Genomic DNA, 71796 nt, shown 5'->3' with positions numbered 1-71796 from the left:
AGAGTGCATTTCAGTGAGAGCAAAAGTCCTAGGCTCTAGTGTTACAGGCTTCTGGGTTCTATAATTCTGGGTTCAGGGTCTTTTTTTTTTTTTTGCGGTACGCGGGCCTCTCACTGTTGTGGCCTCTCCCGTTGCGGAGCACAGGCTCCAGACGCACAGGCTCAGCCGCCATGGCTCACGGGCCCAGCCACTCCGCAGCATGTGGGATCTTCCCAGACCGGGGCACGAACCCGTGTCCCCTGCATCGGCAGGTGGACTCTCAACCACTGCGCCACCAGGGAATCCCTGGGTTCAGGGTCTTTTATTCTCTGTTCTAGATTCCATGGGTCTGGATTCTGTGACTCTGGATTCTGAATTTCTGAGTTTAGAATTCTGTGATTCTGGGGTCTTTACTTCTAGGTTTGGTGGTTCAAAGTTTTATCATCTATAGCTCTGGGGTCTAGGATTCTACAGTCTTGATCCTCAGTTGTATAATTCTAAATTGTGGGTACTGGACTTTGTGGTTCTGAGTACTATGTCTAGTTTATTCCTCTTGAAACCCCAAAGCAAATGCTGGGGAAGAGAAGGAGATCCCGACACCCAACTGTTCTGAGGAATGTTGTCTCCTTCCCCCCACCAACAGGCAACCATTAAAGGGAAGCCCCTCCCTCCATCCCTTCCCACCTTCTTCTGTAGTCCTCCTTCTCCCAGTTCTTCTGCGTATAATGGGGTACCCCATGCAGACTGGGGGACAAGCTGAGAAAGGGTGTGGTTGGAAGGGCCAATCTACCGGACTCAGCAGGGCTGAAAATAGCAGTCTCCAGGCTCTGCCCATCCCTAAGTGACGGACGGCCTGCAGAGGGCACTGCTCTAAATAAACAGGTCCCATGTCCTGCAATAATGCAAGGACTTACTCTTTAGTGAAGGAGGAGAGGTAGGGAATGTGATATAAGGGACACTTATAGGCAATGCACACCATCAGGGCATTCATCCCTTTGGGTTAAGCATTGCCCTACCCTGGTGTCATCCCTCAGGCTGCTTTCCTAAGCTTCTCCTGATGAAGGCTACTGATAGATACACTTACCCACTCCATTCCACCTGAGCCAAACCCAACAGAGACAGGAAGCAGTGAAGTTAGTGCAACTCCTCCTCCAGGACACACACACACATACACACGTGACATAACCACCTCTGGCTCCCAAGAATTCTGGGTTCTCTTGAGGGAGGGTCTATTGGAATAAAATATAAGAACACTTTGACACTCAAAGACAGAAGTGCTATTTGTCTCAGGATACGGGTATGTATGGATGTGACTGGGTGTGTGAGAGAGTCCCACTGATGGTGGGACCGTCGGGTCCCCAAAGGAGCAGGTGGTGGTCTTGAGACAGCACAGATATTCCAGAGCTATGGGTGACCATCTCAGCAGGTCTGCTGTGCCCCCCTGCCCTTCTGGTTGTAGACTGACCCTCTCTCTGGGCTGGTGCCCACACTTAAGGGAATTCTTGGCCAGTGGGGGTGGGGACAGAGAGCCCACTCTTCTTTTTTTTAGTGTTCAGATTGTGGAGCCAAAAATGTTAAATCTAAACTCTTTGCGGGGGAGGTAATTTTTCCTAATCACTCACCCTGCTGCACAGATTCCACAACTTGATTACCATTAATTAGATTAATTAGATGGAGATAATGTCTTTTCTCTGGGAATATGAATGGTCTCTGATACAGCACCGATTTCGATTTCCCGGAGCTCAATGTGGGACCTTCCCAGATAAGACCTCCGTCCTCTGAATGGTGGAGGGACTTGCCCAAGGTCACACCATGAGCAAGTTGAACTCAGATCTGTCTGATTCCAAAACAAACCCTTAACCATCACACTATTGGTCTCACCTTAGCCACCTCTCCTCCCCTCCCAACCTGGTATGGGGTCAGTGGGCTGCACCCTCCCCAGGGCCACGGGACCCAGAGAGGCCTCAGAAGCTGGGGTTAGGATGTGGCTCCTCCCACTGGACAGTGAGCTGGCCTCCTGGACAAATCTCTTGTGTTCTTCTCTAACTGCAGAACCCATCTATGTTCTAAATCATGGAGTCCCTTTCACCATAAACAAGGATAGGGGAGTGACTCTAGGAAACCAGAGCTGGCAAAATGCCAGGACCTTTGGAGGGGTGTTGTGAGGTTGTCAGCGAAGGAGTTGATAGAGACCTTGGGAGGCACCTGGCCGCTCCCCCCTGACATCCCAGGCACCTGTGATCTACATCTAGGGACGTAGGTCACCATCCGAGCCATGCCAGCCACTGCCTGCAGAGCCTGGGCAGGCTGGCCTCCTCCTAGACCACGGATGAGGTCATCTGGCCCACTTGCAGGCTCAGTGCCCAAGTCCTGGATTGGCCTTGACCTGTAGCAGGAGAGGGTGGCATCAGTTTCCCCCCCTGGGGCTCAGCATCGAGTCCTGGCCTCTGAGCTTCATTTTCAATGCCTGGCACCTTGCACACACGGTCACTGATCCCCCCTGCATTCTGCAAATAGTCACTGAATCCTCACCCCGGGTGGCCCTGCTGAGACAGGCACCCACATGCTCTTCAAGAGCTGCACTATCTCGAGACCACCACCCTCACCCTCAGGGCACCTCGACACCCCTCTCACACTTTCAGTCATACACGCCCACACCCTGAGATTAATGCACGTGCCTGTCCTTGCGACCTTCACACGCATGCCCTGAGATAATCACACACACACATCCTAACAAAGCCTGTATACACACGCATAAGGCAGGCACGTGTGTGCACACCATGCACACACAGGCACGCATACACACACACACGTCATTTCATGCGGATGCACTGACACTCAGGAGTCCTGTGTGCCTGTCCCGGCACTGCCCAGATGTGTAAACTTCTGGTACCTTCTCAGACCCTCAGTTTGCCCATCTGTAACAAGAGTTAGATTGTTGGGGACCATTCTGACTGTAGCATCTCGGGATTCAATTTTCTCTTTCTTCTCTCTCTCAACTTGAAGTTGATCTGGGGGCAGCCCAAAGTGGGGTCACAAGCTGACATTCATTTTTAACCTCCATCAGCAGACTGGGAACTCACCCCAGCAGCCTCAGTTTGGAGCTAGAGATGGAGTCCAGGGCCCGGGGGAGCAGAGGGGATGTATAGCCCATCCCACTACACACACAGAGATGCACATTCACCCTGCTTTCATGCTGAGACACATCTGCAGGAAAAGTCATTACCAGCTCCAAGTGATGGGATTCGTCATCCAGCACCAGTCCCGGGGCCAGGCCTTTTCCTCCCACCACCTGGGATCAGTGACCACCATCTGTTCCTTTAATATTTCTCGGAGAATCTCACTGACAAGGGAGACCAGCTTGGGAAGGCGAGACAACAGAAGATCTGGAGCCAGAATCCTAAAGGCAGGTTCATCATGTGCTGTGGCTACAAACAGGCACTGGGGACAGTTTGGAGAAAGGGGATGGGCAAGTGTACAGCCAGGGGGCCAGGAGTCCCAGGTGGACCACAGACTGGGGAGCCACCAGAAGGGTGAGGGTGTCACTCACCTCACCTAGTCCTGACTAGGGTTTCTGCCTTGCTGCCCCCTGTCCCACCCCCTCTCTGCACAGCTGTGGCCACCTGAGCCCTGCTTGGGTGACCAGAAGGCTCCAGGCTCCAGGACCAATTCTGCCTCAGCTGAGGGGGTTTAAAGTGTTCCAGGGGCAGGTAATGCGGGTGGGGTGGATTTGGAATCTGGCCTGGTTTTGAATCCCAGCCCCTGACTCACCGCCAGACCTGAGCAGCTTCCCCCCTCTTCCGTCTCTGGGCCTCAGGTTCCTCATCTTCCAAGAGGGTGAGGGGCCTGCAGGGACCCCACTCGGGCTCCCACCAGCCACGAGGGTGGGGGGATCTGCAGGAGCTCAGTGGATGTTTGTTCCCGTCCCCTCTGTGACCCCGCAGTACCTGGCTCCAAGTCGGTGTCCAGTAAATATCAATTAACCTGATGAGATAATGAAATGAGCTAATGTCTGTGTCTGGGCCACATGCCTCATAGCACCAAAATCTAAACTTGTGTTGGGAAATTGAACAACCCAAGAGCCAGCTGAGTGGAACCATTGAGGGCTTGACAGTCATCAGGGAGGACTTCCTGGAAGAGGCCGACCTTGGGCTGGGTGGGACTTGCATAGAGGAGGGAAGGTGTGCTAGGAAGGGGGGACTGCACGTGCAAAAGCAGGGAGGTTGGAAGGGGAGAGGTCAAGGTGAGACCTCTCGTGTTTTGAGGCTCATATAGGGTATTGTGTGTGTGTGTGTGTGTGTGTGTGTGTGTGGATGGGGAATCCTGACACAGTGCTCCCCAGGGAGTCTCAGTAACACGGGCTCCCACCCCTGTCAGCTCATCCAGGTCACCTACTCCTCTCTGTCCCCAGAGGTGGCTCCCCACCTGGTCACATGTGACCTGTGGTCCCAGCAGGGAGCAGGGACCTGGGTGGGAGAGTAGACACGTAGAGCCTGGGGGAACCAGGCTCTACTTGCTGTGAAACACAGACCCTAGAACCTCGGAGCTTGGAGGCCCCTCCAGCCCCTCTGTCCTGTGGGAAGCCAACACAGAGAGGTTAAGGAAGTGACTCAAAGTCACCCAGCCCCCAAAGAAGGCCCTTCAGTGCTCTGCTCTCTAACCAGCCTGGGGGAGGGCCCTCTGTCTACAAATCCCTGAACTGAGTCACTCAGGGACCAAGGGTTCCTCTTCTTCCTTTGCCCTCCCTCTGCCCTCACACCCACTTGCTCACTGGGCTGAGAAGAGCTGGAGACGGGACCCAGGGACTCCCTGGGAGTCAAGGCCAGTGATCTGTAGACCCATCTGGCCAAGGACTGGGTCTGTGCTGGGAAGGGGAGGGTTAAGCCTTGAGCAGCCCTTCCTGGTTGGTGTTTAATTTGCACTTTCTAAAGGCCATCAGGAGCCTCAAGGAGCAAATGTTTTCTGAGTTAATGACACTGCAGCAAATTAAGGAGGAGCCCATCTCCCAGAGAGCATGAAAGAAAGGCCATCCATTACCCTGCACAGCCCAGGATGGCAGCTGGAATAACTTTCCCAGAGACCTGGGTGGAGAAGGGTTCTCTCTTCCCTGCCATCAGCAAATCCTGCCTGGTCCCTCTGACACTCACTCCAGGAGAGGACAGTCTGGAAAGACTTTGAGGCAAACTGGAGCTCTGCTCAGCACAAGAGACAGCTCCCGGTCGTAGTGGACTACAAGTTGACAGCCATCTGCCTCTGTGGCCAGTACTACCTTTTCCCTTTTTTTTTTTTTTGCCTCTTCTCTGCCTCCTGTTTTTCTAGGCAATCAGTGATCTGCTTTCTCTCACTATAGATTAGTTTACATTTTCTAGAATTATATCTAACTAGAATTATAGAACATGCACTTTTTGTCTGTTTTTTTCACTCAGAAACTATTTTTAGTTTTATCCATGTGGTGTGTATAAACAGTTTGTTCCTTTTTATTGCTGAGTAGTAACCCATTACCTGGATATACCACAATTTGTTAATCCATTCACCTGGTGATGGACATCTGGGTTGTTTCCAGGTTTTTGACATTACAAATAAAGCTGCCATAAACATTTGTGTATGAGTCTTTTTTTTTATGTTCTAATTGCTTTTTATTTTTTGAATTTTATTTAATTTATTTTTATACAGCAGGTTCTTATTAGTTATCCATTTTATACATATTAGCATATATATGTCAATCCCAATCTCCCTGCGTATGAGTCTTTGAGTGAACTTGTGTTTCCATTTCTCTTGGGTAAGTACCTAGCGGTAGAATGGCCGAGTCACATGGCAGGTTGCATGTTTAACTTTTTAAGAAACTGCCAGACTACTCTTCACAGCGTTTTCCCTGCTCAGTGTGTGGGATCCGTGCGGTTCCTCATCCGCTTCAACATTCGGCGTCATCAGGCTCTAAGTTTCACCATTCTGATAGGTTTGCAGTGGTATCTCACTGTGGTTTAATTTACATTTTCCTGGTAACTAAAGAAGTCGAGCATCTTGTCATGTACTTATTTGTCATCCATGTCTGTTCAAGTCTTTTGCCCATTTAAAAAATCGGGTTATTTTCGAACTTATTTACAAAACAGAAAGAGACTCACAGATGCAGAAAACGAACTTGTGGTTACCAAAGGGGAAGGGGAAGGGGAATAAATCGGGAGTTTGGTATTAACATTTACACACTGCTATATATAAAATATCAACAAGGACCTACTGTATAGCACAGGAAACTATACTCAATATCTTGTAATAACTTATAATGGAAAAGAATCTGAAAAAGAATCTATCATCTATCTATCATCTATCTATCTATCTACCTATCTACTTATCACTGAATCACTTTGCTGTATACCTGAAACTAACACAACTTTGTAAATCAACTATACTTCCATTAAAAAAAAATCTGGTTATTTTCTATTTATTGAGTTTTGAGAATTCCTTATATATTCTGGAAACAAGTCCTTTATCAGATATATGATATTCAGATCTTTTCTCTTAGCCTGTTGCTTGTCTTTCAATCTCTTTCAATCTTACCAGTGTCTTTTGAAGCTCAACGTGTTTTAGATTTAATGAGGCTGCCATTTCAAACTTACTGCTCATTACGATAATTATGCCATCTGCCACGGCGGGATCCTTTCATCCCCGTAGCTGCTTTGGAACAAGCCCTTCCCAGAGTGTCAAATCCCGTGTCACAAGACAGTCCCCTTATATCAACACGTGGCTTTATCCAGCTTTGTATCCTGCCCTCCTTGGTCCGGCACCTCTGGGATCCATCCCCAGCCCTGTTTTCCTGGGCCCGTGCAGCCAGGTCCTGCAGCTCCTTGAATGTATAATCAATCTCACTCCTCCCCTGGCTGACCCAGTGCTTTGGCAGTTGGTTTATGCTTAGATTTAAGCCTGGTTGTGGCTCTGGTGGCTAAAGTGGGATGTAGGGGCAGATCCTGAAGAGGGCAAGTGTTCTCGTGGAAGGACCTCCTCATTTGAGGTCCCTGTACCATCCTCTGGCAAGGGAGCTTTTCTGCTCCAGCAAGGGGAGTGGGTCACTTTGCAGGCCTGAAGTTTCTGAAGAATCTGGGTTCTCAAGTCCCAACCATCCAGATATCCTCACCCTGAGTCTCAGGCACTTGTTCCTGTCCCATTGGGGCCCTGACTTGGGCACAGAAAACTTTTCTAGACAGAGAGTTCATCCTTCTTTGAAGTGCTGCACTCTTACAGTGATGACTTGTGTCCGGTCTCTGTCTGCAAGAGATGGATGTCTCTCCGTGTGCTGCCAGGGAAGTTCTTGCATGAACATTTGCTTCGACTCGCTAGATTATTCATCTGAGTCTATAATTTTCAGTCTTCAGTGTATCAGAGCCATTTGACAAGAGCTCCCGATTCCAATTTCCTTAGAATTACTTTCCCTCCCATATTACTCAGGGCCTTGCACCAGCCAGTGCAGCCCCTCCACCTGGATCCCTTCCCTGTTCCCTGAGGGTGAATGCCTTAACCATGGCATTACCACCACATGTCAGGACTGTCTCCAGTTCTCTTACTACCAGTGATGGGGTCCTCACTGCCATCTCCACACATTCATCTCAGAACCTGCTTCCTAGGACCATCCCTACTACCAATTAGCCGAGGTTGGGTTCCCTAGCCGCAGAGCCTGAAATGAGGATTCTTGAGAAAGTGGTTCACAGGGAGAGGGGGTGAGCAGGCTAGGACAAGGTAAGGAGCTAAGCAAAGATGTGGTCCCCAGACCCAAGAAAGCTGGCTTTGGGAGGTTACCTGCTCAATATCGGAACAGCCCTGGGGACTGCGGGCTCTTGGTCTGGGCAAGTGTGCTGTCAGGCTTTTCCAGAGAAACAGAACTGGTAAGAGGTGTATCTGTATACAGAGAGTGATTTGTTACAAAGAATTGGCTCATGCAATTATAGGAGCAGGTGAGTCAAAACCCTGCAGTGCGGGCCGGCAGTCTGGAGAGACCGGCTGCTGGAGAATTCCCTCTTGCTTGGAGAATTTCCTTCCGCTGACTGTATGAGGCCCGCCACATTATGGAGGGCAGTTTGCTTACTCAAAATTCACTGATTTAAACACAAGTGTCACCCTAAAACATCCTTTAAGTTGACACATAAAATTAATCATTGCAGCAGGACGTGTGGGGCTGGGGTCTTAAAACCAGCAGAGGGGAAGCCCAGCCCAGCACAAGGGGTAGAAGCTTGCCCAGGAGGCCCTGGTGCCTGGCCATGGCAAGGGTGAGACAGGGGGCCACTGTCCAGGCCCAGCTACCGGGCTGGCAGGTGACAACAGGCAGACCTCCCAGCAGGCTTTGGACCCCAGATGGAGGTCTGGGAGTAGAGGAACTGTGAGCAGGGGGGACAATAAGGGCCCTCGGACACTAGTTAGGAGGGCTAATGTGCCCTTGGGAGAAGGCAGGTGTTGAGTGCCTGGCATGGGAGTCAGGTGAGGGGAGCACAGACCCAGAGCCACAGCTGTGAGATGATAAATGAGAACTGTTGTTTCTGTGGTTCAGGCATCTGGGCACAGGTCAGCTGCAGCCTCTGTTTAGGGTTTCAAAAGGCTGTGGTCTTATCAGAGGCTCAAAAGGGGAAATGTCTGCTTTTGCCATTTGCCATTCTGCCCATCACAGCTCTGCCCTCCCTGAGTATCTCTCAGATCCTCCATTCTATCCATCCCACTGCTGCTGTTCTCGAGGGATCAGTGCTGAGTTTGGGTTCCTCCAAAACAGCAGCTGGTTTATGTGGGAGGTGATCCCAGGAGGCACAGTGAGGAGGGGACAGGGGAGGGAGGGAGGAAAGCCCTAAAGGCTGAATCAGATGTGGGCTCAGCCCTGCTGGGGACCCTCTGAGGAAGTGCCTCAGGCTTGTCCCTCAGAGGGAAGCTGGGTACTTATCTATTTATCCACCCTGTCCCATCCCTCCCTGGGGTGTTAAATCCCTGGCACTTTGGGGCTGCCCTGTTCTTGGCCCAGGGCACTAGAGAACCCCCAGGTGGAGAAGCAGAGAAAAGCAGGGCCTGAGGAGGGAGTGGTCAGCTCACTGGAAACCGCCCACCACTATGTTCATCTGTTGCTGGGGAGAGCGGGGAGAGCGGAGCTGGCCCAGGGGACATGGGGTGGGATAGCCAGGGCATCGAGACTCCCACCCAGGAATAATACCTTCCTGAGAAAGGACCTGAAGCTGTTTACCCAGCTGAGCTCTTTTCATCACTGGCTCCTGTTATAAATAGTCAAACCCTATCTCCACTCCAACCAGCAAAGCAACCCCAGCTTCACGTTAAAGGCATAATTTGCTGCAAATTAAACTTAATGGGACTAGAGTAATTATGTTGACTTTAAAAACTACTTAGAGATAAATACATGATTAGATATTTCAGAAAATAAACTTTCCCATTGTGTTTCCTGAAAGAAACTGGAGGAGAGGAGGCTGAGGTGGGTGGCAGAGAGATGATGCTGAATGAGGGGGGAGGGAGGCCTCAGAAACCCATCTGAGGATGTTCTTAGACTCGCATGGGAAGTGGGTCCCAGGCCAGCCTCTGGGAGAGCAATTTGGCCAAACATATCCAAAGCCTTAAAAATATCTGTACTTATTGTTTTGATAAGTCCACAAATCAATCATAAGGAAATAATCAGATGGAGACAAAGATCTACGTGAAGAGTCAGTCATCTCAGCATCATCTAAAACAAACACATTTAGGTGGAACCATCTATATGCCTAACAATGGGGGATTAGCTATCTCAGGTATGGGACAAACACGTGAGGGAATGTAATGTAGCCTGTGAAAACCAGACAGTCAAAAAGTAATTCACTTGGGAAGATGCACATAAAATAGGAGTGAGAAGAAAAAAAAAGCAATATATAGATCTGGATATAAAGTATATTCTAAATATACCCAGAGAAAAAGAAATCCCAGGAGGAAGTGTGCACAAATACTAACAGTTTTTAATTAATTTTTAATGTAAAGGGAAAGCACAGTCCTGTGAGTTTCCTTTGTCTCAATACTCTGTTGCAACATTGCATCACTCCTGACACCCCATCGATGTGTGGGTTTTTCCCACATCAAGCAATTCTGCAACACCAGCTGGATCACCTACAATTTAACTCAATTCTGACACTCCCTACCTGGAGATATTGTCGGATCCTATAGGTTCAAGCCTCAGTCCCACAAAACTGCACCCCTCACCCACGCCAACCGCATGTTCAGGTTGTCACTTGTGCTCCTGACGACTGGCTATAAATTGGAGGTTGCAACGACCGCCTCCTGGGTTTGATTAATTTACCAGAGCAGCTCACAGAACTCAGGAAAACAACTGGTTTATTAGATCACTGGTGAATTGCAAAGGATATGAATTAAGCAGCCAGATGAAGAAGTACCTAGGGCGAGGTTTGAGGTTCCTTGGGGTCTCAAGCACAGAAATGTCTGTTCCTGTGGCGTTTAGGGCAGCCAGCCTCCCAGCACAGGGTTGAGTTCTTGTTCACCAGCCCAGAACCCTGTAGTTCAGGGATTTTTATGGAGGCTTCATTATGTAGAAATGATTAATTAAATTATTGGTCATTAGTGATCAAGTCAATCTCTAACCCTCTCCCCCCCCAGGAGGTTGGGGCTGGGGCTTAAAGTTCTAACTTTCTAATCACATGATTTGTTCCCCTGGCAACCAGCCCTCATCCTTAGGGGCTTTCCAAAAGTCACCTCATTAACATAAACTCAGGTGTGGTTGATAGGGGCTTGTTATGAATAACAAAAGACACTCATTTTACCTTTATATTCTGAAGCTATTTAAGGGACTAGGAGCAAAAGTAAATATTATAACAAAAGATTATGAAAAAATATGATAAAAAAGCCCCTATGGCATATATATGAAATTACAAGGGTTTTAGGAGCTCTGTGCCAGGAACAGTGGATGAAGACCAAATACATACATGTACATGTATATATAGATATACATGTATATGTATATATGTAAAATCAGAAAATCACACTGGATGATGAAATTAGGGGGGTTTTTGATTTTCTTTTCTATCTTTTGTTTAAAAATATTGTCTGCAATGAGAATTTACTGCTATGTTAGCGTGTTTAACTATTTTTACAGCAGATTTAAGTGAGAAGGGATTCTTTTCTCCTCCCCCTCAGGGGAATTCCTGGAGGAAATTCTGTTGTTGGAGCTCCAGTTTCAGGCTCTCTCTGTCTGTATTTAAATTTCCTGGTTGCTGGTTATGGGTGAGGTTGCTGGTCCTTGTCTGCTCACAATCCAGTCTCCCCTTCTCCTTTAGTAGCAAGAGGCCAGTACTGTTGTGGGTGGCTTTGTGCCCCAAATCTTCCTTGCAGGTAGGGGTGGCAATGAAATATGAGCGGAGGTGGTGGATGCAGTTTCCAGGAAAGTACTTCGATGCGAGTTTATTCAGGAGGAAGGAGCCTCTTTCTCCTTCTGTCCTTTTTTTTTTTTTTCTGCCTAGAATGCAGCTCTCATGGGCTGGAACTCCAGCAGTCATCATGTAACCATGAGGTAACCTTTAGGGTAAAGTTATCATTGTACTGAATTTGGGTTCTGCTAGCCTGATGCACAGCAAAGCCAATCAACTGACACTGAGTTGTGGTGAAGGAAAAGTATAGCATTTATTTGTAGGGTGCCAAGCAAGGAGAATAGGCAGCTCATGCTCAAAAGACCTGAACTCCCTGATGGCTTTCAGGCAAAGGTTTTTAAAGAGTATGAGGAAGAGGGTGTAGGATGCCTGATCGCTCGTGAACCTTCTTCTGATTGGTTGGGAATCTCAGTCATCAACCTTCTGGTTCCAACCAGTTTGGGGTCTACATGCTTGTGGTCAGCATGTAGTCACCATCCTCCACTGGGTGGGGGTCATAGTTTCTGTAGGACAACTCACAGAGATGCATCAGGTTGTTATGTATATCCCTTCAGGAGGAGCTAGGAGTCCAGTGACTCTATTATCCTCATCCTTAACTGCTTCAGTCTGTTCTTTGGAAGGTTTAGGAGACTAAAAACTTTTTCTACAAATACGAAATGGGGGACATGGAGGGACTTTTGTACCCAGAACATGGGCAGCACAGTGTCAAGCCCTAGATGGGTCAAAACTTCCCTGTTCAGAGGATGAGTCTGGTGGCACAGGCGTCTCCAACTCACTCTAGTACTCCCAGGGAGGGAGAGTCAGCAGAGGGAGTGATGACGTCCACAGAGGGAGTGAGCTGCCTTGCAGAGCATTTTCTCGTCAAATCTTACTATTTGAAGAGAACCTGAGTGGTCTTCTAGTTCTATCCCCTGCTTGGTGCTTGGATTCCTTCCACAAAAACCACTGCCAAACAAAATATAATTTTGCCGTCAGTAACATTCTCATCAACCTTTCGTCATCCTCATCATCATCTTCATCATCATCACCATCCTCCTCCTTCTCATCATGACCATTATCATCCTCATCACTACCATCATATTCATCACCAGCATCATCATCACCAGCACTCTTCTCCTTCTTCTCATCACCATCACCATTACCATCAGCACCACCACCATCAACACCATCACCATCATCATCATCATCATCACCAGCACAGTCACCCTCATAATCACTGCCACCTATTGAGCACTCTGTGTCAGGCACAGTGCTGGGTACTTTATATTCTCTATTGAACAATCCAATAAGATGGGTATTGGTTCTAATTTACAGATGAGGAAGCTGAAATTTGAAAAGGTAAAGTGGCCTAAGGCAGCACAGATAATAATCAGAAAAAGGAAAATGATCTGAATTCAGATTTTTATGGTTCCAAAAGCTGACCTCTGTCCACTCCACGCGGCAGCCCTGAGAGGTGACCTCTGCTGTGCTCCTCCAGCAGGGGGAGCATGACCTTGCCAGAAAGCTGCTTCATCTTTGACAGCACTGACAGCTTTCCCATGGCCTCACCCATAGGTCCTGGTTCTGACATTTGGGGACTGCAGAATGGGCTCAACTTCTGGTCCATGTGATGGCCTTTCTGAAGTTACAGGTCAGCTCTTGGGTCCATCTGAGCCTCTTCCTTTTGAGGATGAACATTCCATTCCTTCAATAATTCCTCTTGTGAATGACCACTTCTCATTGCCCCCTCCCACCCTGGTCCTTCTGGACTTTTGTGATCCCTGCTCCCTGGGCTTCCTGCTTCCATTCTCACCCCAGCAGAAATTTTTCTCCCCAGCAGCCATAGTGATCTTCCCAAAACAAATCAGATCACATCACTCTCCTGCTCAAAACTCTGCAGTGAATTCCTTCAACTCTAAAAGTAAAATCCAAACTCTGCCATGGCCTATCGACTCTAAATAATCTTCCTTCCGCTGACTCCTCACACCTTATCTCCTAGCCCTCTTTCCCCACTTGCTGTGCTCCAGCTACACTGGCTCTCTACTGTCCTTGAGCACATCATGTTCATTCCCGCCTCAGGGCCTTTGCATCTGCTCCTCCCTTGACAATTATCACAAAGCTCATTCCCTCACTTAATTCAGATCTCTGTTCATATATCACCTCCTCAGAGAGGCCTTCCTGACCAGCTTCTCTAATGCAGCTCCCTCGTCTCTGGTCTCTTTCCATTCACTTTTTTTCCTTCAATTCAGAACTTACCACTTCCTAATATCTATTTATTTGGTTTTTATCTGTTTCCCCTACTGGAAAGCAAGCTCCAGGAGAGCAGGAACTTTGTCCTTCTGCTTCACCTGTATATCTCCAGTGTTTAGAAGGGAGCTTAGTACTTAGTCAGATTCTAATAAATGCTTCTTAAATTAATTAATTAATCAATGTGACCTTGATCGCATGCCCTTCTAAGCCTGGAGGCCCTGCCTTTAGGCAAAGTTCAGCTTATTCATGAGTTGAACAGGATTCTCTCCTCCCTTTTTTTAGACTCCATATCTCTATTTACATGGCCTAAAGAGTGGCAGGATGTGCACAGAAGTATTTTGGCTTTGGAGTTAGTTAGAATAAGGCTCAAATCTCAGCTCTGCCACTTACTAGCTCTGTATTAATTAGCTTTTCTGAGCCTCAGTTTTCTCTTGTGTAAAATGTTATTAATACCAACCTTGTGAACTTGTGAGGAGAGAGAGAATGTGAGTACATAGTGTAGGGTAAGCATTTGAAAACTGGTAGCTATTACTGTTGTTATTATTTATTTTATTTTATTTTTTTTGCGATGCACGGGCCTCTCATCGTTGTGGCCTCTCCCGTTGCAGAGCACAGGCTCCGGATGGGCAGGCTCAGCAGCCATGGCTCACGGGCCCAGCCGCTCCGCGGCATGTGGGATCCTCCCGGACCGGGGCACGAACCCGTGTCCCCTGCATCGGCAGGCGGACTCTCAACCACTGCGCCACCAGGGAAGCCCCATGTTGTTATTATTAAACTAACCATCATCAAAAAATCTACAAACAATAAATGCTGGAGAGGGTGTGGAGAAAAGGGAACCCTCTTACACTGTTGGTGGGAATGTAAATTGATACAGCCACTGTGGAGAACAGTATGGAGGTTCCTTAAAAAGCTACAAATAGAACTACCATATGACCCAGCATTCCCACTACTGGGCATATACCCTGAGAAAACCATAATCCAAAAAGAGTCATGTACCAAAATGTTCATTGCAGCTCTATTTACAATAGCCCAGAGATGGAAACAACCTAAGTGTCCATCATCGGATGAATGGATAAAGAAGATGTGGCACATATATACAATGGAATATTACTCAGCCATAAAAAGAAACGAAATTGAGCTATTTGTAATGAGGTGGATAGACCTAGAGTCTGTCATACAGAGTGAAGTAAGTCAGAAAGAGAGAGACAAATACCGTATGCTAACACATATATATGGAATTTAAAAAAAAAAATGTCATGAAAAACCTAGGGGTGAAACAGGAATAAAGACACAGACCTACTAGAGAATGGACTTGAGGCTATGGTGAGGGGGAAGGGTAAACGGTGACAAAGCAATAAAGAGGCATGGACATGTATACACTACCAAACGTAAGGTAGATAGCTAGTGGGAAGCAGCCCCATAGCACAGGGAGATCAGCTCGGGGCTTTGTGACAGCCTGGAGGGGTGGGATAGGGAGGGTGGGAGGGAGGGAGACGCAATCGGGAAGAGATATGGGAATATATGTATATATATAACTGATTCATTTTGTTGTGAAGCTGAAACTAACATACCATTGTAAAGCAATTATACTCCAATAAAGATGTTAAAAAAAAAAAAAAAAAAAAAACTAACCAGGTTTGGGGCCTTCCATCTCATGGGAAAAGCCTTGGTTGGGACTGGGCTGGATGGGTGGGGTAGGGTGGATGGGGAGAGCAGATAAGGGACAGGTGACATGAGAGACATGTCACCTTGTGGATTCGCACTGAGCTCCCTGTCGGTCTCATCTCCAGGCCTGTCTTCCACCTCTGTCCCTGAGCTGTTGATTTAGTTGGCACTGCATAGTTAACTCACACGCGCATATTAAATCCCATCGTGTGAGTCTCAATCTGTGGCTCTGGCCTGTAGGGGTTTTCTTTCCCGCCCTGATCCAACACACTTGCTTTTTTTTCAAGAGCCTGTCATCTGCAAAGCTGAAGAGTCTGCCTCCCCAGGGGGGTGATTGCTAGTGATGCTGTGGATCTGCGTGGACTGAAGGCTGCTGGGAGGCAGGGACTGCACCTGACATTCTCCCATAAACCTGAGCCTGGTCCGGAGGGGCTTGCCAGGACCGAGGGCTGGTGGGAAGTGATGGCATCAATGAAATGAGCTGGGGGTTCACACTGTCCCATAAATTCTTAATTCAGATGAAAGGATGTTGGATCCTAAAGTCACTAGAATAGGTTGAATCCTCTGGCCAATGGAGAAACTGAGGCACAGAGTATCAGCTGGTGTGCAAACAGAATCTGTACCTCATAGAGCCAGTCTTCATTGAAGAAACTGAGGCCCAGGAAGAGGAAGTGTCTTACCCAGGGCCACACAGCAAGTCTGTGACAGAGCCAGGAGTGACTCGGGTCCCTGCCAGCCAGCCCACTCCTCCTCCCACTGCACCCCTTGAGGAAGCCTGGGGCTGGGAAAGAGCTGGGCTCAGGCCACTGGAATATCGTCCCCAGTAGGGCTGTGTTGCATCTCCGCTGCGTGTTTGTGGATGCAGCCCCTTCAGCACACCTGGCACCACGCAAGGCACGTGATCACAACCTCATCTGATCCTAATATGATTGTTCCCATTTTACAGGTGAGAAACTGAGGCCCAGAGAGGGCAGTTGACTCACGCAGAGCCTTGCAGCTCATGGGTGGGCACCCCATCAGCCCTGTCTCCTGCCTGATGGCTCTTTGCAGCACTGACCAGCCGCTGATAGGCCCACCTCCCACGTAAGGTCTAGGAAAGAGGGCTCTCTGCCTGTCTTGTTCATTTCAGTATCCCTGGTGCCCAGGGATAAATAAAAAATATATTTAAATAAATGAACGAATCTCTTGGGTTCCTGCCAACTCCATGACTGGGAAGATCTGAGACCCCGAGCCAGGCTCCCCGACAGTGACAGGCACTGACTCTGCTCCCCACTCCTGACCTTGTCCTGCTGGGTGGGTTGGCATCCGGCCTTCTCCCCATCAGTGTTCCAGCCCCACGTCTCCTCCTGGTGTCCTGCATTGCCCCACCTGTCCATGTCTCCCTCCCTCTCCTGATGCTTTTCTCCTAAAACCCCATTCCCAGACCTGACCCCAGCTTTCCTCCTGACCCAAGAGGCTAGCACAGGCTCCCAGAGCCTTGGCGCTTGTCTGGCTTCTTCTGGACTTGACCCTGATTTGTACCCTGACCAAACCTTGTCTTTCCCTTTGTAATCTTGTAAGGGGCAGGACAGAGAAACGAGGGACCTCTCGCTAATTCATCAGCTCCCCTTCCCGGGACTTTCTGAAGGTGCCAATGCAGGCTGACTGACAGTCTCCTCGAGGTCAGGGCCGGCCAGACCCCAAAACTTAGGCCTGGGCACCTGATGGAGCTCCCTGCAGACTTGCCCACCCCAAACAGACGCCAGCTGGCCCCTTCCTGACAAGTTCAGTGTGATCTGAGAGTCAGGGCTTCCTGGCTCCTGGGATTTCCCTTGGAAATCAGGGACCAAGGACCGCTGGAAGGGGCAGGGTTGTCCCAGCAGCTTCTCCACCCAGCGCCAGGGAGCCCCAGCATGACCCTCCCCAGCTCAGAGAAGTGCAGGCCCCCGTGTGCAGAGGGGCACACTGAGGAGGAGCGCTGGCCTTGATGCCCAGAAAGGAGGAGCGTTGGAGGGGAGGGGATCACTCCCATAGGCCCGGTCCCCAGGGAGATGGACAGAGGCACAGAGGGACACCCCCGCAGTCCACAGCCCTGCTTCTTTAGTCCCTGGGATTTTCCCAGATGACGTTGGGGGTTTTCTAGGGTGTTTTTGCCCCCAGCCCTCACATCAGTCAGGGCCACAGGGATGTAAATGTTGGGGTCCCCACTGGTGGAGATAAGGAAGGGGGGGGTAGTGGTTGGGTGGCAGGACAGCCAAGATGTGTCCTTGTCATAGTTCTGGGGCAGCAGGACCACTTTGCTCTTCCACGTCCAGGGCTGGTGTGACTGAGTATCTCCCAGGAGCTGGGGGAGGAACGAGGCACGTGGGTCTCTTAACAGCCTCATGAGGGTCTCTTGGCCAGGGCTGTTAGCTTTGTCTCATGGATGGAGAAATCAAAGGCCAGAAAGAGAGGCCATGGCCAAGCTTACACTGTGAGAGTGACCGACACAGGGCAGACACCCAGGCTGCCCCGCTCCCTTCTCCTGGGTCTGCTGCTCCCCTTCTGGAATCAGAGTTTCTCAAGGACCCTAGCGGTCATCTGGTCCAATGGCCCCTCATGGCTGGGTGGTGCTCAGCACTTCTCCCTGTGCAAGGTTGCCCAGGGCCTGGATGGAGCCCTGGAGACTGGAGGCAGCCTCCTTGCTTACCTTAGACAAGTTCCTGTATCTCTCAGCCTCAGTTTTATCCACCTATAAAATGGGATAATAATATGCCTATGCCCTGAGACCGTAGTGAGGGTTAAACACCACTAACTTTATTTTATGCATATGAAAACTGAGGCTAGGAGAGGCCATGTGAATTGCTGAAGGTCTCTCAAGGCAAGTCAGGATGCGACCCCAGATTTATCTAACTTCAAAGCCTGTCCTTTTAACTGCTTTGCGGTGCCACGTCCTCTGCTGTCTAGAAGTCTGTCCTAGTACTGCAGCTCGGCCCCTCCAGCTGAGGTCACAGACGGGGCCTTCTTGCTTGGCACACAGGGGCCCCCAGAGCATTGAGAATTTCCCCAACACACACACAGAGCACACAGCACATGCCCCCTGTACCTTCACAAACAGACACACACACACCATGCACATACCTCTCACAGACACATTCACACGCAGGCAGGTACACACACATACACAGGCATGTAGACACGCAAATGCCACCCTCACGCATGTGTCACACACATACACACACACGCACACAAACCCAACCCTTGGAACTGACTCTCCACGACAGAGGAGTTATTGGGAGGGTCAGTGTCGGTGACTGGTACCTCCTTGTAGGGGGCTGGGCCCCTGCTGGCAGGGATGGTGGTCTCTCCTTACAGGCAGGCCTCCAGGTTTGCAGAGTGGGTGAAGATGTGCAGTTCCTGGAACGGGAGGGGAGAATGGGAGGCTGGGGAGGGGGCTGGAGCCTGAGGTTTCCCGGGAGGGCACAGGGGGTCATGAAGAGGATGGTATAAGCTCAAGGTTGGGGCAGGGGTGCTGCTCTGAGGTGGAGCCCAACTAGGATGATGGCGGGTTAGACGGGCCCTACTGCACCCAGCCTGCCCCCCAGAGGTGGGAATGTTGATAACAGCAGGGGTGCTGACAGCTGCGGCCCACTGCGGCCCTGGTGCTTGCCGGTGCTTTACAGCCACTATCTCCTGTTTCCTTCATGACAGCCCTTTGGGAGGGGTGTGGAAGGAAGGAGCCACAGGAGGCCCTGGCGAGGGGTCCTGGTTGGACTGGGGCCGTGCACCTCATACTCCTGCTTGAAGCCGTAGCCCTCGGCCGTCTTCATCTGGTTGATGTGCTGCAAGAGGTCGGCCACACGCACCGCGGGATGCAGCTGCCCCGTGTGGTACGGGGAGCCCTTCCGGCCACAGGGACGCCGCGGTGAGCCCCCCAGGAGGCTGCTGGCCTCAGTGACCCCACCACTGCGCTGGTCTCCTGTAGTCAGAGAAAGGGAAAGGGGTTTCTGATACACACGGGCCCCAGCCTGGGGAACCCCAGATAGACTCAGGGGGCCGAGGGAGGGAAGGGAGCACGGCCAGCGTGGAGGACGCCTGGGCTGTTTGCTGGAGCCAAGCAGCAGGCTGGGCCCACCCTGTGTGACCCTGGGTGGCCCCTTCCCTGCTGCATCTCAGTTTTCCCATCTGTAAACTGAGGGGACTGGTTCATATGAACTCGCAGGGCCCTTCTGGTTCGGCCCTGCCTGCTGTGATCCCGTGGTCCCCTCACCCTCCTGGGCTCCCCTGCAGGGCCCACCCCTCTGTGACTTCACGTGCTGCCTGCAGGGGGAAGTGCTCAGCAGAGCCCATGACATCCCTCCTTCCTTCCCCTCTTCCAGGGAACAATCTGGAACATTGACAACTCCCAGCAATTACCCCCATTCAAAGACAAGCAAGTCCCGAAATTAGCTGCTGCTGCCACCCCTTCTGCAGATTAACAGGAAGCACCTGAATAGAGGCGTTTCTCCTGCGTAAGCATTTCCATTGTCAGCCCGAGGTGGAGAGGTTCACAGTGCCCCACAGGCCCCGGGAAACTATCCCCTCCCTCCAGACCACCCCTCCCCGGCTCTCCTGGTCAGCATCTCAGTCCTGGGATTGAGAAACATCCCCCACCCCCACCCCCGCCTCTAAAAACAGTTGTGGCAAGTATTTTGCCCTGTTTCATAGTTGCTTACAGTGGGAGGGAAGCCCCGCCGTGACTCCATCATGGCCAGAAACTCCACTGAGGCTTGGAGAGAAGTGATTTGCCACAGGTAATATTTCCCAAAGTGTGTTTCAGAGAACGCCAGTTGTGCAAGGTCATTAAGCGGTAGTCCATTTACAAAATAAACATTCAACTTTTTAAAATGAATCTGGAAAATTTTGGTTGAAACAAAATTAAATAGGTCTGTTCCCTGCAGGACATCTCAGGACTTGCAACAAACTAACATGCATCGTGACTCTCGGAGGAGAGCAGAGGTAGCAACACTTCCCCGATTTCTTTTTTTTTCCAAGGAGGTTTTTCTTGTTTGCTTATTTCACTAAACATCTTTAGATAAAAAGTGTAATGGGGTGATTAAGAGCAAGGACTCTGTTAAGACAGCCTGAGTTTGAATCCCAGTTATGCCACTAAGTGGCTGTGTATCCTTGGGGAAATTCCTAGCCCTTTCTGAACCTCAGTTTTCAAGCGCCAAATGAGGATAAAGTCACTACTATCCAATAGAGGTATTGTGATTATTAAGTGAGATGATGCATGAAAAATACCCAGTCCATTGTTGGCAACTGGTGAATGCCCACAGACAGCAGCTGTTGGTATTATTAGAATTTACTGTGAAGTCAGACACCCACTGAGTCCCAGAAAGCTGAGGGCAGCTTCTCAGAGGAAAGAAGGAGCCGACAAGAGTGGTGCTTGACCTCCTTTTTATTTCTCAAATAGGTCTTTATTGGAGTATAATTGCTTCACAATACTGTGTTAGTTTCTGTTGTACAACAAAGTGAATCAGCCATATGCATACATATATCCCCACATCCCCTCCCTCTTGAGCCTCCCTCCCACCCTCTCTATCCCACCCCTCTAGGTCCTCGCAAAGCACTGAGCTGATCTCTCTGTGCTATGCGGCTGCTTCCCACCAGCCAACTATTTTACATTCGGTAGTGTATATATGTGGATGCTACTCTCACTTCATCCCAGCTCCCCCCTCCCCTCCCTGTGTTCTCAAGTCCATTCTCTACATCTGTGTCTTTATTCCTGTCCTGCCCCTAGGTTCATCAGAACCTTTTTTTTTTTTTTAGATTCCATATATATGTGTTAGCACACGGTATTTGTTTTTCTCTTTCTGACTTACTTCACTCTGTATGACAGACTCTAGGTCCACCCACCTCACTACAAATAACTTAATTTCGTTTCTTTTTATGGCTGAGTAATATTCCATTGTATATATGTGCCACGTCTCCTTTATCCATTCATCTGTCGATGGACACCTAGGTTGCTTCCATGACCTGGCTATTGCAAAAAGTGCTGCAATGAACATTGTGGTACATGTCTCTTTTGAATAATGATTTTCTCAGGGTATATGCCCAGTAGTGGAATTGCTGGGTCATATGGTAATTCTATTTTTAGTTCTTTAAGGAACCTCCATACTGTTCTCCATAGTGGCTGTATTAATTTACATTCCCACCAACAGTGCAAGAGGGTTCCCTTCTCTCCACACCCTCTCCAGCATTTGTTGTTTGTAGATTTCTGATGATGCCCATTCTAACTGGTGTGAGGTGATACCTCATTGTAGTTTTGATTTGCATTTCTCTAATGATTAGTGATGTTGAGCAGCTTTTCATGTGCTTCTTGGCCATCTGTGTGTCTTCTTTGGAGAAATGTCTATTTAGGTCTTCTGCCCATGTTTGGACTGGGTTGTTTGTTTTTTTAATATTGAGCTGCATGAGCTGTTTATATATTTTAGAGATTAATCCTTTGTCTGTTGATTTGTTTGCAAATATTTTCTCCCATTCTGAGGGTTGTCTTTTCAGCTTGACCTGCCTTTAATCTGCCTTAGTGTAAGGATTTGGACCAGGACTTGAACTGTAGCTTTCGAGAGATGATTCTTAGAGGCAGCTGCAGCTAACACACATGCGGTCGGATTTCAAGAGAGAATTTTCTGCTGCTCGAGGAGCTCTCAGGAGCTCCGAAAGGGGGTACTGGGGACAAAGGATTACTCATGCTCTTTATGGAATCTGTGCTGACAACAGAGAACTCTCCAGGTGTAGGAGGAGGTATGAGAGGGCTCCGTGAAGGGCTGGCCGCCCTCAGGGGCTCAGAGAGCGGGGGGGGGGGGGGGGGGGGGGGGGGGGGGGGGCACACACAGGAGGAGCTCCTGGCTGGCTGAGGACAAGCAAATAGCACCACCTGATCAGGGTGATAGCAGGGGCAGAACGAATCAGGGCAGCCTCCTGGCTGAGTAGAAGGACGACACAAGATGTTCTGTAAATACAGCTGGTGGGCGGGGACAGGGCAGTGAGTGATGCTCTCAGCCCTGTGTACCCTGAGCCCAGGAAGATGGGCTCTCCCCAGCCACACAGCGGGGAGGTGGCAGCACCAGGATTCACACCCAGGCCTGTCGGACTCTGGGGTTCTCTTGTCCATCAGTCTTCCCCTATTGTCCCTCTTCTGGTAAAGAAACATTTATCAGGTGACTATGATAGAAACCCACTTACCTGGCAAACCATCTGGGTGGAATCTATTGGCACCCAGCAGGATCAAGGATGGGGGGCCAGCAGGATGGATGGGGCCCAGCGGGATCTGGGGGTTTTTCCAGGCAATGCTTTGAAGTCAGTGGGGCTCAAATTTCAATAGAAAGGGAAGCTCCCATCACGTCCCCTCCCACCAGCCTGCCACAACTTGCCTTGATATGTTAAGTCGATTTCTTTTGAAATTAATAAAATTTTTATTTCAGAATAGATTTAGATTTGCAGAAAAGTTGCAAAGATAGTACAGAGAGTTCTCATATATTCCAGACTCAGTTTCTCCTATAATTCACATCTTATCTGAGTTTGCTATAAATAATGAATCAATATTGATACATTATTATTAACTAAAGTCTATGCCATTTTTGGATTGCCTTAGTTTTTACCTAATATCCTTTTTCTGTTCCAGGATCCCACACAGGACTTAGTGTCATGTCTCCTTAGGTTCCTCTTGGCTGTCACAGTTTCTTAGACTTTTCTTTTTTTGATGGACTTAACAGTTTTGAGGATTACGGGTCAGATAATTTGTGGAATGTTTCTCAGTTGAGATTTTAAAAAATTGAGATGTAATTCACATGCCATAAAACGTACCCTTCTAAAGTATACAATTCAGTGGTTTTTTAGTATTTCACAAGGTTGTGCAACCATTATCACTATGTAATTCCAGAACATTTTCATCACCCCAGAAAGAAATCCAGTGGCCATTAGCAGTCACCCCCCCAAACCCTCCTTCCCCCAACCCTCTGGCAACCACTGATTCATTTTCTGTTTCTATGGAGTTCTATGTTCTGGACATTTCACATCAAGTGGATCCTACAACATGTGGCCTTTTGTGACTGACTTCTTTCCCTTAGCATAATGTTTTTCAGGTTTATTCATGTTGTAGCATGGATCAGTACTTCATTCCTTTTGAAAAAAATTTAAAAATTAAAAAAAAATTAAAAAATTGTTAATTGTGGTTAAACACACATAACATAAAATTTACCATCTTTAACTTACCGTTTTTAAGTGTGCTGTTCAAGAATGTTGAACAGTACATTTATATGCACATTGTTAGGCAACCAATTTCCAAAGCTTTTTAATCTGAAATTAGAGCCTCATTAAACAGCTCCCATCTTCCCCACCCTCCAGCTCCTAGCAACCACCCTTCTACTTTCTGTCTCTGTGAATTTAACTACTCTAGATGCTTCACATAAGTGGAATCATACGGTATTTGTCTTTCTGTGACTGGCTTATTTCATTTAGAATAATGTCCTCAAGGTCCATCCATGTTGTAGCGTCGCTCAGAATTTCATTCCTTTTTATGGCTGAATAATATTCCATGGCATGGATATACCACACTTTGCTTATCATTCATCTGTCAGTGGACCCTTGGGTTGCTTCCACCTCTTGGCTATCATGAATAATGCTGTTACATGGATGTACAAAGATTTCTTCAAGATCCTGCCTTCAATTCTTTTGGATCTATATCTAGAAGTGGAATTGCTGGATCACATGGTAATCTCATAAGAATAAGAAAAATTCATATTTTTATTTTTTTGAGGAACTGCCATACTGCTTTTCACAGTGGCTGTACCATTTTGCATTCTCACCAACAGTGCAAAAGGGTTCCAACTTCTCCACATCCTCACCAAGACATATTTTCCATTAAAAAAAAAAATAGTGGCCATCCTAATTAATGTAAGGTCTTCATTACCGTTTATGGAGAATAATATTCAATTGTATGAATGTATCACATTTTGTTTATCTATTCACTACTTGATGGACATTTTTGGGTTGTTTCTCTTTTTTGCTGTTATGAATAATGCTGATATGAACTTTTGTGTGTAAGATTTTTTTTTTTTTTTTTGCGGTACGCGGGCCTCTCACTGTTGTGGCCTCTCCCGTTGCGGAGCACAGGCTCCGGATGCGCAGGCTCAGCGGCCATGGCTCACGGGCCCAGCCGCTCCGCAGCATGTGGGATCCTCCCAGACCGGGGCATGAACCCGTGCCCCCTGCATCAGCAGGCGGACTCTCAACCACTGCGCCACCAGGGAAGCCCCTGTGTGTAAGATTTTTGCTTGAATATATGTTTTCAAATTTCTCACTTAACTTTTTGAGGAACTGTCAAATTGTCTTCCAAAGCAGCTGGACCATTTTACATTCCCACAGTAATATGAGGATTCCAGTTTCTCCACATCCTTACCAATACTTGTTAGTGTTCATTTTAAAAATTGTAACTATGCCAGTGGGTGAGGTGATATTTTATTGTGGTTTTGATTTGCATTTCTCCCATGGTTAATAACGTTAATTATATTTTCATGTGCTTATTGGCCACTTGTATATCTCCTTTGGAGAAATGTCTATACAAATCCTTTGCCCATTTAAATATTGAATTATTTGTCCTTTTATTGTTGAGTTGTAAGAGGTCTTCATGTATTGGATACTAGGCCCTTATCAGATGTATGATTTGCAAATATTTTCCCCCATTCTGTGGGCTGTATTTTCATTTTCTCGCGAGTGTCCTTTGAATCACAAAAGCTTTTAATTTCAGTGAAGTAAAAATTAGTTGCTTGTGCTTTAGGTGTCATATCTAAGAAACCATTGCCTAGTCCAAGGTCCTAAAGATTTATGCTGTTTTCTTCTGAGAATTTTATAGTTTTAGTTTTTGCTTTTAACATTTGGATCCATTGTGAGTTAGTTTTGCATGTGGGGTGAGGTCCAAATGCTTTCTTTTGCTTGTGGATATCCAGTTGTCCCAGCATCGTTTGTTGAACCCCAGCTGGTTTTGTATGGTTTTTTTTCTCATGGTTATAGTGGGGTTATGAGTGTTTGGGTGGAAAGTACCATTTGCATCCCATGATATTAAGGGTACATGCTATCAGCATGACTTATCAGTGATGATGTTAGCCAATCACCTGGCTAAGGTAGTATTTGTCAGGTTTTTCTACAAAAGTTACTCTTTTCCACTTTTCATACTGCACTTGTTGAAAGGAAGTCATGATGTGTAGCCCACACTTAAGGAGGAGTTAGGTTCCATCTCCTTGAGTGCCGAGAATCTACCTAAATTATTTTGAATTCTTCTGCATGGGAGATTTGTCTAATCTCCTCCATTTATTAATTTATTTAATCATTTATTTAAATTACTGTGGACTCATGAATATTTATTTTCTACTTGGGGTTTTATAATCTGATACTACTTTATTTACTTTGTTGCTCAACTGTTTCTGGCTTTGGCCATTGGGGGCTTCTCCCCTGGGCTCCTGCGTTCCTTTGACATTTTCCCGTCATTGTATGTGTATGTGTTTTGTACTTCCTGTTTACTTTCTGGCACGACAAGCTACTCCAGGCTCATCTGGTACATTTCCTGACTTAGTTCCTAGAATCAGCCATTTCCCCAAGGATTCTTCGTTCCTTTTGTTGGGAAAAGGTATTAGAATCCAAATCTTGATGCTATGTGTGTTCCCTCAGTCCATTAAAGAAAAAACAACTTGCATGTTAAGAAAGTGTCAAAATGAACATGGCTTTAGGATATAAACCACAGGAGTTAGGTTCCTACTCCTTGGAGAAGAAAGTACAGAGGTGGAGACTGGGCCAGTGGGCGGTGAGTGGGGAACGGACATAGAAAGTACTAAGACCCCCTTCCAGCCTCCTGAGCACAGCTTGAACTTTCACCCGACCTTTGACCCTGCTCTGCACTCTGGATCAGTTTCAGATGAGTGATTTTTCTCCTCATTTGTAGGCATATTTTTCTGCTTCTTTGAGCGTCTGGTATCTTTTGATTGGGTGCCAGACATTGTCTATTTCACCTGGCTGGAGGCCAGATGTTTTTGTGTTCCTATAAATATTCTTGAGCTTTGTTCTGGGATACGGTTAAGTTACTTGGAGACAGTTTGATCCTGCTGGGTCTTGCTTTTAATATTTGTTAGGTAGGTGGGACCAGGGCAGTGCCCAGTAGAGGGTTAATTATTCTTCACTCCTTTTATAACTCTGTGTCAGTCTGTGTCTACATCCTAAATTTTCCGAAAGCTTCTTCAGTACCCGGATAATACCTGTGTCTTCTTTGTATTTTAAGTGTGAGTACTGGTACCCAGTAGGAGCACAACAGGTGCTTCAATGTTGGTTAGGGGTAACACAGAAATCATCTGATATGGTGAAGACCATGGAAGGGCTTGATTTTATTCACTCAGGAGGGTGGAGGAGGGGAGCCTGGAGGCCAGGAAGAACGGGCAAAGGGGCCGGGGTGGGGCAACAGGGGGCACAGCTCCATGACTGAGGTGCCAGACCAGACAAAGGGGAAAGGACTTAGGACCCGTGCTGATACTGGAGGAGAGCCAGGTCTGAACCTGAGACTGACCACAAAGCCAGCCCTTGTAACCTCCACGCAGGAGGACGATGGAGGGAGGAGAGACAGAGCAGAGGAGGGAAGCTCAGAGACAGGGTGGCCGTGGAGGAGGGGCTGACGCCAGGCCAGGCCGGGGTGGGGGCAGGGGCTCCCCAGGAGGGGCAGGGCTCTGAGGCAGGTGCGCTACTTACGGGTAGTAGGAGTAGGCATAGTGGTCTCTCCTGGCAGCGTGCAAAGAGAACAGCACAGGTGGGCCACGGTCCTTCCCCAGGCCGGGCCCAGGGCAGCACCCCCAGCAGGGAGGGGCCTGGTGCTTTCCGTGCCGGGGACGGGGTTGGCCGGGAACCGACAGGTCAGAAGGGCCTTCCTTGACCCAAGGGCTGGCCGGGCTCAGTCTCTGAGGACCAGGACCCAAGGTCCCTTCTAGAACCTTCCCCAAGTCCACTGCTGGAGTGAGAAGGAGGTGGGGAAAGGGCCTGGAGGGAAGCAGAGCTTTCACACAGTCATACACACATGCGTTCACAAAGAGAAACGCACTGCACGCTCACATATGCAGACACACTCATCTGGATACACACGCTCATACACAGAAACACAATGACACACTCATGCACTTACAAACACAGATATTTACACACATGCAGACACTCGTACACATGTATTCAAACACACACACTGACACACAGGTACATACACAAACACACGCTCACACACAGACGCCTGCGCTCACACACACGGACACCCCCACTCACACACTCAAGGTAACTGCCGCACTCTCCCCTGCAGACAGTCCCCACTGCGGTCCCTGTGCCGCCCACCCCTGCAGGCCCCTCTGCCCCTGACGGGACAGCCCTCTGCACGCACCTGTGCCTGGGAGGGAACAAGTGGCCAGGGCAGGGGACACCGCGGCCTCGTCACCCACCCAGACTGCCCCTGGGTGTGGGGTCCATGAAAGGAGCCGGGTCACCCCCTCACGGGCACCCAGAGCACAGGGGTCTCAAGAGCCCTGACCTGACCGCCAGGTACCAGCTGCGAGGAGTGGGGGCAGGTCTGATTCCCAGCTCCCAGGTGGGGAAGCCAGTCTCGGAGAGTCACGGTCTGCCTGGGGCTCTTGGGGGTCAGCGAGAGTCCAGAGCAGGCCCAGGACCCTGCCCTCAGAGCCAGCTCCCCCTGCGGCCCCGTCCAGGCCCCCTCCACGGTCCTCCACTCACCTGCCCCACATCAACCATCGGGGGGTGGGAAGGGATGGAGAGCGGAGGGGAAGACTGAGGCCCAGCCAGCAGGAGATTGGCTTGAGGTCACACAGCATGTCACCCACCCCAGGGACAGAGGGTGCCGTCCAGGGCCCTGAGCTGGTCACAGAGCGTGGGGTGGGTGGAGGAGGGCAGCATGTCATGTGGGCTGGGTGTGAGTTTGGAAATTAGGCAGACCTGGGTCAATCCTGGTTCCGCCTCTTGTTATAGACAAGCTATTTTGTAAACAATAAACCCAGATCCTGCCCCTCTTCCCTTGCCTAAAACCCCTCACTGGATTCCCGGGGAGTCTAGAATAAAACCCACACTCTGTCCTATGGCCTACGAGGCCCTCTGTCATCTGGCCCCTTCATCCCAAAGTATCACAAATCCCTAATTCTGGGGCTGCAAGGTGCGGGAACGCCTTAAGGCAGAAGCACAGGGGACTCTGGGAGCGGATGACGAGGGCACTGGCAGTCCTCCCTTCCATCCCCTGGACCTATCCCTAGGTGAAATAGCTGAGTCTCCAAATGCCACCCCTGGGCCCTGGTTCTTGGTCCTGGGGCGCCCATGACAAGAGCTCTTTCAGAGGCCCAGGCAGAATGACTCAGAAGCTACAATACTGGATTTTGAGGTAAAGAAAAGAAAAGCTAGAAATGGGATGGAAGGGAAGGACTCTGTGCCCTTTCCCCTGGGTCACCAGGATGCTCTGAGATCCCCTGTGGCCTTAAGCCTGACATCCAGGTGCTGATGGCAGACTTGTGTCTTCTGGTCCCGACTTGTGTGTTTCTCTCTATTTTTATCACTTTACTGAATGGCCTTTTGCTGTGAGCTCCTCTAAATCTTCTGTGGACCAGAGCCGAGAGTAGATAATGAATGCTGACAAACTGAGATACATCCTGTCACAGCCTTGGCAGGGGACACCCCGTACTGACAGCCTGTGCTCTGGGAGGTATAGAAACACCTTTGCGTGCTGTCCAGCTCTTTCTTCCGTGCTTTTAAGTTGCAGGGAATCGCCCCGGTGTCCTGGTCACCAGCCCATTCGTCATCTGTCACTAGCCTGTTGTGAATACCAGCCCAGGCCCTGGCCCCCACCCCGTCCCAGCAGGAGATGATAATAATCGACATTAGCATGAGCAAAGCACATCTTGATCTGGGATGATCCCCGTTATGCAGGTAAGGACAGGGAGCTCAGAGAGGGCAAGGGATGTGCCCAAGGTCACACAGCAAGGTCCTCTGGAGACTGGAACTCCCAGATCTTTCATTGACTGCTTCTCATGTGGCTTCCCCCACCAACGCCCTCTCTGGCCCTTACCATACCCCTGACTTCTGCTCATAGGCTCCCTGAGTGGTCAAAGAAAGGAGAAGTTTGTGTTTCCCACCTCCTCCCTTTCCTGGGTCACACCCAGTGTCACACCCATGCTGGCAAACACTCGACTGGTCACATACCCCCAGTTCCCTCCCCACCCCCCATGCACACACCACGCCCATCTGCATGTACACCCCGACCTGTGCCCCCGACCCTACTCTCATACACACCTCTGCTCTCCCATGACCCTCCTGCTTCCAGCACTTTCTCCCCAGCAGAGGCAACCCCACGGTGCTATCAGGTCCCATAGGAGGCAAAGGTTCAGATGAGGAACCATGTTTTGGCCATTCCAGAGAGATCATCCTCTCTCACCGGCTGCCCTAGCTTCTGGAAAGCCCATCCTCATGTCTCCCTGGGCAGGACCTTCCAGGAGAAAAGCTGGGAAGAAGCATGCCCTCCATCTCTATCCTGGTCTGAGTTGGGATGCTCTGGATGGGCCTGGCCAGTTCCCTCTCCTGGCTGGACATGCTCCAATGATGTCGTGACAGTCACCATCAGATACCCATGGCTTCAGAGGGGGAGGTGACCGTGGGCTTCCCGCCTGCCCAGGATCACAGAAGTCCTCAGACATTCTTAGCCCTGAGTGGGAGACTGAAGGAGGACAGGGTGAGCTGATCTGGTGGGGGGCTCTGGGTCAGAGGAGAGGCCTCTTCCCTCATGCCTCTGAAGGGCTCACTGTGGGTCTGTGTCAATCTCAGCAGCACCATCAGTTCCATACCCTGGCCCCTCATTGATCCCAGAACTCCTGGTGTGGAGGGGTGATGTGAGGAGGGGGAGGATGCCATCACCTGGGACCCCTGTGAGGCTTGGTCCTTTCCCCAGAAGACCCCAACTCCATCTCAGTGTGGAAGGAACAGGGTCTGAGGGTAAGAAAGATGGAGCTGTGTGACTTTGGGCAAGTACCTTGACCTCTCTGTGCCTCAGTTTCTTTGTCTGTAAAATGGGATAATAATGCTGCCTCCCTGGTAGGGTTGTAAGCATCTTGCCTGTACTGCAGGTAACAGCCTGGTACACAGAAGGAGCTCCATCCATGTGGGCTGCTGGTATTGGGGCCAGGTTTGCCACCTGCAGCTGTCTGACCTTGAGGAAGTCATTTCCCCTCTCTGTGTCTCCAGCCCAGCCTGAAACGGGGTCCATTGTAATAAAAGCACAGAGACACAGGTGGTGAAGATCAAATGGGAGTTTCAGTGATTTAAAAAAAACCCAGGATGTCTGTGTACCGATCGGAATACACGGAACTCAGCAGAAGGTGCAGTGCAGATGGTTATTACTGCCCGGGCTCTGCTGCTTCCCCTCCCCACCCAGTCGGGTCTCTCCTCGGTGGTCTCCCAGCCCCTCCAGCTGCCTGCTAATGAGCCAGAGGCTTCAGTAATGAGGCTACTTCACCATTTAATGCACTGGAACAGCCTTAGAGGGAGAGGGGACGGGGTCGGGGGAGGACAGGGTAGAGGGGGAGGCTGGCTCACCACGGCCTGGCAGCTCCAGAGTCTGCAGAGTCACTCTCCCCAGTCTAGAGCAATCAGTAGAGGGGAGTGAAGGGCACGCCCTACTCTTCTTGTGAAAGTCCCCTGCCCGTGAAGTGAGGACCTGAATGTGAGCGCAGCCTACGCCCAGCAGCTGCTCACTGGCCTCCCCAACTCTAGGCTCAACCCCCTCCCCATCTAATCCCTGTCTGCCCCAGAGTGAGTCTGAAAAACCCCTCAGGTCTCACTGTGTCCCTTCCTGGACCCCATGGGGCCTACAATGGCTCCCCCTGCTGCTTTCTGGGCCCGGGACCAGGCCCGTCCTCCTCACCACCAGGCCTTTGCACATGCTGTTCCCTCCTCTGTCTCCACTGCCCCTCCTTGGGCTCCCGTGGCCCCCGAGCTTCTCCAGTCGGCTCTCCTCTGCGCTGCAAGTGACTGTTTACGCCTCCATCCTCCCATGGCACCGGAAGCCCCTTGGGATCTGTGTCTGGCTCAGTTACTGCTATCTCCCCACTGTGTAGGGGGAGGTCCCTGACACCTTAGCCAGCATTTATTGAGTGCTGACTGTGTGCTGGGGACCATGCTCAGCCTCTACAGGCATATATCAATTAACCTTCAAAGTCATCTTCAAGGAGACAGGACAGCATCGGGTCTGGGAGCACAGGCTTGAAGGCCAGGCCTGCTGGACTTGAACCTGCCTCTGCATTTACTGGCTGGAGAAATCTTTATGGAGTTACATAAGCCTGCTGTGCCTCAGTTTCCTCAGGTAGGATGGGGTGAGTAACGATGGCACCTGCCTCATGGAGTTGCTATGAGGATTTAAAGAGGAGTTCATATAATCTATATGGCTTAAAACAATGCCTGTCACAGAGTCAGCGCTGGCTGTTAGCATCGTCCCATTTTACAGATGAGGAAGCCAACAGAGGAGGAAAGTCACTTGCCCAAGATCTCAGCAACGAGGCGGTAGAGTTAGAATGTGAATCCAAGAGCTACCTGACCCTAAAGTACTTTTAGTAACTAAGCCTCAGGACCTTTGCCTTCGTGAGTCTCAGTTTCCCCATCTGTAAGTTGAAGGGGCTGGAGTACATGATGCCTGGGGTCCAAGTGCTAATACTCGCAGCCTCTATGATTCTCAGTGGAGATTTCAGACTCGGAGCAGGCTTCAAAACCCATGAGCTCCTTTTGTACATTCAAACCAGGATCTTGGCCACAGCGCCTGGATGACGTACCAGATTTCTGGCAGGCAGTGGCTGGCAGGTTGGCCTGAAGTGAGGTGGGCTGGATTCAGCAGGTGAAGCTTTGGAGGAGGTGCTTCTGGGGGACCCCCAGTGTTGGAATGCAACGGGACAGAAAAGTTGGGCTCCAAATGGTACTTGCTACCACAAGTCACAGGCAGAAGGTTCAGGAACACCATTGGCTTCTGCAGGAGCCAGCTGACAGTATCCCCTTCAGAGCTGGAGCTGCCTGTGCAAACCCTGCTGGCTACAGAGGCCCTGGGATGGGGTGAAAGCCTTGAGCTGAGAGGGGTGGAAACCAGATTCTAATAGGGGGGCACCTACCATATGCCTGATGCTTTCCATACTCTGTTCCATTTTTATCCCTCACATCCTGCTGCAGATGGAAAGTTGTCCATTCCCAAATCCAACCACCCCATAACTTCCTCTCTTAACCTAACTCAGGCCCCCCCCAACCCCACCCCATCCCATCTCTCATCCAGTGTTTCAACATCCTCTGCCCTGGGAGCCTGTTATGTTCCCACAGATCACAGTAGACAGAGGACATCTCCCTGAGACCCAAGTCAAATTGTGTCCCCTTATTCCTCCACTGATCCTTTAATGACCTCTCCTCCCCCTTCTCCACTGGCCTACAGAGACCTGGATGATCTATTTCCTTAGGTCCTTCTGCAGCCATTGACCTCCTTGCTGCTCTGGGAGTACATCAAACTCATCCCCACCGCAAGGCTTTGTCACTGGGGAGCTCAGGGTTTCACCTGCATGGCTCTGTTGTTGTGTCTTTCTGGTCTTAGCCTAAAGGTCACCGCCTTGTAGAGGCCTTTTCTGAACTCCTATCTAAAGGAGTCCCCACCACCACCCAAGTCCCTGTGCTTTAGTGCATCTCTCCATTTCCTTTCCAGGCTCTGTTCTATGCACACAGGACACAGCAGTGAGCAGGACCTGTCTTTGTCCTTGGACCCTTGTGGGCTCTATTGAAGGTGGAAGGATGGGAATCGATATTAGTTGAAGACTCCCCCCACCACACACATAAATATGCACATGCAATTGATGGTGCCACACAGGAAGCACATGGGTTGCCATGGAAACATGTAAGGGGGCTGACCTATTGTAGGGGTTTGGGAGGGCTTCTGTGTTCATATCTAAGAATGACAACACGTATATAAAGGATGGGACTTCCGTTTCTTCCAAGATGGAGTAGCCCCAGGCCTCCCAGGTCTTCCCACTTACAACTAATAACCCTGGACATAACACAACAACAAGCATGGGAAGACTCTGAAAGATGGAAAGAAGAAGGTAGCCTGCCTTGGGAATCCCAGAGGAATGACGAGGTGGTTTCCTTATTGCCTCCCATGTATCCCGACAGAGTGCTGCAGGAGCCTCCAACCCAGAACACAAATAGACACAGACTGAAAAAGCTCCAAGAAAAAGCTGCCACTCTAGCCAATTACCGGGGAAAGGGTGGCTAATAGCAGAAAAGCTTCTTGTCAAAATCTGCCTTTACTCCAGTCAAAAAGCAACAGAAGAACTCTCTTCCCCCACCCCTCTGCATTTTCAGTGGGACTGAGCAGGAAGCTGAAGTCCCCCCTGCCCCACCCCCTTTGCAAGGAAGCGTAGATGCTCTGATTCCCCTGCCAGAGTAGTGTCAGATGGGTCCAGTCATGAGCTAAGCATCTGCTCCCACCTGGCAGCAATGAGACTTATGGTGATAGAAGGTGCAGCTATTCACACTCAATGCCCCCATCCATCATCCAGCTGGTATCAGTGGGACCCAGAGAAAAGAGTCTTCCCACCTGGCAACAATGAGGCAGAATGAGGGGGTGGTGGCAGGGCTAGTTGACACTCTGCTTCTCTTCTTCCCCTACCTTGGTGTCAGCAGGACCCAATGGGAAGCTCAGCTCCTGCCTCCACCCTGCAGCAACAAAGCGGCATGAGTCAGCCCTCGGCTTTCCCATCCCTGGTGTCAGTAGGGCACTGGGAAGCTGAGCTTAATATCTGCATTCAGCAGCAACAAGAGGGTAGGGTTGGTGTCCAATTTCCAGGCATGCTGGGGGGAGCTGAGCATATACACCCATCTGGCCTCTTGCTATAACAGCTGCCAAAACAAACAAATGACCCCCCTCCACAAAACCCAAAAAGCCACACACACACAGACCAAAAGAAATAAAAGATTAAATAGAATCCAGAGTCTTATAATATACAAAATGTCCAGGATACAAAAACAAAACAAAACAAAACAAAAAACAACTCATCATACCAGGAACCAGGAAAGTCACAACTTGAATGAGAAAGATAATCAACAGATGTCAACACTGAGATGAGTCAAATGTTGGAGTAATCTGACAAGGATTTAAAGCAGCCATCACAAAAATGATTCAATAAACAATTATGAATTCTCTGGAAACAAATGAAAAACATCTCAGCAAAGAAATCTAAGTTATAAAAAAGAACCAAATGGAAATTATAGTACTAAAATATACAATAACAAAAATAAAAAACTCAGTGAATGGCTTGACAGTAGAGTGAAGGTGATAGAAGATAGAATCAGTGAACTTGAGGATGGATCAACAGACTTACCCAGTCTGAGCAACAGAGAGAAAATAGACTGAAACAAACAAACAAACAAACAGAGTTTCAGAGACCAGAGGGACAATAGCAAAAGAACTAACAATGATATCATTAGAGTCTCAGAAGGAGAGGAGAGAGAGTGGGACTAAAAATGTATTTGAAGAAATAATGGCTAAAACCTCCCCAATTTAATGAAATACATACACCTACAGATTCAAGAAGCTGAGCAAATTCCAAATAGGATAAACTCAGAGAAACTGATGCCAAGTCATTATAATTAAATGTTCAAAAACTAAAGACAATGAAAAAGTCTTGAAAGCATCCAGAATGAAACTACTTGTTACTTATAAGTTACATTAGTTTGAATGACAGTGGATATCTCTTTTGAAACTGTGGAGGCTCAGGTTAAGTGGTACAACAGTTTTTCAGGTACAGAGAGAAAAGAACTGTCAACCATGAATTCTATATCTGGTGAAAATATCCTTCAAGAATTAGGGGAAAGTAAAGACATTTTCAGATGAAGAAAAGCTAAGAGAATTTATTGCTAGAAAATGTATCCTTAGAGAATGGATGAAAAGAAATTGTCTAAACAGAAAGAAAATGGTAGCAGAAGGAGGCTTGGAAATTCAAAAAGGAATGAAGACTGTCAGAGTGGATAGGGGTAAATAGAATATGCAATCTTTTCTCTCATGAGTTTTCTTACATATTTTGTGGTAGAGGCAAAATTTAAAAACCATCTACTGTGGTATTCAGTATCTCTAAGGGGAGTGTTTAAGTCTATGATACTTAAAAAGTGTGAAGGGTAAAGGGATCTCAATGGAAGTAAGGTGTTAACACTTAACTCTTAGTGGTAAAACATCAATACCAGTAGAGTACAATAAGTTATGTACATATCTCATAATACTTAGAGCAAACACCAATAAAACTATGATAGACTCAAAACACTAAATAAATCAACATGGAATCCTAAAAATATGTTCAGGTAATGCACAGGAAGGTAGAAAGATAAAGAGGAATAGGAAACAAAGAAACCAAACAGAAAATAAAAAATAACATCATAGCCCTAAGCCCCAACATAGCACTAATTAAATGTAAATGGGCTAAATACACTAATTAAAAGGCAGAGATTGGCAGAGTAGACCAAAAACAAAATAAAATAAACAATTACCCCAAGAACACATGATCCAACAATATGCTATGTACAAGTAACTCACTTCAAATACAACAACGTAGATGGGGTGAAATTATAAGAATGGAAAAAGATACACCATGAAAATATTGATTAAAGAAGTAGGGGCAGGTGATGGTATATGGTGGTTGGAACTGGCTGTGTGGCCTGTAGGCTGCAGGGCAGCCCTTGTTCCAAGGCCATGCACTGTTCATCACCAATAATCTGGGCTGTGGCACTCTCATGGAGGCTGGGGACAATACATACCAGTCCTGGGAGATTTGTGCCTGGCCTTGACAGAAGTTTGACCCAAGATGCTCATCAAGCACGTTTGTGGTGGCCTACAGCATGGGCCCCTTCATACAATGCTGATACCTTTGCCTGAACTACCTGCTCCCTGTGTCCAACTGCTGTGGCCTCCTAAACATCCTCAGGAAGGTCCTTGTCAACGAGTTGATGGTTTTCCCTGTGCTGGGTCTCTGGTACTTCTTGGAGGGCTGGATGCTGGCTGAGAGCTGCCAGGAGCTGTGGGACAAGTTCTGGGAATTCTTCAAGGCTGACTGGTATGTGAGGCCAGCTGAGCAGCTGGTGAATTTCTATTCATGGCTCCTACCTACCCCCAGTTCTGAGTCACCTACACCAACAGCCTGATACTGGGCTGGGACAGGTACCTCTCCTACCTGAAGTACCAGATCCTAGGCCTTGTGATGCTCCCAGGCTTTGTGGTCCTGTGTACCATGCAGACTGAACTGCCTCACCCCCCAACATGATGTCAGACAGGGCAAGGCTAACCCCCTCAGCTGACTATCCTCCTGGGAGGGAAGGGGAATGGCTCCCATGGCAGGCCAGGCCAGGGTCCTGGGCTGAATCCTAGCCTCACCCAACTTCTGAGCATCTAGCTGGGCTGCCCGTTCGAAACCCTCTGCCTGGCCTCAGTTTCCTTACCTGGAACAAAACCATGAAGATGGACAGGCATCACCCAGCCCTTCTCACCAGGAGCCTCAGTGACTGGTGACTGAGATGTCACATCCTCAGCACTGGGTCCCAGCCAGTCAGCCAATTCCAACCCCCAAGTCTTCAACACTGCTGTGGGCAGGGCTCTGGTCTGAGCAGCTGCACTGAGCTCCCTCAAGCCCTGGGACTAGGGTAGGGACAACATCCATCCTCCAAAAGCAGTGTCCAGCCTGGAGTTGGTTCCCAGAATCTGGAACCTTAGGCAGGGTTTCATCTTTCTCTGGTCATGGACTATAGAGATTCCATTAAATTCTCTTGGTAATTAAAAAAAAAAAACCCAGGAGTGGTCATATTAATATCAGATAATGTAGAATTCAGAGCAAAGAAAATTACTAGACAGAGAGGAAAGAGGGACATTACATAATGTTAAAAGAATCAACTCACCAAGAAGACATAACAATCCTAAACATATATGCACCAAATAATAGAGCCTCAAAATACATGAAGCAAAAACTGATAAAGTTGAAAGGAGAAACGGACAAATCCACCATTATAGCTGGTGACTTCAAAACCACAGTTTCAGCAATTGATACCACTAATATACAGAAAATCAGCAAAAATCTAGAGCAGAGCAAACACTCAAGAGGATCTAATTGACATATACAGAATGCTCCATCCAAAACACACATTAATTTTCAAATGCCCGTGGACCATTCTCCAAGATAGACTATATTCTGTGTCGTAAATAACAATAACCAAAATAAAAAAGTCAATGTATGTGTTCAATAGCTGAATGGAGGAGACAAAAGAGTCAGTCAGCTTGGAGACAGGGCAGTAGAAATTACCCAAACTGAATAACAAAGAAAAAATATACTTGGAGGAAAAAAAACCAGAGCCTCGAGGACCTATGGAACTATAACTAAAGATCTATCATTTGCATCATTAGAATCCCAGAGGAGAAGAGAAGTGTGGGTGGTGATCTGAAAAAGTAGTCCAAGAAATAATGGCTGAAAAATTCCAAAATTTGGCAAAAGACATAAACCTAGACATTCAAGAAGCTGAACGAATCTCAAATAAGAAAAACCAAAGAAATCCACACCAAGACACATTATAGTCAAACTTCTAAAAATTAAACAAAATATCTTGAAAGCGGAGAGAGAGAACTGATACCTTATCAATAGGGATAAATATTAGAATGACAGTTTAGTTTTCTTCAGGAACTGCAGAAGCTAGGAAGAAGTGGCAAATATATTTAAGTGCTGAAATAAAAGAACTGTCAACCTAGAATCCTATATTCAGTGAAAACATCCTTCATAAATGAAGAGGAAGCCATGACATTCTCAAATGAAGGGAGACTAAGATAATTTGTTGCCAGCAGTCCTACCCTAAAAGAATGGTTAAAAAATTCTCTAAATGGAAAGGAAACAATAAAAGAAGGAATCTTGGAATACCAAGAAGAAGAAAGAACACAGTAAGCAAAAATATGGGTAAATACAATAGACTTTTCCTCTTAAGTTTTCTAAATTGTTTTTGATGGTTGAAACAAGAATTATAACCCTATTTGAAATGGTTCAAAATGTATATAGAAGAAATAGTTAAGACATTTATGTTTTAAATGGGGGAGGGTAAAGGGAGGTAAGTTTTCTATATTTACTCAAACTGGTAAAATCATGCCACCAGGAGACTGTAATAAGTGATGTAGATATAATGTAACACCTAGAACAAATACTAAAGAAGCTATAAAAAGAGATATACTAAAAACACCATAGATAAATCAAAACTGAAGTCTAAAAATTGTTCAAGTAATGCACAGGAAAGCAGGAGACATAAACAAGGAATATTGGTCTGTAGTTTTCTTTTTGTGTTTTATCTTTGTTTTTGCTATCAGGGTAGCGAAACGGCTGGTTGAAAGTAACACAAGTTTCTTCAACTGAAAAAGTGAAGGAATAACAGGACCTACTTCAGAGGGATGACTGTGGGGCTTAAGGTAATGCATGTAAAACAAATGCATTGATGCTCAGCACATGTAGTATATAATTCAACTCCAATAAATGATCACTCTAATTTTTCCTTAATAACGCAGTCTTACTTCCCAGTTCAAGATCACCCTGGACTACAGTCTGAATCTACCCATTTTTTGTAGTTTTAAAATTTATGTTCCCAAATTGATCTGAAACAGCTATACATTTGATGCAATATATACACATAGATAGAAATTAGGATGATGGGGGAAACGAAATCCTATTAGTTAAATAAATTATGTCATCAGGTCTCCATTCCTGGCTGAGTCTCTGTCATGGAGGCCTCACATTCCTGCAGGCCCTTTCTTCTAGGTGGTCCCACAGCTGGGACCATGCTTACACCCTGCTGTCTCCAAGTCCACAGAAAGTCCCAGAATTCAGCCTCATTGGCTCAGGTTGGGTCACGTGCTCATTTCTGAACCAATAACTGTGGCCAGGCAGATACAGGACTCTGGTTGGCCAGGTTGATATGAGGGTGGAGTGATTTCTGCAGGACCCCCGAGGACTTAGAGGGCTGCCCAGAGGTTTCTCAAGGAAGATTAGGAAGCTGATATCAAAGGCAAGGCCTGGATGCTGCATGGGCAGAATCATGTTCAGAGTCAGAGTTGAGCCTTATATTTCTTTTCTCGGGCTGCCATAACAAAGTGGACGGGGTGGCTTAAACATCAGAAATTCATTGTCTCACAGTTCCAAGAGGCTAGAAGTCCCAGATCAAGGTGTTGGCAAGGTTGTTTCCTTCAAGGGCTGTGAGGAAGCATCTGTTCCTCGCCTCTCTCCTCGCTTGTGGTGGGTTGCTGGCAATCTTCGGCATTCCTTGTTGTGAAGAAACATCAACCTGGTCTCTGCCTTCATCTTCACACGTCCTTCTCCCTGCGTGCATGTCTGTGTCTAAATTTCTTGTTTTTATTAGGACCTTAGTGATATTGAATTAGGGCCCACCCTAATGACCGCATTTTAACTTGTTACCTGTGTAAATACCCTATCTCCAAATGAGGTCACATTCTGAGTTACTTGGGGTTAGGACTTCAACATATGAATTCTTGGAGGACAATTCAACATGTGATTTTTTTTTTTTAGCTGTGCCCTGCAACATGTGGGATCTTAGTTCTCTGACCAGGGATCGAACCCGCACCCCTTGAGGTGGACATGAGGAGTCTTAACCACTGGACCACCAGGGAAGTCCCACAACACATGAATTTTTTCAACCCACAACAGGTATGGGGGCTGCCATGCAAGGTTCTCTTTCCTGGGCCAGTGCACCCGTGCTCTAGTGGAGGTGAGTATTAACCTCAGCTGAAGGGAGCTGACTTCCAGCTCACCCTGAAAAAGCTGAGGTTACATTCTCCCCAGTTGGTGACCTCCAATTAATGACCAGTGGACACAGGTACAAAAGGCCCAGCTCATTGCTGGAGGGGCACCACGCTCCAGGGCTCCCTGTGGGCTCAGGCTGGGGCCAGACTCGAGCTGAGCCCTCAGCCTTGCCTGGCTCCTCTCCTTCCTCCCCTGTTTCCCTCGCCCCCCTCCTGAGAGCCCCCTCCACAAGCCACTTGCCCACAGGTCCCCATCCTACTCTGCTTCTAGGAACCCAGCCTACACTGGATCCCTGCCTGGCACAGCCTCACCTACACGGCCACCCTCCTGAGGAACACATTCTTCCCTGAGAGGGGATGAGTGTAAAAGGACCATCTTGTCAGACTCGGAGAAAGAGAGGGGCTGGCATCTTGAGGTCTTTTTAACCCAAACTCCTGCTGCGAACTCATCCCAATTCTCCCCACGTCTGCTCCAGGGCCTCATTCCATCCACCCTCTCCATGTAATTCCCACGTTCTCTCCGATCCAGGTTTGATCAACAGAAGGTTATAAACAAGTCCCAGAAAAAAGGAAAATCAGCATCTCCTCAGGGCAGCCACTGTCTAATTGGCAAGTTGTTCTCTAGTCAATATTTTTGTTTTCTTGATTTTTATATAGATAAAGAATTAAGCTAATTAATATACACTTTTTTCCTTCTTCAAGTCTTGGGAACAACTTTGCCCCAAAGTGAATTTGTTATCAGATTTCAATAAAGGGTCTACCTTTGCAATTACAGTTCATTAGTAGATTTACAAGGGAGGGAAGATGGTTAACTCCCACTCAGAGGATGGCTTTGAATTTCAGTTGCGTGGGTATATCCTGGCTCAAAGGTCTGTGAAAAATGGGATGAAAATTCCAACACCTCATCTGTCCCAGTTGCAAATATAATTATGTGGGAGAAGACAGACATGGGGAGGGGACTTCTGTGCTAGGAGGAGATGCCTCCCCGCTCTTCAGAGCTGCCTCGTGGTTGGGAGGCTGGGTCACTGGAGCCCGACTGGCATCAGGTGTGCTGGCCTGGGGGAGGGCTGCTCTGCTCGTGGGGATGCAATCTCTGGGGATTTGGGTCCGGGCAGCCTTGGTCCTCTACTGAGCTACCATTTCTTGGGTACCTACTGTATGCCGGAAGCTTTCCATGGGTTTTCTAACTTGACAGTGATCATTTGACAGACCCATTTTACAGACGGGCGTGTGCAGGGCACTGGGCTACGAGTGAGGAGCAGGGAGGATTTTGAAGGTGTTCAGTGGAGACTCAGAGATGTGCAGGATTTGCTCAAGGCACTTGAGCTGGAAATGGAATTGGAAGCCAGGCCCATGACCTCCAAATTTCCTGCTATTTTCACTCCCTCTTTGCCTCCATCTGGCAGATCTTCAAGTGGGTGGGGGCCCTGGAACCTGCCGTCCAAGGAGACCCTGCTTCTGTCCAGGCCCGGGTGGGAGGCCGGCTCTGGCCTCTGGCACACGAGACGCTGGATGAGTCCCTCCCCTTCTCTGAGGCATCCCGTCCCTCTGTGAGGGGGGGATTGGTGCTTCCTGTGTCCTCGGCTGCTTCTGCTGAGGGCTTGCTGAGATGCTGCTATGGAACGTGCCTTGGCCCGTGCTCAGCACACAGTAGGCACTTTTTCACTGTGACCGTCCCCGAAACTCCAGTGCCAGCATCAGCCCTTTCTAGCTGCCCCACTGGGAGAACATGACTGCAGATAAATTCATGCCCAGTTTGACCTCAACCCTGCTTCCCAGAAGGGTCCAACCCTGCCCTGTACCCACACCCAGCACCCAGCTGGGACTTGAACTCAGGCCTGTCTGCCCCACGTGGCCCCTGATGCTTCTCTTTCCCAGCGGAAAACCTTCCTTCCCCAACAAACTCTTTGGGGCAGTTGAATTGGGGTCCCCGCCCCCGCTAGTGCTACATCTGGACTTCCTTCAGTTCGACCACATCCCCTCTCATGGGCCCAGAGCAGACACCCCATCTCAGCACACTTTTCCCATCCCTGTAGCCCCAGCTCCAGCCTGGAAGCTCTTCTGCCCGTTCCCCACCCCACCATGTTTGCTGCAGCTGCTTGGGGATGTGGCTGCCTTTCTGGAAGGTTCTGTTCCCTTTTCTTGCTGTCAGAGTTTCCTTTGTCGTTTCCTGTCTTCATTTCTGGCAGGACCCTTTGCTCAGGAACAGAAGCACCTCCAGGCTTCTCTCCCTGCGGTGGTGCAGGGCGGGGAATTCTGATCTCGGTGCCTGGGGCTTCCTTTGGGAGGAAGGAGGGGTGTGATGAGCGTCCCGCATGCATCTTATTCTAAAGGGCCGCTAAGGCCATCATGGCCTTTTGGTCCCTTCCCCCAGGGTCCTTCCTCCTGGGTCTTGTGGTCAGTGGGCCCCATCCAGCTGCCACGGTGTTTCCCTTTCCAAGACCCAGCCTGGGGCGGCAGCTGAGGGTGGGGCCTCCCCAGGAGAAAGAAACGGCCGCTGCCCTGGGCCGGGCTGGGCTGGGAGCGGCCAGGCCACGTCCACTGCCCAGATGCCACCTTCTCCCCCTCCTCCTGGCCTCTCCAGCAGCAGCCCTGGGGTCTCCCAGGGAGTGGGGGTCTGAGAGGTGACTGCGGGTGCTGCATGGACAAACATTAGTATTTTATATCTTACCAGTCATGTATTTATTTTAATGGGTATCAGAAAAAATACTCACATGCAATTAATTCATTAAACCCTTGATTTCATGGACGTTATTGCTCAGGGTGAGACAACTTGAAAAAGGGAGGTCATTTCAAGTCAATTTAAAGGGACTGATTGAATCAAAATCAATATCAGGCAGGTGGAGGGTGGAGGCGGCGAATGCACAGGAGGGTCAGAGAAGCTACTGGAGCTCGGGAGGCACTGAGGGGGCCCACGGGCCTGAGCGAGATCCCTGGGGTCCAGCCTGGCTCTGCCGGTGGTGGGACGGGGGACCTTGGGCAGCTCACTGCACCGCGTGAGCCTCAGTTTCCTCCTCTGTAACGTGGGATGAGCAGTAGCAAGGGCTCGCGGGTCAGTGGCGGGGGTTGAAGCAGGTGAAGCGGGTGGAGGGCTGGCCCGGAGATGCGGCAGCAACGGACGGTGGTATCATTATTAGTATTAGTGTCACCGTGAGCATCGGAGCTTATTCTGGGTGAGGTGACCCGGTGGCTTTCAGCCAGGAAGAGAGCTGTCACCCAATCTTCAGCACAACCCCATGGGCGCAGCCCCAGGGGCGCCCTCCTCGCATTCACCGCTCTGGGCCAGGCCGCCTGGGTAGCTCGGCCGCCCACCAGGGAAGTGATGGAGCCACTTGGAGCCACCATATCTTTGATTGTAGACTGAGCTCAAGAGACCCACCTCACAGGGGTGTGGCTGCGAGGAGCAGCGAAAAAGGCAGGTGAAGTTCCCGGAACAGTATGGCTTCATCCTGCGTGAGATTTTTTCTTCTCATCGGGTGAGGATCTGCTGGTCACGCAAGGATAGTTTGGTGCAATCTGGGGGGTTCTGAACCAGCTCTGAGTGTTGGATGTGTTGTCCTTGACACGCTCATGTAGCCACCATCCATCACCCATCCAGCCTCTATTCATCCTCCATCCATGTATCCTCTATCCATCCATCCATTTATCATCCACCTATCCAGCCATTCCCATCCATCTATCCATCCAACTATCCAGTCATCTGTCCACCACACTCATCCGTCATCCATCTATCCATCCATCCAGTAAATGGTGGTGGGGGCAGCAGAGCTAGGCCAGGGAGTTGGGATGTTATCCTGAGCACGGCATTGCTATGCAGGGTGTGAGCAGGGGAGGGACCCAAGCAGATTTGAGTCCGAAGGTCCCTCTGGCCTCTGTGTGGTTATGCACAGGGCTGAGAGTGGGAAGAAGCCAGTCACGTGGTGGTGGCTGCAGGCTGGAGGTGACTACTGGCTGAACCAGCATGGAGGTCAGAGTGGCCTCAACAAGAGCAGTGTCACAGGGGCCACGTGGGGTCTGTGGTGGGCACAGGAGTGTGGCAGGGAGACAACCAGTGTGGACGACTGGTTCAGGAATTTAGGTTGTGAGGGGAAAGAGAGGGACACAGCTGGCAGGGACATGGGGTTCGGGTTTGTTTGCTGTTTGTTATAAGGAGAGAGAGACTTGAATATAACCAAATATGAATCAGGTGTGAGGGAAGGAGCCGATAGAGCTAGAGAGACATAAATATAGATAGATAGACAGACAGACAGACAGATAGACAAAGAGATTAAAGCTGCCCTCCCTCTTCCCCTGGACAGATTGAGGAGGCGGGTGGGAGGGGCCTGACAGCACGTCTGAGCCCAGGCAGAGGGAGGGGACCATCTCCATCTCCAGGAGAAGGAGGAGGAGGGCGCTGTGGGTGCCAGGGGCTTTGTATGTTTGGTGTCAGGAAATCTAGGGAGTTTCTGTTTTGAGGCTTGGGGTTTCTCTGGGCAGAGGAGTGAGCGCACCTGCTGAGAAGGACGGGGAGGGGGAGGGGCTGGAACAGTCCCCTTGGTGATGAGGCCGTTGGGCAGGGTGGGAACTGGGGGAGGCGCGGACTCCAGGAGTCCCTTGGACCTTGTGGGGCTGTGTGAGCTGTGCGTTTGTGGGTTGGGTCACGCACTGGGCTCTGGGTTGAACTGACCCTGAACCACTGCTCAGCCCATCCGCCCTGCTATTTGCACCCTAGTCATCCAACCCGTGGTCCCTGTGTGCCAGGAAACCCTCTGTGAGAGGAAGGCCCTAAAGTACTGGGCCCAGGAGACGCACCAGCCTCCCAGCTGGTCCCCTCACTCCTGTCCTGCTGTTGGAAGGTGCTTTCTGATATGTGAATTTTCCTGCCACGCCCCAGCTCAAGAACCTTCAGTGGCTCCTGACTGCCTGTGGGCTCAAGTTCAACCTTCTTGGCCTGGAATTCAAGGCTTCTCTGAGTCTGGCCCTGCCTCCTTTCAGGCTGTGTCTTCTCCCTGCTCCCCCATGACACACCCACCGGGTGCTGGACCTGGGATCCAGCCGCAGTGAGCTCTTCCTCACATAAGCCAGGCTCTTCTGTTCCTCCTTTCCTCTACGCGTGCCGTGCCTCTGCCCAGGATGCCCTTCCTCCTCTGCTGAGGCTGGTGGTGACTTCGCCCCTCCCTCCTGCAGTGCTCCCTCGGGACTCCACCAGACCTGTGGTCATTCTCACGGGGCTGGAAGGGCCTTCGGGCATCAGTGACAGTCTTATCCTTCATAGTGTCTCCCTCCTGCACAAAGCAGTTCTAGGTTCATGCTGTAAGTCAGCAAGAGAACAACTGGATGGATGGATGGGTGGGTGGATGGATGTGTGGATGGATGTGTGGATGGATGAGTGGATAGATGGATGGGTGGATGGGTGGATGGATGGATGGATGGGTGGATGGGTAGATGGATGGACAGATGAATGGATTCACAAAGAGTTAGGAACCAGAGAGCTCCAGGAAAGGAGCCAGCAGAGAGCTCAGAGCCCAGCCTCAGATCCTGCCTCAGCTGATGTTTATTGACGGCCCACTGTGTGCCAGGCACACAGGTCTCATTCTAACCCTCATGCTATCCCCACAGTTAGAGTCATCACTCCCATTTTACAGATGAGGAAACTGAGGCTGAGGGAGGCCCAAGGCATGCATCTAGGAAGTGAGCAGACCACGGTTTGAGCTTCAGTTTCCCCACTCTCAGTCCAGGGCCCTTCCTGGAGCTTACACCTGCGGGCCTGACGCCTGTGCCTGATGGAGCCTGTCAGTGTTGGGTATTCCATGTCTGCTTTGATTGGGGCACAAGGAAAACCACCTGCTGTGGAGCCAGACAGGCCTGGGTGGGAATTCTGGCCCTGTCACTGAACGGCTGGTGAATTGGACATGTCATATCATTGTGGACACTCAGTTTTCTCACCTGAAAAATGGGGCTAATAACAGAGGCTCCCAGGGCTGTTGTGAGTGAGGATTACAGAAGACGGAGTGTGTGAAGTGCCCGTCACAGGTGAGGGGTGGGGGCTCCGAACACAACCCCCCTCCGCCCCCCTCCCCCTTCTCTCCCAGGCCAGCCCCTCCCTCAGGCCCCCAGGCCCTGGGTTCTCTCCCCTTGGCCCTGACCCCAGCTGCCTGTGTCACCCCGGCTGTCTGTGCGGTTACTGTAGCCGCCACCTCAGCCCCGTGAGGTGGGAAACAGGCCAGAGGGTAATGAGGCTGCGCGGTTCTGATCTGTCCCATGATGCTCTGGCCTCACAGCATCTCTCCACATGGAGGCAGCCCGGTCTCTGGTCCTTGACCCAAAGGCCTGTCCTGCCTTGGCCTGGGGTGCGGGCTCCCCTCTGTTCACATCTGACCAGAGGGGCCCGGGCAGCAGCTGCCAGAGATGCTCCTGCCGTCTGGACCACAGAGAGCAGGTGGGTGGGTGCCCTCGCCGCCTGGCCCCGAGGGACTCCCCCTCCCCCACGTGCAGGCCTCTGCACCCAGGCTGCGGTCGATTTAACCCCAGCCGCCCCTGGTTCTCTCTTCCACGGCCAAGTCTGCTGGGCTCTGGGCTCCGGGTTCCCTCTCTGCCGCAGGTGCCCAGGACACCCACCTGCACACTGAGGTCGGGGTGGGTGGGAGGGGGCCGCCCTGGGACGTCCTGGAGGACCGACTGTGGACCCAGCCTCCAGAATTCCAGCCCCTCCCTGCCTGTCTCCCATGTCTCCCTCCCTGGGATCCAGTTCCTTCCAGAGAAGCCAGAGTGAACCTGGCAGGACACCCGGTGCTCAGAGCCCACTGAGAGCTCCCAGGTTAAACAGTGAACATAGGAGAAGAGCTCCGTGGAGCAGGCTGAGAGGACCAGGAAACAAAAACAGAAATGAAAGTGGGCTCCTGGCTTCCTGTCCCCAGCTGCTTATACAGAGGAAGATACACCAGAAAATTCCACTCAGCAAAGGCTGTTCCTCATAATTAATGCAACAGGAAAGCAAGGACAGAACAGCAAAGGGCTCATCTGGGGCACATCCATCAATGTTTGGTCACATGGGCTCTGCCCCTGGGGCTTCAGGACCCGTGTCACCCCCTCAGCATGGGGGGACCTGGGGGGGCGAGCCAGGTGAGGAGGGGGAGTGTGGAGATGAGGGCTCCCGGGGACCCCGCATGTTACTGCTGAGAGGAGCTCCCAGTGTCCTCGCCCTGCAGACGCTGAAACCGGGGAGGGGAGGGTCCGGGAACCTTCCTTCTCTCCCAGCCCAGGATTTTCAGATCTGTCAGCCCCTTTCATGGCATCTGCAATGCATGGGATCTTGGAATTAGAGCATCTCTCACAGACTCACAGATGCTTTCACACAGTCTTTGAATCACAGAACCTGAGCATCTGGTCCCTTTCACAGAATCCTAGAATTCTAGACTCACAGGAGCATTCGAGGACTCACGGGCCCGAGAGCTGCAGAATTAAGGAAACTCTGGCGAAAACCTGGAGCCTCACTTACCGAACCCTTGGAATCACAGAATCAATCTGGAGGAACGTGGCATTGAAATAGACACCCTGCAGTCAGAATCTTAGCACAGGAAGCCGCCTTAGTCCAGCACCCCCCGGTAATGCAGGAAACACTCTCTTCATTGTCCTGTAATAACTTGAACTCTTGCAGGGATGGGGAGCTCACCACCAAACAGGGGAACCTGTCCCACTATTGGGCACATCAGGCTGCTGCTGCTAAACTTAAATCTGCTCCCACGTGACTCACCCACCCTTCTTGCCTGAGCCCCCCAGCCCCTCAGGAGAAGCTGAACATGAGAAAAAGTGAACTGGACACAAACACAGAGGCTTAACCTAGGCAAGTACAGCTGTATCCTCCTGGGGTCTGTCTCCCTCTGGGGCAGAGTTGGGCACCAGGACATGGGAATGGGTTGGGGCCACTTGGCTGTCCTCGACCCACAGAGTGAGCAAGAGAAGAATTCAGTCTGCTCCTCTCCTTGAGGAGGGACCAGTCAGGGATAGAGGCAGACAGACAGAGAATGACCATGAGGAAAGGATGCTCAGTAATGCTCCAGGAGACATGAAGGAAGGAGTGATGCCCTTCCCGGGGTCAGGAGGATGCCCAGAGCCAGGGGTGGTGGGCAAGACTGGTCTGTGGGTCGGCTGACCCAGTCAGAGTTATCCCAGCCCTGCCACTGACCACTGGGTGACTTTGAATAGGTTACTCAGTGTCTCAGAGCCTCAGTTTCTCCATCTGTAAAATGGGCTAATGCAGCCCACTCTGTGATCGGTGCCCAGGTGGCAGTGGACTCGCTGAAGGTGCTCACCCCTCGTGGCGCCCTTGGCACATGGCAGGAGGGTAAATTTGTTAGCTCCTCCCCACCCTCCATTCGTGCCTGTGTCTTGGGGTATGAGCAGGATTTCTGCACATGAAGAAGATGTGGAATGGCATTCCCGGGAGCGGCAACAACCTGTGCAAAGACCTGGGAGCCACGGGCCTGTCAGGAGTACTTGGGGAGCAGCACGTGTTCTTGGAGAGTTGGGGTTTGCGGAGGGGAAGCTGCAGGCATGGTCTGGGGGCACGGGGGCCCTGGATGCCCCTGTCCTGGAGGGTGGAGTGAGGGCGCTGGGGGCCGTGGCAGGGGGAGGTGCCCACCTGCAAAGATGCCCCACCCTCCTTTCGTCCTCAGCCTGGGGACAGAGTGCAGCTGCCTGGCCTTCTTGGACCCCAACGCACGGCAGGGCCAGGAAAGCTGAACAAACTAAAACATGTCAGAAACAACCATCAGAAGAGACAAGAGCTCCCAGCCAACACCCAGCCCTAAGCACATGGAACGATTTGATGGTGAACCCAGCGCCGAACACTGGAGCAATTTAGAAAGATCTGGCAAGGTTTTATTCTGACATAAAGAGCTAGATTTTATTAAGTTTATAAAGGAGGCCAAGTCTCCTGGCAAGCCTGGAGGCCCACGGCAGATTTGGGGAAGCAGCCCGAGGCGTGTTGTGGGAGCCGAGTGTCTGGGCTGGGATTCAGTTCTGCCCCCATGAGCTGTGTGATGTGTGACAACTTACCTAACCTCTCTGTGCTTTGTGTCCTACCCTCATGAGGTCAGGTTGAGGGTCGTGATAGTGATGGAGCTCCTCCATAGCACGACAGCCAGACCGAAGGAGACAGTGCGAGGAAGACCTCTGCTTCCCCCGCCCCAAGGCTTCCCTCTGTCTGCTCTCGGGGGTCCATCCAATCTTGCTCCCTCCTCCCTCCACTGTCTGCACAGGATCCATGCACCTAAGCAGTGAGGCATGGATTTACTCTCCCATCTGGTCATGTGCCCCCCTTCAGAGCATTTATTCATTGGTCCCTCCAGGCTGGTCCCTCCAGCCCATCTGGAGGAGTGTCTGCTGTCCCTCTGGGTTGCTGGGTGACCTGGGCCAGACCACCTGCCCTCGCTCTGCCCCAGGAAGTCCTTTCACCTCTGAGGAGGGTGTGCGAGCACCCACGTGCTCTGGGCCGGGAGAAGGTTCTGCCTCTAGGGCATTTGCAGTGAACAGAGGCTGCCGTCATCCTGTTACTCACGTCCTATGGAAAGGCACAGACACCCCAAGGATAAAGATAGACCTGGCTTCCCGTCCCCTTCATTCCTCCTCTGACCCGGAGAGAGAGAGCTGGGGAGGGAGGTGGGGAGGGGGTCATGGGGCTGGTCTCAGATGAGGTGGGCTCTGCTGCCCCTGGAGGTGAAGAGGGGGATCACTTCAGAATCCATTCTGTGCGCTCTGCGCACATCCTGCAGCCAAACACACAGTTGGCTGCACTAATTAATCAATGGTGTTTTGTTTCTGTGTTTTTTTGGCCTGTACTTAAGGTTTCTGTACCAAGATGGAACCCAAAGCCTGATGGGCGTCCGCCTAGACAGGGCTGACTTCTCTGCTCACCTTACCCATCGCGATCCTCCCGCGTTCCCAGGAAGCAGAGAATCCGGAGAGGAGCAGGGACCCGAGAGCCAGCAGACCTGGGTTCCAATCCCAGCCTCACTCTTAGTGCCCTGCGCCATCCTGGGCGAGTCTCTTCCTCTCAGTGTCGCGTGGCCCCCACCGTGCAGGGAGGATAACACTCCGGGCTGTGCGGGGCTCGGGGCCCAAGGAAGCAGGCGCTGAACACCCAGAGCTCACGGTATTGCGGTAGCAGCCGCCCAGCTCGGAGCTCCCACATCGCGCATTTCTGAGGCTTCGGGAGAAAAGTGCCTTCTCTCTGGGTTTGCAGCCCTGGAAGAGCGCGTGCTCCTTGGAAGGAGAGCTGTGATTTCCCTAATGAATGCCACCTGCTCCCTGATCGAGTCCTGACCTCCTCTTCCTGTCCTGTATCCTGTGCTTTATGTGTGACCTTTGCCAAATGCAGCCATTGCTTTTTTTGGGGGGGGGGAATAAAAAGTTGAAATTTAAACAGCCTGGGAGATTTATTCTGTATAATGGATGTAAAGTGTGCAGACACCACACAAATTATGTTCAGAGCAGCAGGGCTGAGGTGGGCTGGAAGCTGGGCTGGGGCCTGGGAGGGAGGGGCGCGGCTGGGGGTGTTTGGAGGCTGCTGGATAAAGGATTCATTCGGAAGCTCTGAAATGGATGCAAATTACAGTTTGCTGCCTTTGCAGGGGATGGGGGTGGGGCTTACTGTGTGCGGTGCGGGGCACATTCTGAACCCCATCAGCCTCGCACTGCCCCCCCCCACGCCCCATGGGCACTGCTGCTCCCACTTTTCTGCAGGGGAGTCTGGGGCCTGAGGGGTGAGCTGACTGGTCCCAGGTCACTCGGCTCACCAGTGGCAGCAGGGGATGAGAGCCCAGGCCTGGATGACCCCGGGGTCCCGGCTCTTTCCCTGGCCCCGTGGAGGAGGGACACGGTGACGTGTGCATTGGGGGAACTGGGACCCAGACATGAGTGGTGGGACTTGTCACTGACCCATGTTCCGTTCAGCTGAGTGTTGAGCATTTCCTGTGATGCCCGGGCTCTGAGGAGGGTCCGAGAGAGGCAGGTCCTGGGCCCCTGGGAACGTGAACCTCATCGGGGGCCAACCTCCAAACAAGCAGCTGGGGAGAGAGGCTCAGGGGTTTCTTGGGGAACCCCAGGCCTCCCTGAAGAGCTGGCTCTGGGGACCGCAGAGCACTGGCCACATACGGACTGGGAAGGGTGTTGGGGGAGGGGTGCTGCAGGGCACAGCTGGGAGGCAGGAATCCAGGGGCAGATGTGTTCACTGAGCAAACCTTCATCGACCCAGCCAGGCCCCGCTTTCTCAGGTTCTGGGGACAGAGGGAGGACTCAGGATGACTCTCACTTGAGTCGTTCACCACCTAGTTGGGGAGACGACCTGGGACACCGTTAATCACCCAAAGCAGACAGGTGGGAAAGCCACTGCTTCTTGGCTGTGTGGTCTCAGGCAAGTTGCACACCTCTCTGAGCTCAGTTTCCTCATCTGTACAGCAGCGTTAATAATGATCCTGCCTCACAGGGTGGGGGTGAAGATTAAGCGAGATGACACGGGTGACGGGTGAGCACTTGTTATGGGCTCAGGATATGTTCTCTACAAGCTGTTCTTATGGGCTCAGCACATGTCCTCTACCAGCTGTTCTGGGGCACAGTTGAAGGAGTGATTAGTCTGCCTGGAAGAGGCTTCACCACAGAGGTGAATTCTGGGCTTTGAAGGATGAATAAGAGTTCCTCAGAGGGAGGAGGGGAAAGGAGGGTGGATCTGGCAGAAGCAAAGCCCTGGCAGGGTGGGAGTAGAGTTAGGGTGTTGTGCAAACAGTGAAGACCCGCTTTGCCTGGAGTTTCCTGGGAGGGAGAGATGGGAGGGATGGCGGGTGGTGAGGCTGCCGAGTAGGGAGGCCTGGTGGCCTGAGGCAGCCGACAGCGGGAGCCACAGCAGGTCCTAGAGCAGCCATGCAGGTGATGTGGAGGATGGTGGTTCTGCTTGGGGACCCCTGATGTCAGGCGGGGGGGGGGGTGGAGCGGGAACAGAGTTTGTGCTTCAGGGCTCAAGAGGGAACCCCTGAACTGTAGTCCTGGCACCCAGGGCTCTGGGGAGGGTGGGAGGCCAGGGCCCAGCACACACTAGGGCTCGTGGAGGTGAACTCTCTTCCCTTGTCCAAGCCCCTCACTTCACTGATGAGGAAACTGAGACTCAGAGAGGTCAAGTGAACCGCCCCCCCGCCAACCCCTAACACACAGCAGTCCTTGCTCTGGGACCCCAGGGGCTGCCTTTGCTTTGGGGAAGGGGGAAAGATGGAGGAGAAGGAGGGGCAGCCCAGGGAAGGGGGCATGGGTCTGGGGGGGCCTTTGTCAACAGGACAGTGAATTTAAGGTGCTTCCTCCCCAGGGAGGGAATGAAAGCGGCTCAGCAAGGGAAGCCTGTGAACTAATTGTCCCCTCTTCCTCCTCCTGGCAGGATTAACCCCTGCTCACCCTCAGGCCCCAGAGCAGACAGCCCCTCCTCAGGGAGGCCCCTGACACCCCAGGCTGGTTAGGGTTTCCCTCTGCTTCCACACCACCTGTGCTTCCCCATCAGATCCCACTGCATCCTCATCGTCTGTCTCCCACGGGACTGGGGGACCAGCGGGGAGTGATGTATTTCTGTCTCCTTGGTTGGCACCCTGCCTGCCTCCATCAGTGCCTGGTTCTGCGCCTCACTAGTTGTGAGACCTTAGATGAGTCTCCTGACGACTCAAAACTTCAGTGTCCTCATCTGTAAAGGGGGTGAACTCACATCCCCCAGGATGGCTGTGGTATGAAGCGAGCCGCGTGCGGAAAGCACGGTGCCGGGTGCACACGGCAGTGCGTGCTCCCCAGACACCAGCCCCCTCCCTCCCTCCCGCCTCACTTCTTTCCAGTCTCACCTCGGCCTCTGATGGGACCCAGGGCTCCTCTCCCCTGCACGGCTCCCCACCGCCTACCTTCTCCCTACCTTCAGGGCAAAGGTAATTAGAAACTTCCTCCAGGACTCACATTTCCTAAAATCCCACGCTTAATTAGCACATCCCACCAGCTGAAAAGTTATATAACAGAAACCCAGCCACTCTGCCCAGGCGAAGTGCATTGGTGCCTGGCTTTTCACTGCAGGACTGGCTACATCATTTGCGGGCCCAGTGAAAAATGAATGTTTGGGGCCCTTGTTCAGAAAGCTGGAAAAAATGCCATTAAGCATTGGAAAATATAAAGCTTTTTCCTTTCTGCTGCAGTCTTTCTCTCTCTTGTCATGGTGTTTTTTTATTTCCTAGTTAGTGTTGTTCTAAGTAAGGAAAAATTAGAATTTATTAGTGTGAACTTTACCGTTCATCTTCATTTTGTGCAATGCCAGTTTTGAATGCAAATAAAGAGCATTTCATTCGTATAGGGAATCACTGAAATGACACAATTTGTATTTCAAAGCTCATTCCTGAGTGTGTATTTCATTCTTCCCAGAAGAGTAGAAACTACATAAAACCAGCTCCACAGCTTTTATTTCACTTCTTGGTATGCGTCCATGCTACCAACAGCCTCTACCTTTGGCTCACTGGTGAGGAAGGAAAGGCTGAAAGGAAAGGAACCAGGAGTTGTTTTATCTTTTCCTCACCTCCGTTCATAATTTTCAGTGGTTGGTTAGTGCAGGGAAGTAACACAAGTGAGAAAGAAAGGTTCTCTGACCATTTATGTTTCTTAGAATACCACCGAGTTCTTTCTGCGCTTGTAGAATGTCCTGGTTCAAATGAGAAGCCTGGCCTCTTGGGGCTGTCAGGACCCCCGTACTCAGCCGTAGACGTAACACTCTTGCCTTGTACTCAGAGTGCGTCTTGCTGAGCTGCCCCACACAGGCGTCCCTGGAATTCTGAACTCATGGGGGCATCATGGACATTATACGTGAACGGGCGGCAAAAAACAGAGGACACACGCATTGCATGTACCCTCTGCTCACACGTACGTACTCCACCATCCTGTCAGACTGCACTTACAAAACACAAGTTAAAGTTATGACGAATTTCAAGATAGTGGCAGCAGAGAATTTAATCAAACATGCTGGGTCCTGGGTGTCTGCGTGCACCTGACGGTCTCCCCGACTGTGTTATTAAAAATATTTCTGTTATTCAGTCCCCAGCCCCATCCCTGAATCTGAGTCTGTTTTACTGAGATTTTTTTGCTTGGAATCCAGGGAGTGAATAGCTCTATGTTCTAGCCGGTGGTTATGCAGCTATTAAATGTCAAAGCAAGAATTCAGACCCATCAACGGATGTGTTCATGTGACATTCTTATTGATTGAGGTCCTAGTTTGTGTTGGACCCTCTAATTCCCCAGATTTGGTAAAACCCAATGTTACCTAAGGGCATGGAAGGGACCCGTCACACAGATGGGCACAGATGCTGGTCCCCGTCACCTCAGTGCTGGGCCACCCCCGGCTTCCTATACTGCCATGATTTCACTGCAGCCCCAACAGGGTGGGAGGAAGGGGGCATTAACCCACTTGACAGAGGAAGAAACTGAGGCTCAGAGATAAGGCCACCAGCTAGGGAGGGGCTGATGGGCCGGGCCCTGGACTGCAGGTCAGTCCTTAGGAGACAGGGTGAACCATGAGTGGGAGATGGGGAAGACGACCCGGCCTGGAACATGCAGGCATCTCTGCCCTCAGCTCCCGCCCCCTCCACCTCTGACCGTCATATCCCCTTCAGAAACTCATCTTTTGAGCACAGTCCAGGTTCTGATGTGATCCTGCCACTTAGTAGGGGTGTCTTCATACCCATTTCTCAGAAGTGCTTTTCCACATGGCCACAGTCACCAAGTCTCACTGACCCCATCTGCCGCCTCCTGGCGGGATCTGTCTTCTCTCCACCCCCACCCTCCCCCCGCCCCTCCCCCCCCCCACCCCGGCCCAATCCTTTCTCCCCAGGACTGGAACAGCTTCTCCTGGGTCTGCCTGTTTTGGCCTCATTTTCTGATTCTCCCCAATGTGCCCTCCACTCTGGCCATGGGGATCTTCTCTCATCACCTTCTGGGACGGAGACTATTTTAACTACCACAGTGTGATGGCAGGTGGCAGGGAAAGAAAATTAGGAGGGGTTTACAACTGGAAACAGTCTTGCAAACTTGGCAGAAGTGACTAGATGCCCTTGTTCCCTCCCTCCTCCTGACTCCCGCACCCATAACACCCAGCTGCCCTGGTGTGCTGGAGGTGGGGCAGACTGGCTCCAGCCCCTACATCGTGGAGTTTCCCTAATTCTTCCTAAAGGCTCACCCTCTTGTGCCTCAGCTTGGCAACCCTCGTTTCCTTTGAATTCTTGCTTTGCTTGATGGGGTATCCACTAATCCATGGGCTGGCCTCCCAGCGTCTCCCATGCTAAAGCTCTTTAAAAAAAACCTGCACCCTGGAATAATTCCTGTCTTCCAGAGAACAGGGAAATGTTAATCACTGCTAGTGCTTTATTTTTGTCTTCCTGGAAACCTTCATCTCTGAGCTCTGTGATAAGGAATTAGGTCCTGATTAAAGGAAGGCAACACTTCTGAGATGGCATTGCCCTGTGCTCAGAGAGGGCAAGCAGCAAGGGAGGAGGAGGGAGAGAAAAAAGGAGAGAAAAAGAGAAAAAAAGAAACAAAAAGGCATAAAGAGAAAACAGATGTTAACTGTTTGGGAGATTGGAGCACAGGGTTTTGAGAGCACACAGCCAGTCCCTGGGTGACTCCTGAGTTGCGGGCCGTGGGCAACCATGGGTGAGACCGGTAAAACCTGTAGAATCAGAGTTTAGTTTTTATGCCTCTTATGCCTGCACACATTGTACTGGCCATACTGCTCAGCTGAGGCAAAAACATACTGATTTGTTAAAAGTGCTGTCAAGCTCTCCGTGTCCGGGGTACAAATCTGGGTAGGTGGAGTGCTTTGGGTTTCTGGGCAAATAGCCCCAGACCCTGTTCTCAGTGCTCCCTCCGCCCCCCTGCTGTTGCCAAGGCCTCTTTTTACCCCTGCCTGGACCCTTCAGATGGATTCCTGTGCAGGGTCTGGCTCAATGCAGCCCCATTTCCTGGACATTTTTTTCCCATGCTTCCTCTGGTCATGGGCTCCATTGCCTGAAGGTCAGTCCTGCCCTGTCCCTGCCAACTCCTGGCCCTGGAGGACAGAACAGGTGGTATAGAGCCCAGGCTTTGGAGTCACACAGATTTGGGTTTGAATCCCAGTTCCCTCACTGGTTCAATTCTCTGAGCCTTGCTTTCTCATCTGTAACTCAGGGATCAAAATGGCTGTCCCACGACGTCGTTAAAATTATTGAGGAAGGTCATCCTAACAGCTACGTTTTGCTGAGGGGTGATATGTACCAGGTTCTGGGCTCATCTCATCCTCTTCGCAAGCTGACAAGGTATGCGTCATGCTTAGCACAGTGTCTGGCACATAGTAGATTCTCAACATGCATCGTTCCCACTCCCTAAGCATCAGCTCGAAGGGTCCCCTACTGAATTAACCGTAAAGAGGAACTTGTATGACTGAAATTTAGTGGTCCTGTAGTGTTTATATCCAGCTCTCCATCCCCCCACTTCAGACCGACAGCAAATGTTGGTTCACTTTAAATTTTTGGAGAGTGTTAACCTTAGGAAATTGTGGTGTTGGACTTTTGAGTGCAAAAGACCTGAGGACCAGGTTCTGGAAACACTTGTCGCCAGCAGACCTACACTATGAGAAATGTTAAAGGGAGTCCTTCAGGCAGAAGGAAAATCATACCAGATGGAAATCGGGATCCACACAAAGAATGATGATCTTTGGAAATGGTAAAGACGTGGGTAAATAATAAAAGACATTTTTTCTTATTATTTAAATCTCTTTAAAAGATAATTGACTGGTTCTAAAGCAAAAGTAATGACAATGTTTTGTAGGCTGCATAACACACATAGGGTAAAATATATGAGAAAAAATAGCACAGAGGCCAGAAAGGGAAAAAAGAAAGTACATTGTTGTAAGTTTCTCATACTATACATGATGTAGTGTGACATCGCTTGAAGACAGACTGATAAGTTGAATATGTATACTATAAACCCTAAAGCAAACCAGAAGCGTGATGAGGAGATGGATCTAATACATCAAGAAATAAGATAAAATGGAATCACAAAAAAACTCAGTCCAAAAGAAGGCAGAAAAAGAGACAAGAGGGAACAAAGAACAGCTGGAAAAAATAGAAAACAAACAGCATAATAAGAGACTTAAACCTAACTGTATCAATAATTACATTAAATGTAAATGGTCTAATCACCTTGATCAAAAGGTAGAGATTGTCATATTGGATAAACAAGCATGATTCAACCGTATGCTACCTACAAGAAGTACACTTATTTATTTATTTATTTAAGTTATTTATTTACTTTATTTTTTTGGCTATGTTGGGTCTTCTTTGCAGCCCTCAGACTTCTCTCTAGTTGTGGCATGTGGGTTTTCTCTCTCTAGTTATTGCATGTGAGCTCTAGGGCACATGGGCTCTGTAATTGTGGCACATGGGCTCCAGAGCACTTAGGCTCTGTAGTTTGTGGGCACACGGGCTCTCTTGTTGAGGCACACGAGCTCAGTAGTTGTGGCGTGTGGGCTTAGTTTCCCCGTGGCAAGTGGGATCTTAGTTCCCTGCGAGGTATTGAACCTGTGTTCCCTGCATTGGAAGGCGGATTCTTTATCACTGGACCACCAGGGACGTCCCAAGAAGTACACTTTATTTATTTATTTATTTATACCCCCAAGTTAGCATTCCTGAAAAACGACAGGAAACCTCTGACATGTTCTGATACTTATCAGTTAGAAATTATTCCATAACAAAACTGTTCGGTTTGTGTTTCCTTTGACATGTGGCCTGTCTTCCAATTACGCTGGAGTTTAGCATTTTATTCTGGCTCTTTCGGGCATGTGCAGCATCTCTTGCTTACTGATCGCTAATGTCTCTACCCTGTTTGAGTATTGCCAGTCAGCACGTACAAAAGGGAAACCGTCAGACCTATGCTGTCAGCTCCACGTGTAGGTCCCACAGGACAGCAGTCTCCCTAGGGAAGGATGTGTGCTTGTTCATGTACCCTCCAGCAATGCCAGGCACTTTACAGCGAAAGTCCCTGGAGTAAGGCTGAGGGAGTCAAGAAGTACACTTTAAATATAAAGAAACTGATAGCTTAAAAGTAAAAGGGATTGGAAAATACATGCCATGCTAACACGAATCAAAATAAATCTGCAGTGGCCACAGTAACATTAAAAAAAGTAGATATCAGAGCATAGACTATACTAGGCGAAAAGAAGGACATTTCATGATGATAAAGTGGTCAATTCACCAAGAAAACTTAAGAATCCTAAGCTTTTATGTCCCTAATAACAGAGTTTCAAAATACATGAAGCAAAAACTAAAAGAACTGCAAGAAGGAATAGGCAAATCCACAATTATAGTCAGAGATTTTGATATCACTCTCTTAATAATTGATGAAACAAGTAGAAATGTTGTAAAGCTATAAAAGACTTGAATGACACTATTAACTAGCTTTACCTAATTGATATTTGTAAAACACTCGACCCAACAACAGCAGAATATACGTTACTTTCAAGTGCACATTGAATATTTACCAAAACATATCTTATTCTGGGCCATAAAATAGTCTCAATGAATTTAAAAAGATTTAAGTTATGCAAAGTATGTTCTGACCACAATGGAACTAAATTAGAAACTAAAATCAGAAAGTTCCCTGAAAAACCCACCAAATATTTGGAAACTAAAAACATATTTCTTTTAAAAAAGTTGATGTGTGATCGACATACAACATTGTATTAGTTTTAGGTGTACAGCATAATGATTTGATAGTTGTATATATTACAAAGTGATCACCACAGTAAGTCTAGTTAACTTCTGTCATCATCATAGTTACAGAAATTTTTTCCTGTGATGAGAACTCTTAAGATCTACTTTCTTAGCAACTTTCAATATGCAACACAGTATTTAAGATTTTTTTTTGATATGGACCATTTTTAAAGTCTTTATTGAATTTGTTATAATATTGCTTCTGCTTTGTGCTTGGTTTTTTGGCTGTGAGGCGTGTGGGATCTTAGCTCCCCGACCAGGGATTGAACCTGCACCCCCTGCTTTGGAAGGCAAAGTCCTAACCGCTGGACTGCCGGGGAAGTCCCGCAATATAGTATGATTAACCGTATTCACCATGCTGTACATTACATCCCCATGAATTATTTATCTTATAACTGGAAGTTTGTACCTTTTGACCCCCTTCACTTGTTTCACTCCCCCACCCCCATCCCCGGGCTCTGGGAACCACCAATCTGTCCTCTGTGTCTATGAGTTTGCACATTTCTAAATAACCCATGGGTCAATGAAAAAAAATCAAAGTGAAATCAGTAAGTATTTTGCACTGAATGTAGATGTAAGCACGTCATATTAAAATTTGTGGGAGGCCCCTAACGCAGTACATAGAGGAAAATGTATAGCGATGAAAACCTATGCAAAAGCAGAAAGATCTAAGATCAATGACTGAAGCTCGTACCTTAGGAAACTAGAAGAAGAATGAGAAAGTAAACTCAAAGGAGGTTGAAGAAAGGAAATTGTAAAGATGCGGGAGGAAATCAATGCGACCCCTAGGACTTGAGCTGAGTCTACCAGGGAGAAACTCTTCTGACTCCCAGGACAGATGTGTTGTTGCTGCAGCCACCTTGTCTCCATCAGTGGAGGGTGTGTCCTAGGATGCAGCCAGACCAGAAGAACTGGAAGTGCGGGATGGAAGAGAGAGAAACCGGGTCCTGGGGAGGTAATGTGGACCCCCTGGATGAAGCCAAGTTTGAAACTAGAACTCCCTGTGCATTTTTCAGTTACTGCGTCCAATAAATTCCTTTTTTTCTTAAGTAAGTTCAGATCAGGTTTTCTATCCCTTGCATGAAAAAATTCCAAATGGTTCTCCAAGTGGCTTTATCTTTGCAGGGAGGAGCTGTGAGCATAGCAAAGAGAGCCTAACATTTTCCAAGCATCTGCTTCATGCAGAGGATGGGGCTTTGTGTTCCTTTTATATATTTTCTTGTTTCTAGCTGTGGCCTTTTCTTTTCCACTTAAAGAAGACCCTTTAACATTTCTTGCATAGGTTTATTAATGATGAACTCCTTTACCTTTTGCTTGTCTGGGAAACTTTCTCCTTCAATTCTGAATAATAACCTCGCCAGGTAGAGTATTCCAGCTTGTAAGTTTTTTCCTTTCAGCACTTCATCCTGTCACTCCCTTCTGGCCTGTAAAATTTCTGCTGAAAAATCAGCTGGTAATACAGAGGAAATGGGGGTTGCTTTGTATGTGATTAGTTGTTATTCTCTTGTTGCCTGGTGCTCCGTGTTTCTTCCCACATTATCATACCCCTCCCCAGTTTGAATTTATTATCCCCATTTTACAAATGAGGACACTGAGGCCTGAAGTCCCAACCTGGGAGCTGGTTCCCTCAGTTCCTCCCTCACCCCTACCTCACCGGCTCAGAGTTTATTCTCTCAGGTCAGAGGTCAGTGCCTGTCAGTGTCAGCCTAGGGGAATCCCTCTAGCATCACTGCTGCGCCCTGTCAGGCCCTCCCTCACCTATGGCCCTCCTTGGACCTGCCCAAGAGACCCCAGGTCTCCATGCCAGACCTATTAGCTCAGGAGTCAGAGGAAAGGTGCATGATGTGGGGGCTGAAATCTCAGCCATGGGAAAGGCCAGGTTTAGAGAAACGTAAGCTTGTCAAAAACAGTAACTAGAAAATCTCCTCTTGAGTTGATGAGCTGTTAGAAATCACCCGGTGTGTTCCCAGGGCAGGGGTGACTTAGCCAATCATACAAGGTTTCAAGGCTCACCCAGTGCCACACAGCACCTAACCGGGACTGGCACTCAGGACTCCAGGCCCCCAGAGGAGTTCCACAGAATGAGAGGTGCCGCCCCCGGCTTGGTCGGGCATGGGCACTGGGGCCAGAGGAGATCTGGGTTCAAATCTGTAAGCTCCTTTTACGAAGTGTGTCATAGTGGGTATGTCTCAACTGCTCTGAACCTCAGCTTTCTTTTCTGTAAAATTCTACTTCAGAGGGTGTTTTGAGGTTTAAATGAAAAAAAAAATGCACGTGGAGCTGGGCACATAGTAGGCAACCAAGGAACGATGATGTTATTATTATTTTAGTAGTAGTTGTTGTTTATCCTGATGGTGTTCATGGGCAGAGGACTTGCCTGTCCTGTCACTGCTGCATCCCTGGGGGCTGCACTGGCCAGGCACACAGTAGGTGCTCAATGCGTGGGCCTGGAGCTCCTTAGCTTTCACCACACAGCTGAGCTAACTGATGTTTCCTCCTTTACAAAAGTGACCTGTGCCCTGCAGGTCAAAGACCCACAGAGCAGCTGTCCGCGTTTCTGTGGAACCAATGCCCTGTCCATGCTGCCAGTTGCCTGGAGTCCCCTTTCCACAGCTGGATGGAGCCTCGCAGGACTTACCTGATGCCCCTTCATGCCACAAGCAGCAGCAGCAGAACCACGTGACTCTCAAAGAAGAATCCATTTTGCACTGGTCCCAATCTTTCTCCCTCTTCTCCCCTTTATTTCAGTGCCTGCAGCATCTTATTATTGATTCCAGCAGTTTAATGTGTTAGCTGGGCTCTGGCAGAGCCAGGGAGCCAAGGTCTCAGTGCCCTTTGCTTAAGTTTTTATCTGTACAATTTCATGTGGTTGGAGCCCTGGCCACAGGGAGCTGGAGAAATTTCATACCTACGTTAAATCACAGAGCATGTGCGAGCAGTATGAGAACACTTGTCACCCACATCCCAGCTCTTTCAGGGAGGGAAGATCTTAGCCTGTCTCACCATGCTTTAAGGACCTGGCTCATTTCATGTGCACTTTCCCACAATCACTTCTGTAGAATTGAAAGCAATTTTCTTGAGATGAGAGTGGAGATGGGCAGGCACATTTGCTAGAAGCTGGAGCCAGCAATGGCAGGCACGCTGGCCCCAGGATCCCCACATCAGGGTGATGCAAGGATATAGAGCCCAGCAGAAGGGACACATCACAGGCAACTGCCGGGTTGGGGTTAATCCCTCGCCTCATCTTAATATTAATTAGTATGTCTTTCTTTTTTAATTTAGAGGATAATACATGCATACTGTAAACATTCACACAGTGTGAAAGTAAAAGAGAGGGACTTGGCTTCTGGTCGAGATGGAATAACAGGGATTGGATTTTTTTCCTGCCTCCTAGAAGAACCAAAGAATGGGCAAAATATATAAAACAGCCATTTGCAAGATGCTAGATGTCAGGAAAGGAAGAATAGTAATCGCTGAGAGGCAGGAAACAACCAAGGTGAGCCCTATGATAGCACTAGCTTACTCCCTTGAGAGAGTTTTCAGCTGGATGTAGTGCAGGGCAGGGGAACCCAGACAGAGCACAGTGGACTCCCTGATGTGAGGAGATGGAACTGAGGGTTTGGGGAGACTAATGTGGCGAGCGTTCACAAGACAGAGTACTGGAAAGGAAAGAGATATTGATACACAGAGATCTTTAAAGATCTGCAAAAGGGTCTCTTGAGTTTTCAACTAAGTTCTAATCAGGACAAAGATGTGAGGAATCTGCCTGTGGCTTGGGGGAAAAGATCACCCAGATAACAGTGCCACATACTTACACGGGGCTAGGAGTAGCATCTGCTCCCACCAGCCAAACTGGGAAACCTTATGACTGACATGACACTAAGTAGAATGGGGAATAGCTATCCCTGGATTGAACACTCCTCTGGGACTGTCTAACAAAGGTTAAGCAATGACTGAAAGGATCAAACTGTTTCAAAGTAACTTTGCATCCCAGAACAAAGCACAAAATTATGTATAAGAATACAAAAATGTCCAACACCCAAGAAGACAAAACTCACAATGTCTGGCACCCAATCAAAAATTACATGGCTTGTAAGCAAGCAGGAAAATAGGTCTCATAAGGAGGAGAAAAAGTCCAGTGAAACTGATCTGCAATTTACACAGACCAGTAAACATATAGAAGATTTGAACAATGCTATTGACTAACTTAACGAATTGACATTTATAGACTATTCTACCCAACAAGAGCAGAAAACACATTCTTCTCAAGTATGGTGCAACATTCACCAAGATAGACTGTGTCTAGGGCCAAAAAACAAACCTTAACTAATTCAAAAGAATATAAATTATACAAAGTATGTTCTTTGGCTAAAATGGAATTAAAATAGAAATCAATAACGGAAAGATTTTTAGAAAATCTCCAAATATTTGGAAATTAAGCAACATACTTCTAAATAACCCATGGATCAAAGGAGCAGAAGTCTTATGGAAAATTAAAATTTATTTTGAACTAAATGAGAATGAAAATACATCATATCAAAGTTGGTGGGATGCAGCTAAAGCAATGCTTAGGAGGGAAATTTATAGCACTGAATACATATATTAGAAAAGAAGAATGTTTTAAAAATAACCTTAAGAAATTAGAGAAAGAAGAATAAATTAAATCTAAGGCAAGCAGAAGGAAGAAAATAATAAAAATTGAAGCATAAATCAATGAAATAGAAAACAGGTAATTGAGAGGATGAATGAAACCAAAAGCTAGTTCTTGGAAAAGATAAATAAAATTGGTAAATTTCTAGTTAGGCCAGAGAGGGAGAGAGAGAATGCAAATCATCAATATCGGCAGTATTGAACCTATAGACGTTATAAGTGTAATAAGGAAATACTGTGAATAACGACGCACATAAATTTGTTAGATGGAATGAGCCAATTCCTTTAATGACACAGACGACCAAAACTCTGTCAAGAAGAAGTAGATAACTTGAACAACACTATGTCTACTATAATATATATAGTAATAATAATCATATATGTAGTAGACATAGGGTTACATGTATATAAATGTAATTCACCACATTAACAAATTAAAAAATATCATTTCGATAGCAATGAACAATCAGAAACTTAAATTCATATCTCCTATTTACAATGGCATAAAAATATGAAATACTTAGGGATGAATCTAACAAAAGATTTATAGAAATCTGACAATGTAATACTACTCAGCAGTAAAAAGCAATGAACTCTTGATACATTTATCAACATGGCTAAATCACCACACAATTATGCTGAGTGGGAGGAGGAGATAAAAAAGCACATATATGGTATGAATTCATTTACATTAAATTCTAGGAAATGAAAACGAATCTATAGGGTCAGAAAGCAAACCAGCGCTTGCTTGGGGCTGGGGACCATGAAGGGTGGATTACAAAGGGACATGAAGAAACTATTGGAGGTGATGGATATGTTCATTATCTTGATTACAGTGATAGTTTCATGCCAGTTTTACACTTTAAATACGTTCGGTTTATTGCATTTCAATTATACCTCAATAAAATTCTTTTTAAAGGAATAAAAGCACCATATTCTCTCTGCCCCAAATCCACTTTCTAGATGAAACACTGCAAATGACAACAACAACAACAAAATCATAAATTTGCTGTCTTGTCTTTGCTGTGACAAACGTTTTGGATACATTTTCTCAATCAATCCTCCATGAACAAGCTGGGTAAGCTGAGGTTCAGAGATGTGGAGTGACCCACCCAAGCCACTCTGTTAGTAACTCTGCAGAGATTTCAACCCAGGTCCGTACAATTCCAAAGCTCCACTCTTTATAATACGGCATACATTTTTATGTATATTCTAAGTCTTCTTTCTTTAACAAAGATGGGATCATCACAATACACACTGTTTTCAAGTTGCTTTTCCATTTGCGAACATCTCCCCACGTGGACCTGCTCCATTCTTTCCCAGCTGCCTGGTGTTCTGTTGCCATAGGCACCAGCATTTATTCAGTTAGTTCCCTATAAATGAGTATTTAGGTTGTTTTATATCTGCTATTATAACAATGTTGCAATAAGCTTATCCTGCCATTTCCCCCATTCACTTAAAATTATTTTTAATTACACAAGTGCTGTGCACAGACATTCTCATTGTTTCGTATTCAAGCCCTCAGATAAAGGAAAAGTGCCTCTGTCCTATCCTCCTCCATAATCACCTCCAGTTTTTTCAATCTCTTCCCCATAGACACTGTTATCAGCGTGGTATGTAATTCTTACAGACCCTTTGAATATGCATCTCTGTATGTAGAAATGTACGCTGAGCTATGCCCGTTTGCTCTGAGTGTTTTTAAAAGCATTAGAAGTACCATACTCTATGTATAGCTTTGTTATCTGGCTTTTCGGCATTTACAATAAATGACCTTTTTCCATGTCGGTACATACTGAGCTGCCTCCTTTTGCACAAGGCGCGGGTCATGTTCGATTGCCTGGATGTCCTCCCTCCCTGTCTTCCTTCCTAAATCATTCCCCTATGGAGATTTAGGTTGTGTCTATTTTTCTTTCTATAAAAATGACTGCAACGAACCTCCTTGTTCATGCCTTACTGTGTGCATGTGGAAGTTTGTCTCTGGTATTGATACCTAGATGTGGAATTGCTGGGTTGAAGGGTTTGCCTGGCTAGCTCTTGTCTGAGTTCCCAGGAGGCTGAGGAAGATGTGCGTTGCAGGTCCTGGGTGGGGCTGTGTGTGAAAAAGCAGCCAGCACTAGGCAAGAGAGGAGGGATCTTTCCTTTGCCCGCTGGTTTGCTGTATGCAGGCAAGTTCTTGGCCAGCTCCTGATGACACAGAACTCTTGGCCATGTAGCCATTTGGGCAGAGTGATCAGAACAGCCCTGTGGGGCACCTGCAGGGCCAGCCCTATGCACTCTCCCTCCCTCTCCTTCCTGGTACTGACTGGGCTTTGGATTGACTGACCCAGCCTGAGCAGTTATTTGAAGGATTTCAGTCTACTCTACTAATGAGTCCTAGGGAAGGTCAGGAGGAGTTCAACAAATTGTTCCACCCACAGCTGCCTCTGAAACCTCTGCCACGCCAGGGTGGCTATGCAGGGCCCTGCCCTCCAGGAGTCTTGGCCAGTGGGGGAGATGCATTTGTACCAGCTGGCGGGGCTGTGATAGCTGCAGGGACACAGAAGAGGGGCTTCTGAGAGTCTGAAGTTAGCCAGGGAGGTTCCTGGCAGAGGGGAAGGCAGGGCTGAGTCTTAAGGGCTGAGGAGGAATTAACCAGATGGAACAGACTCTGAGAGTGCAAGTGCGTGAGGGGTGAGTAGAATGTTTAACTTCTTACAGCCCCCCCCGACCCCTTTCTAGCAATAGCACCTCTTTCACTCTGTGAGAACTTCCATCAACCCGTGTGATTCTGAGAATCCTTAATTCCTTAACTGTACTTCATCTGGCCCAGGGTTGGACGCGTGACCCAGGCTTGGCCAATCAGAGTATTGTGCTCTGGACCCCATTGATGGCTCAGAGATGGGCCAATCAGAGCCTTCCCTGAGACTTTCTGCTGGAGCTAGTAGGAGAAACTCTTGTTTTGGGGATCCTGGAACTGAAAACAGCTGCTTGGGGCCACATTTCTTGTCCTCATGGGTCTGATGAGATCAGGTGAGACCACTTTGCTGAATGAAGCAGAGACAAGAAAGATGAAAGATGGTGGAGAAAGAATCCTTGGAGGTACCAAGATTGCAATTCCTGCAGCTCTTCTTCTGTTTTGAGAGCTCCCCTTGTCTGTTTCCCAGCCCTGGGGGCCTGTCAGGGAAGATTCCCAACCTCACAGAGGATGGGAAGGAGTAACCCTGCCACCACTCCACAGTTGCCAGAGTAGACTTGAGACTTAGACCAGAGCAAGACCGTCTTTTACTCCACAGAGCAAACAGTAGGACTGTTAGCAAACTTGCACTGATTCCCCTGCCCCAAGTCCCACAGGGCAGAGTGGTGGACCCACGTGGATGTTACAATGTAGTGGGTTGTGGTGAAGCGGAGAAACCCAGGGCTAAGGCTCCAGCACTTTTCAAGCATGAAGCAAACACTGTAATAGGCACTAAACAAGTCAGTCCCCTTCCTGCAAAGAGTGAGCAGCTGGAGTGGTGACTGCTGACAGGCACCACGGTCCCTCCTTGTCTTGCAGATGGAGACCCATGTTTGGAGCCATTAGGTTATGGTGGCAGGGCTGCTGTGCCCAGTCCAGTGAAGGCTCCCAGCAGTGATGCTGGCTGCCTGGGCTGTCAGGTCTGATTGGCCTCATTGTTCCATCGACGGTCATGTGAGTACGGCATCCACACGGGTTTATAAATGTCTCATTGGGCTGTGGCAATGACTTTGCAGAGTTCACGGCTCCACAGAAGGGTGTCTTTAATATATCAGCCAAGCATCACCTGTGTGCTGGACCAGATACCTAGGCCATTAGCCACAGCCCAAGAGTTGGTGAAAAGATAATGTATATATAAAATATAATGTCTATAATGTCTATATAAAATATAATGTCTTGTCCTTAGGAGTGTTGTCTGAGAAAAGGGCTTCCAGAGTTGCTAGGGCTGGACAGCTGGCTGAGCTGTCAGTAAACCAAGCCCAAACCCCCCAAGGGACTTCCTGGAACCAAAATTGGTATCTTCAAGTAGCCAAAAGCTGCTCGTGTGGGCGACTGAGAAGTACAATGGCCCCTAAAGGTGTGGTTATACCCTATTCAGCTTAGGGGACACACCTGTGGGGCCAGACTGGCTCCCTCTTGAATATTGCATTTCCATTTAATTAGCCAGTCTTGCTGTGTCTTTCCAACGCTGGGGTCAGCCCCTGAGTGGACCGAACCCACGATGGGAATATCAGGGTGCAGTCTTCCCTGGAGGTCCTACATTGGGAGTTTAGTCTCCACAGCGCCCCCTAGCTGGCCAGAAGATGTTTTTCAGATGGAGGGCAGCCAGGTAGCTGGCCAGGGAGGCAGGGCATGTGCATCCCCAAGGAGCACCTGCAGGCGGGGACTACCTCCCCGTCGGCAGGGGCTCCAATCAGCAGCCAGACCTGAGTTAACAAGCGTCCTTGGGTTTGCAAGTCCCCAGGGTAGGGCTGCTGAGACACCCTGTCATGCTGCCTCTAGTACCACCTGCTCTCTTTGGGTCCCCAGATACTTCTGACAGGTTTTCTGGTCAATTTACACATAAGGCTCAACAAGAGACCTAACGAGGCCCATGATGTCTCCAGCACCTCAACAGTCCAATTAGGTGCTGCGCTTCCTCTCTGGTAGATCAGGGGGTGGTGGGGTGGTGGCCTACTGAGAGGAACTTCTCCTTTCCTGACTCAGGGATTGATCTTCAAGCTACAGCCTGCGTTGCTTCCAGAGTCTGACTTGGGCAGCTGGTCCCTCTAATCAAGTCTAAGCCATCTTTGTACAGATAAGAAACCCAAGACCCAGAGAGATCAGTAACTTGACTAAAGTTACACAGCAAATGAGGGGCAGGGCCAAGGTCTGTGAGATTCCGGAGTCCAGGCCTTTCCCCTGTCCTGTGTGGCTGTCAGTCTTTCCCCACTAGAGGATCCTACCCTGTCTGAGGCCCATCTGGTGCTTAGTTTTGCTCCCTCTGTGGCCTGGTCCCCATGACTTGCAGGTGTGGGTGGCTGCTGGGCCCTGGCTCTGTGCTCATACTTCCTACAGCGGCTGTTTGTCCATCAACACGGCCTGGGAAGGCCTGGGAGGCAGGTCCTGAGCCACATGGGCCAGATGTCTCCTCTGGAACTCAGTTCTGCACCTGGGCCCTTGAGATGCAGGAATGGATGTCTACACATCTCTCCCTGAGCCCTTTTGCTTCTCGCTGCTGCCAGCCCTGTGGCAGACCAGACCCTATCAGCGCTCACCTAGACCACTGCCTCCTCACTGCCTTTCTCCCACCCCAGTATCTCCAGGCTCTCCTGGATCCCCCTCTATGGATCTGACACCTTATCTATCCTCAATCATGTGGTTTAGGTGGGATTGGCCTGGTCAGCTTCAGGGTGGGCCCTGATTGGCTTGAGGCAGTTAGCCATTGGCCACAGTTGCTGGCTTGCCTGGGAACATAATCAAATCAGAACCAATGAGATGTAGAGAAGTTTGTTCCAGTTTCAGGGAAATATGTTTTTCCGTTCAGCTACCCAAAGGGACTCTCTCGTCCCCCTGAATGGTGTGATGTGGGGAGGTGAGACTTGGAGAATGTGGGTCACTGGAGATGAGAGTGTGAGGGGCGGGGATGGGGTAGGAAGGTAAGGGGGAAGGGGGCTACCATGGGTAGCCTGAGGATGAAATTGGTATCATAAAAGGCAGAGTAGGGAGATGGATGGAGCCTGGGTCTCTGTTGACATCATTTGAGCTGCTGGGTCAAGCCATACCTGAAGTCAATGTTGTAAGTCTGGGCCTCAGTAGGAAACAAAATTGAGCAATTTGAGGGAAGTTTAATAAGTGGACAATTTACAAGAGTGAAGGCAGGGTGGAGGGACACCACAAGAGATAGTTCAGCGTATGCCAGGGTGAGTAAGAGGGGCCATTATTACCCTTGGGCCTGAAAAGGGTGAGGGGAGAGTAAGCAGTTATCAGAACCTGGAGGCAGAGGGCTGTTTGGGGAGGGCTGCCCATAGACGCTGTGTGTGTTCACTGCCCCTGGTGGCCCTATGTGGGGAGAGAAGCAATGAATATCTTGGTCTCCCTGCCTCCAGCCTTCCTTTGGTGCTCCCCACTGGTTGACAAGTCAGAGGAACAGCAGTCCACACAGGTCATCCTTCTGGGGTACGGAGCTGGGTGGGGTGGATCTGGTTATGGGAGATATTCAGTCTTACCTCTGACCGTCTTGGGCCCTCTCAGTTATGTGAGCTTGCCACCCAGAGGACTAACTGGTATGTACACCAAACAGGGTCTCACATCCGTGCCTTTGCTTGTGCTTTTCCCTCAGCTTGGAATGCCATCCGTTGCCTCTGGAAATCTCTTCCTGACCTCTCCCAACCCCTCCCCTTTAAGTCCTGATCCAGAGGCTGAAGAGATGCAGGCAGCAGAGCACAATTAAGAGATGCCAAACAGACTGGAGTCCAACTCCTAGTTCCACCACTAACTGAGTCCTTGGGCAAGTACCTACCCTCTCTGAGCCTCAGTTTCCTTATTCATCATCTGTCAGATTCCATCCTATCCCCATGACCTTGACCCTGCACTTAGCCAACTGTGCTGGGAACATTCCTGACCTACCTCGGCCTTCTAGTCTGCTGTCCTTGGGCAGGTCTCTCCTCCTCTCTAGGCCTCAGTTTCCCTATCTGTAAACCAAGGGTTTTATATTCAGTGGTTCTCAAGGCATCAGATCCCTACCCTATCCCTTCTGGATTTTCTTTGATTCCCTGACTCTCAGTTGCTCAGCTCAACAGACAAACAACCTGGTGGCGTCGTCTCAGCCGGCGGCGGGCAGGCTGCTGTGGAGCGGCCTGGCGGTGTTGAGAAGCCTGGCATGTTCACCGTTTGTGTTTACTTTGGCAACTGTGTACTGCCTTCTCGATTTCCTGAGCAAACAGCCCCATTATTTGGAGTAATTTACTGGCATCGGCTTTGGTTGTGAGAACTGGAAGCTTCGAGATGCGCCCCCGTTTCAGCCACCACACCCTGGATGCGCTTACACAGCCGAGCCCTCCGAGAGGGGCTGAGGGCACCAAGGGCAGAGCACCTGCCTTCCCTGGTGTCCCGGGACTCAGGACCTTTTCATCTTGTCCCTGGGGCTCCGCAGTCCCTCCAGCCTTTGTGGGGTCTCCTAAGTCTGCAGCCTGAGGCTCTGCTGCCCAGTGGTTAGAGCAGAGGCTCTGGAGTTCAGGTCCCAGCTCGGCTGCTTTATCACTGGATGACCTTGGGAAGTTCCTCTGCTCTGAGCCACAGTTTCCTCTTCTGTTTCCTCCTGAGGATTGAGAGAGTTCTCCTCCCTCCTCAAGCCATCTGACCCCCCATCCCTTTCCAAATGGTGATAGTAGGGGTGCCCTTGGTCTTGCTTGGCCTGTCCCCTCCCCTGGCCACTATGATTTAGTCTGAATTTGGTATCTGGTCCGAGCGAGGCCGATCCTGGTCCCCAGGCGCACAGATCTTCAAGATTTAGGCAAGACTGGTTTGGATCCCTATTCCACCTGCTGTTGCTGGGAGACACCTGGGGTGGGGGCTGGGAGGAAGGATCTCTCCCCCCACCACGGGCGGCTTCCAGTGGGGCGTAAGCATCTCCTTTCTCAACCTGCCCTAACCTCCCACCATCTCCCAGCTTTTCTTTTTGCTTTTATCTCCCCCCCTTCCTTCCTCCTGGGATGCCTCCACTCATCTCTATTACGGAGACCCATTCAGCACCCTCAGCCTGGCAGCCAAAGCCCCTCCAGACCCCACTGCCACCCACACCCAGGTGCTCAGCAGGGCTGCCTCTGTGTGTGTTCAAAACCCCCCCCATGGCAGGAGACCGTGGGGCCGGGAATAGAAAGCAAATGTAGACATAACACCGGGGAGGGGAGTGTCTGGCCCCCTGACACTGGGGGCAGGACTGGCCAGACAACACGTGGGCCACGTAGAAAGAACACGTACCTCTTTCCTCTTGGGGATGCAGTGGTGAGCTGGACTTGCCTTGTCCTAAGCCCCCTGGGAGCCCTAGGTTTACCCTTGAGCCTCTCTCTTCACACAGAACACACAGTCTTCTCCCACTGACTCACCTAGAGCTTCCCCAGTGGGGTAGGTCGTACAATAGGGCCACAGTTCCTCCATCTCCCTGTGCATGCACTTTTTTTTTCTGTTTTCAATAGCTTTTTCTTTCTTTTTTTTTGAATTTTATTTTTTAATACAGCAGGTTCTTATGAGTCATCCATTTTATACATATTAGTGTAT

General features: G+C 49.4%; 1 non-coding gene and 1 pseudogene across 1 annotated transcript; one reads left to right on the top strand and one right to left on the bottom strand.

Moving 5' to 3' along the window:
• Positions 1-29195: 29195 nt before the first annotated feature.
• Positions 29196-36598, top strand: LOC101283206 (mpv17-like protein 2; annotated as a pseudogene).
• Positions 36599-58056: 21458 nt separating this feature from the next.
• On the bottom strand, positions 58057-58184 carry LOC117200249 (small nucleolar RNA SNORA49). The gene has a single exon (XR_004481729.1). It is a non-coding gene; the product is annotated as a small nucleolar RNA SNORA49 (small nucleolar RNA).
• Positions 58185-71796: the final 13612 nt, after the last annotated feature.

This window comes from Orcinus orca, chromosome 1, assembly GCF_937001465.1.
Source record: "Orcinus orca chromosome 1, mOrcOrc1.1, whole genome shotgun sequence".
Taxonomy (NCBI): Eukaryota; Metazoa; Chordata; class Mammalia; order Artiodactyla; family Delphinidae; genus Orcinus; species Orcinus orca.
This window is presented reverse-complemented; position numbering and strand designations above follow the sequence as displayed.